Source organism: Pinus tabuliformis, chromosome 3_1 (genome assembly GCF_031772625.1).
Source record: "Pinus tabuliformis cultivar Carrire ecotype Pingquan chromosome 3_1, CPIR1, whole genome shotgun sequence".
Lineage (NCBI taxonomy): Eukaryota > Viridiplantae > Streptophyta > Pinopsida > Pinales > Pinaceae > Pinus > Pinus tabuliformis.
The window spans coordinates 323,199,959-323,272,047 of NC_142301.1; the positions used below are offsets into that span (position 1 = coordinate 323,199,959).

The window sequence follows — 72,089 nt, forward strand, 5'->3', positions numbered from 1 at the left end:
CATAGCACAGGAACCGCAGATAAATAGAGAGGAAGCCATTAGGGAACTTCTAAAAGCCATTCCTAAATCTGTTACCTCTGAGCAGAACTGGGCCCTCAGCAGGGAAATCACATTGGAAGAGGTGGAGGAAGCTGTTAGAAGCATGCCAAACGATAAAGCCCCTGGGTCGGATGGGTTTACAATCAATTTTTACAAGGCTTGCTGGAACATTGTGAAGCAGGATGTTTGGGATGTTGTAGAGGACTCTAGACGCTCTGGAACAATTCTCAAATCCATTAATTCAACCTTTATAGCACTAATCCCAAAGGTAGAGGAAGCCAACACTCCTGAAAAGTTCAGACCTATTGCTCTCTGCAATGTCATCTATAAAATAATATCAAAAGTTATTGCCAATAGGCTGAAGCCCATTCTTCCGGGCATCATCTCTGAAGAGCAATCAGGCTATGTAGAGGGAAGGCAGATATTAGACAATATTATTCTTGCTCAAGAGATGATCCACACTCTCCATTCAAGGAAAGAAGCAGGGATGTTAATGCAGCTTGATCTATCAAAAGCTTATGACAAGGTGAGCTGGAAATACCTTGAAGCTATTTTGGACGCTTTCGGATTCTGTAGGCAATGGGTTAACTGGATTCTTGCCCTCATCAAATCATCAAGGTTCTCGATCTTAGTTAATGGAGCCCCCTCTGAACCATTCTCACCATTGCGAGGAATAAGATAGGGTGATCCTCTATCCCCTTTCTTATTCGTTATCCTCATGGAGGGTCTCAGCAGAATCATAGCCAAAAAGAAAGCTGAAGGGGTAATTAAGGGTCTTCAACCAATCCATTCTATACCTGCTACTACCCATCAACAGTTTGTGGATGACACAATGTTACACGGCATCCCCACAGTGAAAGAGGCCTTGGCATTCAAGGAAATCTTAGATCTCTTTAGCAGGGCCTCAGGAATGGAAATCAATTTTTCCAAATCAACGATTTTCTTCTTCAACACTCATCATGTTATTCAGGCTCACCTTTCTCAACTTCTAGGTTTCCGAATAGGCGGTTTACCTTCGAGATATTTAGGAGCTCCCCTTACTCTCCGACCTTGGAAGAAAGTGCACTGGGAGAAGATCATAGCCAACATGGAAAATAGATGCAAACACTGGACGCACAGGGCGCTCAACTTTTCCGGAAGATTAATCCTCACCAAGGTTGTGTTACAGGCTATACCGCAGTTCTTATTATCCATGCTACCGGCTCCTAAGGGGATACTTCAACAAATTAGAGCCATACAGGGATCCTTTTTATGGAATGGAAATGGGGACAAGAGAAAATGGGCGCTCGTAACCTGGAACAAATTATGCAAGCCGAAATCTATGGGGGGACTAAATTTAGTGGATCCTTCAGTCGTCAACATGACCTGTGGTGCAAAGCTATGGTGGAGATGGATTAAAGAGCCCAATTTGCCATGGGCTAGACACTGGAAAGAAAAATACATCCCAAACTGCAATTATCAGGATCTCATAAGACTGCAGGAGGTTCCGGAGGGCTCGCCCATATGGAACCTTGCAAGAAAAAACCATAGCTTAGTGCAGGAGAATAGCTTCTGGGAAATACGCAATGGAAGGTTGGCCCTATTTTGGGAAGATGCTTGGCAGCAACTCCCAAAATTGGACACCCCAGAGCTAATTTCTCTCAAACAGATCAGCCAGAATGAAGGCAAAAACAGAGTCTGCCACTACTGGAATCAGAGCAGCAGAGATTCAAATTGGAGAGAATGGATACATCTCAACGTTGACAACAACATTGAGGGAAATGAAAGCACAAAGCAATTCAACGGTCAGATTCTTAAAAGAAAGATAAGGAAAACAGAGGAAGATGATCAGCTAAGATGGGGCATGATAGGAAGTGGCAATTTCTCACTAAAAGAAGCAAGGGAAATGATAGAAAAGGCAGAACAGGAGGAAGCAGTGCCCTGGTGCAACAAAGTGTGGAACAACTTATTTTGGCCGAAAATCAAAACATTCCTATGGCTACTAATGCGGAAAAAAACCCTGACATGGGACAATCTGCGCAGAAAAGGGTTCGGTGGACCATCCAGATGCCCAATGTGCTTAGGAGAAGAAGAAACTATAAACCACCTATTTAATTCTTGTGACTGGGCAAACCATTTATGGAACTGGATGGAGGGAATTCTACGAAAATCAAACTGTGACAGAGATTCCATCCGAAATACTATTCTAAATTGGCAAAACAATTTTTCCAAAAACCAGAGAGTCAATAGCATCTGGAAAGCCATGCCAGGCTTCTTGTTGTGGACAATATGGAAAGAGCGCAACAGGAGAATATTTCAGGATGAATACAGAAATACAGAGCAATCAAAAGTAACTATACTAACAAACATTAAACAATTAATTCAGACAAAATGCAAGGTGGATCCCAATGAGAAGCCATCGGTTCGGGACTTACATATCTTCAAGTGCTTTCAACTGGAAGCCAACCATAGCATATCGACGCCAAGACACCAGCAACAACCAAATTCGGAGGCCAACAGATGGAATTCTCCGCCGGAGGGAGGTCTGAAGTTGAATTTTGATGGTGCATCCAGAGGCAACCCCAGGATGGCTGGCATAGGAGGTGTTATTAGAAACCAGGAACGAGAAATTCTTCATATTTACTGCAGGGCACTGGGAGAAGGCACGAACAATGAAATGGAGTTCGCGACGTTAGAACAAGGGCTGAGAATTCTAAAGAATTTACAGAATAGCAATGCAGTGGTGGAAGGCGACTCGTCCCTGGTCATCTCAGTCGCAAAGAAAATCCAGGGAGGCACTCAGGCTTGCAAAGCTACGAAACACTGGAGGCTAGCTAAGGTGACGGAGAACATTGCACAGTTAATTGGCGGAATGAAAGGATTAGTCTTTCAGACGGTGAGGCGTAAGGCAAATGGGCTGGCGGATTACTTGGCAAATTACAGCATTGACAACCAAGACAGGGGATGGGACAGCTGTTGGCAGCAAGTGGACAGTCCGAGCCTTAAGGAGAGATGCTTACAGCTGGCAAAAGAGGACTTGGGCAATGCAAACCGGGCTTAACCAGAAAACGGCAGAGTATTACGACACCTCAAAATGGAACACACTGGAGACGATATGAGTTGTGAAAGTTGGCACAGGATGAAAGGACAGGTTCGGCGGAAGCATTTATGGCAACAGAAGGCACACACAGATTATATCTATAATATGATACATCGAAGGGACTACTGCCGCTGCCTCTTTAGCAGGATGGACACTTGGCACGAACACATTCATGAAGGCATAAGCAACATTTATTTTCAAATCTCGAGGCATCACGTTGCATTCACGGCCATCTACAAAAACTATGATGATAGTACTCCCACGTCGTTTCGGAAGGTGAGGCTCATCATGGGAAACTTCAAGGAGAAAGGCTATTTAACAAATAGTTGTAGCAACGAATCCATCACTCTTTCTATATTTCTCTGCTCCGAGCTGGTCATCAAGAAACTGGATAACAGGGGCAACATGGATACTGGAAGCTGTCGAAGCATAAATGCAAACCAGGAGCTTCATACTGTGAGGAGCATGTACGAGACCCGAGCGACAACGAGAAATAAACGAAGGATTGCTGATATGGAAGCTTCGGTTAAGGAGGAGGAACGGACGCGCACAGAGGAGGACATAGCAAGGGAGGTCAACTGGTTGATGGACCCGAGCACTGCCTCCAGGCGAGCTACGCAATCTGTGTGTACTCAAGCGGAAAGCTGGAGTATTAAAACCCTGTTGGCGAGAGCTTTGGAATCCAGGGATGAAGGGAACCAGCATTCTCAAGGGGAGAACTTCATCTCTGAGGCCCAACTGAAAGGTCTGTTTGAGATCTATGAGGCGTTAGACCACAAAATCTCGGCAGTGCATGATGTTGCAAAATCTGTTAACAAAAAGTTAACTTTGCTTATTAGACTTCTACGGCAGACGCTGAGTCCGGATCCCTTGAGCTCTGATCGTCAGCAGCAGGCACCGCCGAAGGAAATTCATAATTATCATTCCTTGCAAGAGAGAGTGGACAAGCACGTCCTGGAACAGGGTTTGGACACAGCAAGCAGGTTCGGGATGCCCCCGCAGTAAGTCGGGGCGGTCTGTTCCACCTCTTTTGTTTTTGCAAACTGTTTCGGTGGACTTCTTGGACTGTAACTCTGTCATTTCCTGAAAGTATTTTTGTTACAGTGGCGTAGTTTAAGGTCAGCTTGTGTTAACGCTATGCGCAGTAGATAAATGGCCATGCCACCCTGCGTGGTGTGCGGTCAACATTTTGAACTTTTAGAGTATTTTGATGTCTTAGTGCTTGTGTCTTGTGTCTGTGGACCTGTCTTCCTCAGGTCTCGATCTGCAACAGCAGATTTTTTGTACCATATTTTGTTTTATAATATATCTATCTGATTTACACAAAAAAAATATTAAAAAAATATCATAATATTGAATTATATCACGATATCACTATGTTTATCATTATCATGTATATTGTTGAAGATTTGTATTTAAACCATGTTTTTAATAATAATAATATTATTATTATTATTATTAAAACTATATTACATGAATAAGATAAATACATTACAATCTTAATTGTGTTAACAATACTAATAATTTGATATTTTTAAATTGGAGGTTCAGATTTACCACAATTAATTTGTAGGAATGTCTACATTTCGGGTCCATAAGTGGATCCATCATCAAGACATAAGATCACCATAGTAATATATAATATCATATTAATATATTGATATCAAATTAATATTAATATGAAATTAATATTATTATTATTATTTAAAATATCATAAAACACTCCTCAATGGTGGTGATTAGCCAAGTCAACAACGATACATAGCCTCCCTGTCCTCTCAATGCACCTTATTGTTATAGACATTTTTGTGCCTTACAGCATGAAGCATGAAATGTCGATAATCTAAGGGATCCAAAGTCCCTAAACATGTTGTTCCTACCCCTAGAGGAACAAGGTCAGCAAACCACAGCACTGAAAATCAGTTCTCCACCTGAAAACACTCAAAAACAAGCTAATTCTGGATCATGTCAACTGCTCCACTGAGCATCTGCGCTGAATTTCAACTGCTCCACTCTGTACCTGCGCTGAATGTCAACTCTAATGAAGGCTACCTGCGCTGGGCGAGATTGGCCAAGTGGCACAGTCATTCTGCAAGGTGTCAAATGCCCAGGAAGCTTCCAAAATGACACTTGGATCAGGGAATTCGCCTTGTGATGAGTAAGAGGATCTAGATCTCCAAGTGGAAGCAAGAAACTCCAAGTGGACTCAAGAACTGAAGTATAACTAAAGTGGGAGAGGACACTAGTCAGCTTCATGCCAAACTCAAGCTGACTCATCCTTTCTCCAAATCTCCTATATATAGAGCTCTCTCATGAGGTCTAAGAAGGCTGGAATCTTGTGAATGTAAGGAAGTGTTGTTGGTTTGAGTATAGAACTATTGGGTGATTGCTTTGAAGGAGGTGAAGAGGAGATTTCTTTCTGCTGGGAGGTGTTGCTGGATTGGGCCTATTATGGTTGTAACACTCTCAGAATTTTACTTCTTCCATTAATAAAGCATTTGAGGTTCTTCTATATGCATGTGTCTTTGTGGCATATTGATGCTTGTATATTTGATTTATTCTAATCCTTGAATCAATTATGGATGTATGCTTCTTGTAGTTTCCCTTTCTTGTGATTTTGCAGGATCTTTGTGTAGCTGGGCCAGTGAAAGAGCAAGGAGCTGGGAGCAAGCAGCAAGGAGAGAAGATTGGGTCAAACATTAGCGGAAGACAACGGTTAGTGGATCTCTTTCTCCCCTCTCTTACATCTCATAAAGAAGTAATCTTGAATAGCTTTGCATTCGGTTGTTGCTGAGGTACTATCACCCTTAGAGTGGGATAGGGTCATTCCGTATTGGATACTTTTCCCAACAACAAATTGGCGACTCCGCTGGGGATCGTATCTTGTTGGTTGTTTGTGTTTTTGCTATTCATTTCATAAACGAAGGGAGTACCGAATCGAACTGCATTTGGATCTTTCAAATGCAAAGTAGAGGGCAGCTACTCTAGCTCAGTTTCTGGGCAAGTTTATGATTTGAAGAGCTGATCCACAAGGACTCTAATAAGCTCTTAGTGATAGCTTTTCATCCTCCTTGTCATCCCTTAGTGTGTCCTTGACTGATAGCTTCTGATTTGGCCAAAAACTGTGAATTTTTGAGCAATCTGTGACCCGGAAACCAAGAGAAACAAAAGTTTCGTTCTTCAGTGCAGGTTGTGTGAAGGCTGTCTGCATTTCAGCGCAGTTCCCGAAGGGGCTACCTGCGCTGAAGGTCAAACTTCCTGTGTACCACCTGCGCTGGACCAGTCTTGCCTTGTGCTACTGGGGTTTCCTGCTGTTTCTTGCCCTGTTTTCACTCTTGTTTTGCTGCCTGTTACCAGTCAATGTGCTTATCTGAAACCAACTTTCCTTGCCACTATTCTGCCTCGGTTGTATAAAGAAACTGTGTTTGTTCTTTGTGTATTTCTTGTATCATTTACAGTTTCCCATAACGAAAGTGAACTAGTCTTGCTGTGGCCTCTTAGATCTAGACCTGTGATAAAGTGTCGTTTTGATCTTAAGAGTTAGTTTGTTTGTTGTTCATAGCTGATTGAGCTTTTGCTTTCGTCATATGGTTTGAGTTTATATATTTCTAGTGTCGAAACAAGTAAATCTTAAGGTGTCTTTTGATTTTGGACAAGCTTGTTTGCTTTCACTTGAAATTGAATTCAAAGTTATACAACAGCTTTCTTTTTGTGTCGCACAAACATTAAGAAAGAGAAAAGAAATACTTGCATTGTGCATGTGCATTATGACAGCTTGCATGTTGATTTAGGAAAAAGTGCATTAGTGTGTGCTCTATGATCTGTGTGAAAAGATGTTGTCTTTCTTTTCCCTCAGTAGTTAAGATTTTCAAAGTTGAAAGATTGAAAAGCTTGCTTATCATCTTAGACTGCATTTAGGAGTGTTATCATACATCTCGTGGTGATCCATAAAGGCAAACTGCTAAACAAGATCAACCTTAAAATAAATTGAATTTACATAACAACGCATTGAAACATAACGCAAACACATAGAGGTCTAAGCTAGAGACGTGTTCCGGCGTCGTTAAACGTGATATCTTAGCGTCGAGTGGTTGGGTGATTCCTCCACGGTGAAGCGATAAGTATCAATACGGACTTGTGCTCCCACGTACCGTCGCGTATATATTGGGAGACCCCTATAGGAACAAAGCCTTTATCCAATAGGAAACCGTGTCGGCCGCCCTACTGATCGCAATGCAGTGAACACAGCATTCACGAAGATCGACCACTCGTACCGTAAAACGTATTCTGTGGTTTTGCGAAAAGTTTGGCACACCCTCTGCCTAGAACTCTAGAGCAGTTTCTTTTGGCCTTTTTCAAACTCTATAACTGAAAAAGTCCATCCGAGCATTTGTCACTTCGGGCTCGTTAAAACATCGAAGGAGACTAGAGTCATCTTTAGCTTTTTCTCGACTCTTAAAAAGTGAAAAAGCAAGTTGTGTCTAAAGCGTCGTTATAAAATTTATTTTAAACGGAACATAATCACCTCCTATTCCCGCGTTGATCTTAAGTTGAGAACATGGAACGCCCCAACCAAGGAATTCCACATGATGGAAATCCTAGTTCATTCTCCTCTTGGGGAGAAGTTGGTGCGCCCCACATGGCCACATTGTCGCTTCCAGGACTGACAATTGGCTTGCCAGTTTGGCTATTCTCAACTAATGTAGTTCAGACCACCATGGTTCCTGAACAGTCGAGTCAACAGTTAGATGAGTCTAGAGCTGCCCACCAACCTTCAACTTCCTATAACTCTTCCTCCAATCCTTCATCTTCGCGAGGTAGAGCCGGCAAAAGCCAAGCTCCCATGGAGAAGAAGGAGAAGAAGAAGAAGGAGAGGAAGAGGAAGGAGCCTAAGGCGACTGGGGGCAAGCAAAAGACATCTGACAAAGATCCACACACTGCACAGACCGAGCCTAAATCGCCATGCGTCATATGTAGAGGAGACCACTTCCATAGAGATTGTCCCTGTATTCCCCAGATACTAAGGGACTGGTCACCTCGGTTGCACAATTCGGGAGCATCAACCTCTGATAGCCATGTTGAGTGCTTACCGTCAACCAGCGAAAGTGAAGGTTCAAGACAAAGAGGGGGAGCAAGATCCCCCTGCAAACTGTGTAAAGGCGATCACGCCATCCACCGTTGTCCCTTCTTAGACGAAGCGAAGAGAGTTTTGGAAGATCGCCCGGTTTCAACGTTGAGACTTCTTCCTGGATACAAAAAACTCGTGCCAAGTCCTTCGTTGGTTGAAAATACAGCTGGCCCGCTCAAGTGGTCAGCTGAAGCGTCAGTCATTGAAAATGAACCTACTGAATCCAGACCAGACGAAAGTCTAAAGGTCGATACGGCAGTTGACCCGGTTCTTCCTTCAGAGGTTTCATCCTCAAATGACACCGTCACTGAAGATTCATCTTCAAATGACACCCTCACTGAAGAGAATAAGGATGACACCATCCAGATTCTTTTCATCAACACCAACTCTGATGAGCATCAGGGCAATGCGCCCATTCCTTTATCGCAGGAAGGAACATCGTCAGGGTCATATCCAGCCGTGTATTCGGTCCCACCACCAAGCAACCTGGTTGTGTCCTTTGATTGGAACCAACTAGGCAGACCCCGGTTGCCAGCCAGTATACCATTCAGAATCATAGTCCAAATCTACAGAATGGTAATGGCTGGAACTATCATTGATGAAGGGGCATCTGTGAGTATCCTTTCCTCTATTGCTTGGAAAGCACTGGGTTCCCCGAAGCTTTTGCCTGAGATAAGAAATCTCTCGGGTTTTGATAAAGGAACCAGTCGACCGTTAGGGATCCTCCCCAATGTACCTGTTACATTGAAAGGGAAGACCGTTCAAATGAACGTGATGGTCGTTCAAGGACCCTTGGATTATAACCTACTCCTTGGACGAGACTATATATATTGCATGGAAGCTATAGTCTCCTCACTCTTTAGAGTAATGTGTTTTCCACACGAAGGAAGAATGGTCAAGCTCGTAGACCAACTTTCATTTCCAGGATCACGCATAGCAAATAGTCAAATACCAACCCTGAATGGTCTATTCACCCAAGAAATGTCTCCACCCCCAGTCCTCCTTCCCGATGAGTGCGAGTGATTCGGAAAGATGGGACTGGAACCCAGGGGGCATGCATCCTGGTCTGCTTTGGGCAGAGGAAACCTTGGGTATAAGGTAGAATTTCCGCGAAGGAATATGACTAGTCCGTACCCCGTCCGTGGAAGGAAGAGGGGTTGTTCTAGAACAAGATTCTTTTGATAAGGTTACTTGTTTGACAAAGGTCATTCACCATTGTCTACTTCGGTAGACAGTGCCGAGGAAGTGTTTTCGTTTGATGGTGTTAACAAAACAATCTTTGGGTAACCAGAAAGAGGCAAGCCTCACCCTTTAAAACAAATGTTTTATCGGATAAGTAGGGGCAGCCTTGAAATTGTACTTTATACCTGGGGGCATGCAAACCTTTTGGAGTGCAAGCTAGGAGCGGTTATTTATCTGTTTTTTGGGATTAGCCGTTTCCGAACTTGCATAAAGAAAGGATGAGAGGGAGCATAGCTTATGTGAGGTGCAAGCTCTATAAAAATTGGAATCTTGCAGGAGACATTTCTTATCTTATGACTGGTATATCGAGCAGTTTTACCGCGGAATTTATGCTCGTTAAAAAATAGAAAAGCGAGATCCGAGCAGTTTTAGCACATAGTTCATGCTCGTTAAAAAATAAACATAAGATCGAGCAGTTTTACCGTGGAATTTATGCTCGTTAAAAAATAGAAAAGCGTGAGCAAGAGTTTCCTCCAGAGTTTAAGCTCATTAAAAAATGAACCTATTCCGGTAAATAACCATTGTGATCGTAAATTTATTAGCCATAAAAAGCCTTGGTCGTGTTTGCACTTGCCACCTCCATTCCATTTGGCCAATCGTTCACCCCCATATGATTGTTTACCCTTTTTGAGGAACAGCTGCGAAGAGTGATCTCACTTAGCCATCCTTGTGACACTGCCGTGATTGGAAAATTCCAACCTGTACCTGGAATCTGCTGCTATCCCTGTTTATCACTCGTTCCTCAAAAGACGAGTCTTCTTTGAGCTCTTTTCATCTGACTCGTAAAATATGAAAAGTTTGCCGAGTTTTGGCCTTCCAGCTCGTTAAAATGACCGGAAGAGCTATCCCTCCTCTAGATTTTAATCTTTTTGGACCTGAGGGATTATTGCACAAAAAGGTCGAGCGCTTGTTTTATTCGGCTCGTTAAAGTTATCGAAAACTCATCCCTTCTGTATTGTTTTATACTTTTTCGGACTTAAGGGATTAGATGACGAAAAAGGAATTTTGGAGTTAACTTTCTGTACCTTTTCAGACTCTCTAAAAATGAAAAGGACCGAGTTTTCCTTGTCGTTAGACTCGTTAAAATGATTAAATAGCGACAAACTTGTCTTTAGACGAGAACGAGTTTCCCTATCGCTAGGCTCGTTAAAACATAGCGATGGGCTTGCCCAAAGGGCAGGTTATAGAACAAGCATATGTTATCCTCCTCAAGCTTGACAAAAATAAAGAGGTACTGGTCAGAAATGACTGGGGAAAAATTGGGAGAACCTCAAAGCTTTAATGGTAGCAAGTCGCTCTTGAACATGACACTTTGTCCTCCGTATCACATCGGGTTGGGTTGTTTCATTCACCGGTCTCATCACCATGGTCTTCGCCAAACCATCCACATTTGGGGTAATGCTACCGATCCATCACATCAGTGTCGTTATGTGTTCAAGAGATGTGTTCAGAAAGAGTCAACCGTGTCCCATCCACTGCCATACATTATCCTTCATCCACCCATGATCGCCACCCTGAATCATATCTCACAGATTGTTTTCACCTCCACTAAAATCATTAACTCCGTTCCGTGTCACTGATGTGGGATTCATTAAGGCCCTCCTTTGACGGATCACTTCTTGTCGACTTCAGCTCATTATCCAAGAAGTTGATCTAGGAACAAAACCCCAGTACTTTGAAGCTTGCATGCCTCAATGGCAAGTTTCTCACTTCCGGCGACAGGTATACATCAATGACCTTCGACCAGAAGATTTTGCGTGGTGTTCGACGCCAAGTCCTTTATTCACACCACGTGAATTGTACTGTAGTACCTTGAGGGTCATTGTCATTATTGGTGATTCCTCTCGCGCTTGTTAACAGTTTACATTATTGACCGGTAATTAAGCGATGTCTTTCCATGTTCGACTTCAGCGCAATTCTCACATGGATCGACTTGTACTTAGAGTGAAGATCGAACGAGTTTGAAGACCCCGGATCTAGTTTCATCCATCCGGGCTGCGATATATATTCAGGAAATATAAAGACATTTGATATGTACATCATTGCAGCAGATGATCATCCTACTCAAAGGATGATAATTTCAGCAGAGAATTATCAGTCTACCATCAGACGATCGTCTGTTCTATGTACCAAAATGAATTTATAAAGCTAAGCATGGGAATGCCCGCCTCAGCTAGATCATGAAAGCAGAATGAAAAATAATGTATTGTATTGTATTTTATTACAGGGCACCTCTCAGCGATTGAATGAACTTCGGATCCTCCTGATAAAGCATTTCACCCGATAAACAACCTCATACTTTAGGGGGCAACTGTTATAGACATTTTTGTGCCTTATAGCATGAAGCATGAAATGTCGATAATCTAAGGGATCCAAAGTCCCTAAACATGTTGTTCCTACCCCTAGAGGAACAAGGTCAGCAAACCACAGCACTGAAAATCAGTTCTCCACCTGAAAACACTCAAAAACAAGCTAATTCTGGATCATGTCAACTGCTCCACTGAGCATCTGCGCTGAATGTCAACTGCTCCACTCTGTACCTGCGCTGAATGTCAACTCTAATGAAGGCTACCTGCGCTGGGCGAGATTGACCAAGTGGTACAGTCATTCTGCAAGGTGTCAAATGCCCAGGAAGCTTCCAAAATGACACTTGGATCAGGGAATTCGCCTTGTGATGAGTAAGAGGATCTAGATCTCCAAGTGGAAGCAAGAAACTCCAAGTGGACTCAAGAACTGAAGTATAACTAAAGTGGGAGAGGACACTAGTCAGCTTCATGCCAAACTCAAGCTGACTCATCCTTTCTCCAAATCTCCTATATATAGAGCTCTCTCATGAGGTCTAAGAAGGCTGAAATCTTGTGAATGTAAGGAAGTGCTGTTGGTTTGAGTATAGAACTATTGGGTGATTGCTTTGAAGGAGGTGAAGAGGAGATTTCTTTCTGCTGGGAGGTGTTGCTGGATTGGGCCTATTATGGTTGTAACACTCTCAGAACTTTACTTCTTCCATTAATAAAGCATTTGAGGTTCTTCTATATGCATGTGTCTTTGTGGCGTATTGATGCTTGTATATTTGATTTATTCTAATCCTTGAATCAATTATGGATGTATGCTTCTTGTAGTTTCCCTTTCTTGTGCTTTTGCAGGATCTTTGTGTAGCTGGGCCAGTGAAAGAGCAAGGAGCTGGGAGCAAGCAGCAAGGAGAGAAGATTGGGTCAAACATTAGCGGAAGACAACGGTTAGTGGATCTCTTTCTCCCCTCTCTTACATCTCATAAAGAAGTAATCTTGAATAGCTTTGCATTCGGTTGTTGCTGAGGTACTATCACCCTTAGAGTGGGATAGGGTCATTCCGTATTGGATACTTTTCCCAACAACACTTATGTATGGGATATGGTAATGTAACTTGTCTGAGACCTCAAACAGTCTTGAAACTTGTGGGAGGTGGTGTCTGTTGAAGATTTATGGAGGGTGGTGAGGTTTGCTATCAGACATTCTGGGTTTGGTCTTGTTATGTCAAATGCAGTTCAATATTTGAGCAAGGGAGCGTCTGTTTTCGAGGGAACCCTGTCTTAGAGTGGTGGCATCTTCGTTGTTGGCGTACCCTCCTTCGTTTACGGGTGTGCATTCTTGTTAATTTCTCGTTTGGTACTCGATTTATTGTTATCATGCACAGGGAAGGATTCAACCTTCTTTCTCTGGTTTTGTTTTGCTGGTCCTGCTGGGGTTTAGTGACATCCCCTGCGCGTTGGAGCGAAATTTGCCTCGCTGCCTTCAGTGGTCCCCTCTTGGGGACCTACAAGGTTAGGCGGTGTCTATGGAGTGCATGTGATGGATTTTGGGTGGTTTGGTTAGCAAGGGTCCTATTCAAGGAGAGGGGATGTGAATTTCATACCAAAATCCTCATTGTTGGTTTGGAATTACAGTTCTCTGCGATCATCCTGGGTTGTTTACTTATGGTCTCGCCAGTGGGGGTGGGGCATTTCTCCTCGATGATGGTTGAGGTTTGTGAAGTCACCAGCTGGTCAGCTTGAGCCCATCCCAACAGTGTAGGGTCAATCATTATGCATCTGACTCCCTGTTTGGCTCGTTCTTCTTCGCAACTTAAGCCCAATTCTGGCAACCCGGGGGGTTGTGTGTCTGCCTCACAGATGGAAATAGTGACCACTAGCTCTAGGAATGTAGGTATTAATGCAGGTCACTTGGGATGGGTGGTCTCTGGTGGTCGCGGTGGCAATATGGTGGATCGTTCTGGTCAAGTAGCTTCTAAGGCTTGTGGTGGTCATGATCGTGGTGGCTCAGTGGCTAGTCGTGGGAGTTTCACCCCACGGAACCAGCAACGAGATGGAATGATTCACCACGGTGGTTCGAGGCGACAGGGGAAGGCTCTTAATTTGGGACGTGGTCAAAGACAATATTTTTTTTAGAGCACTACAGGGTGAGTCAAGAGGAGCATGCATAGCTCATTTCCACTTTGAACAAAATGTACTACTTCTAGTGCCATGTCTGGGAGCACGTAGTGGTGGTCTGGTGAGGCCAAAATATGTTATTTGAGAAAGTAGAGAAGTTGGAGGCTTGGATGTCCCACTTCGAAGAGCACATTCAATGCTCCTTCCGTCCTCCTCCTCCTCCAGGAACAACTCCGAACAACCCAACCTCCATCACTTCTGATGACTAGCATGGTTACAAGTGTTTTACTTGTTTTATGTGTTTACTGGTGCTTTTGGCCTCCTACGTTGTGGACCGTGTCTTTAGATTTTTTTTTCTATTTCTTTGTCATATGTTCATTGCAGTAGTCAACAAACCTGGTCGGGGTGAGACTACCTACATTTTGCTACTCTTGTACCTCCTTTTGGAAAAATGAATAGAATCTTGATTTACAAAAGAAAGAAAAAAATCATAAAATACATTTATATAGGTATAAAAAAAAAACTAACATCCCAGAGATAATATTAAAGAATTCCTATGAGGATAATATTGGAAAGGGGATTTTTTATATTAATTTATATAATAAAAAATTTGCTCATAATATTAAATACTGTATCAACATGTTTATCATCGTCATGTTTAATACCTTAACCAAGTTTATTAGCTTCATTATGTATTTTATTTAACATATTTAACCTTAATGTTTAATGGTAATGTACATAATATCAACATTGATTTAAATAGTATTAATAATATTATTAATGTTAGTAACGCTAGTCTTAATGGTAATGTTATTACGGTTATTAATCTCAATATTAATGCTAATGTTTACTATACTAATATTAGTATTAATATTAGTAGTATTGATGTTTATCATTTTTATTATGTTTAGGATGTTGATTGTTTAACACATTTAATGTTAATATCTTAACCATTTTATCATATTTAATGTTAATAGCTTGAGCATGTTTTTCAAATTTAATGTTCATTATGATTATTGTTGTTGGACATATTTCTTACTGATATCTTGAGCATCTTTATTGTTCAACATATTTACTATCTTGAATATGTTTATTTTGAGTGTGTTTATTGTTGAACATATTTACCATCTTGAATATGTTTATCTTGAGCATATTTATTGTTTAACATATTTAATGCTAATATCTTGACCATTATATCATATTTAATGCTAATAGCTAGAGCATGTTTATCATATTTAATGTTGATTAAGATTATTATTGTTCAATATATTTAATCCTAGTATCTTGAGCATGTTTATTGTTCAACATATATCATTCTAATATTTACTATCTTGAACATCTTTATTATCTTCAATGTGTTTACCTTTCACATATTTTAATTCTAATATTTAACATGATAATTAGCATGTTTGACATATGTTTAATATGATAATTAGTATGCTCAACATGATAAAGAATGTTCAAAAGATTTTTATCATGATAAATAATGTTTAACAACTTTATGATTGTTATTTCATATTCTTTACAAATTTAATTATGTTAATGTTTTTTGTATTTCTAATATAATGGAGAATATTTATTTTGGTTCCAAAAAACCCCTTCATCTTCCTTTAGATCAATCCATGTGGAAGTTCCAACCATATGAGATTATTGAGGTAATTTTTCATTGGCTCCCATTATCAATGCTAATAAGATTTCAAATGGTCTGTAAATATTGGAATGTTGTTTCGCAAAACTATGTTTTCCTATCTCATTGCAATTAATGTGTCGTTGAAGAATTTGGAATTTTCACTTCGACACTTGGTACTGAACATAACTGATTTTTTGGATCCTACCTTAAAGATAAAGGCTAGATATCATCCTTCATTTTTCTTTTCATTGATTTTGGATACACAATTCAATGTATAGTTGGATCAATGATTACTTCTCCACTCCTACAATCTTTTCTCATTCAAAAATTTATTTTGTAGTGATTCCTTTTACAAAGACCTTTAGAAATATTGGGCCTCTTTCTCTTGGAGAGTAGGGATCCTTTTCTCAATTGCAAAAATTTAGTTCACGAAAATATGATTGGGTGGTACTAAAACATATTTGCATAAACATACAGTTAGATTTTTTCATTTGCAGTAGCATTGATATGGTGTGGAAGAGAAAAAAACTTCCTTATGGTGGAATAAAACCCCTTAAGGAGGCCATCTTATGTAAAGGAAAAGTTTATTTGTTTTATTTAGACCAAGATTGTGATGATTACCCTACATATGGCCACATCATATATGGGTTCAATCTTACAAAAATATGTATTCATTTGTTCTTATCATTGGCATACGATGTATGTCATTAGCATTATACAATAACTAACTTATTTGTCTTATCAATAATGGCTCCACCTCTGTTTAGTCACTCGAGGAAGTTGACAATTTTCAATTTTGCCAACCTTATAATGAACAAAGCCTAGAGTATTTTGAAGATGATTGGGGGTTTAGATGGACATTGTTGGATATTATTTCTGCAAAAAATAATAATAAATGTCCTGGCTACCATCTTTTTGTTCAATTAAAGGAAAAATACTTATGTTCAGTTACGTGGAAGTGTCATTCAAGTTATATGATTTGTTGACTAGATTTTGTGCCACTGCAATTGCTAATAATGTATTCATCTTAGAAAAGTTTAAGTTCCATGTGCCATTGCCTTGCCTAAAGATTGTAATGCTCTTATTGAAAGTAGAAATGTTTTCCCACTTATTCTAAATATAAATTATGTTATTTACATGCTACCATTTATTTTGAATATCATGTCTTAACTTTTAAAACTTAAAAAAAAAATTTACATATTTTTAATCCTGCTATTTTTGTCTTTTTTTTTGGCTCTATATATAAAAGATCATTGTGATACTAATTTGAGCGATATACTTGAAAACTTATTCATATCAATTTTTTATATATTTATTAAAAATAACTACTTTTTGAACTTATTAAAATTTATATAATGTTTGAGGATTACAACATAAAGTTTGAATACTTTATAAAGAAATATTACGTGAAGAAATATTAGGCGTACTTTGAAATGAAATCGTTCTCCTGCTTCACGTGAGGGAGCGAATGATGAACAAAATAGAGATGCACTAAATGAGCGATTAAGAGTTGCATATGAGAGAGGAAAGAGAACATCAATAACTCTCTATAATGATGAATCCATTAACCGTAAGTATCTAAGCTGGTTGGACCTCATATGAAGAACATTTCATATGAATGTTTTTTTCCCTGGATATTGTGTATTTCCAATTTTTTCTACTATTCCAAAGTCTCCTAATATTTTTGATGGGGAACACTGGGTTTACATATATACCTTATATATAAACCACATTTATTAAGGTTGCTGAATATGTTTGATTTTAATAGTCGGGTTTTAATATGTTGATATTAATTATGTTGATTTTGGATAGTCTTGTTTTTAATATTTAAGTTTTAATGTCAAATTACATTGTAATTTATTCAATGTTATAATGTGACATTATAAAATTAGTCAATCACATTTATTAAGGTTGTTGACTATATTTGATTTTAGTATTGGGTTTTTTAGAGGATTTAATATTAGAATTTATAATATAGGGTGTATAGTATATAGGGTTTTTAATATTGGGTTTAATATTATAATTTATAATATTGGGTTTATAACATTAGGTATAATAATGTTAAGGTTTATAATATTTGGTTTAATGTAAGGGTTTGATACAAAAATCTATCCAACAACGCATTGTGACAAACATTGTCACAATTTGACAATTAATTTGACAACCATCATCACAATGTTATATTACATTACAATTTATTCAACATCGCATTACTACATTACAAAATTAGAGTTTGATATTAGTGTTTATAACATTGGGTTTATATGATCTTTTGTTGTGCGGAGCGTTTACTGTGGAGTACATAGTATGTGTGGGGGAGTAGTTGCATAGAGCTTTGATTTTAAAGCTATGAATGTTTGCGGAAGACTGGGTATGTGCGGGAGAATGTAATGATTAACACTGTTAATTTGCATTGTGCAAGATGGTGCATATGATATTGTTATACTATGGGAAACATATGATTCCCATCGAAACGAAGGAGAGGGGTTTCGATGGCGGGTCTAGGGTTTGTCATAGGTAACATCTTTTGTTTTGGACAGCGTTCATGGCGGTAAAGCGATTGCTCTGTGACTTTTTTTTGCATCAGTGTTTCCATAGAAAGGGTTTCCTTTAACCCTTCTATTATCTCCACTGTCACCATTCTAGGTTTTTGCCATGGTTTCTGTCAGTTGGGTTTCCAGATTTTTTAAGTCTCTACAGGACATCGAATCTTTTGGTTTTTTGTGGCTACCAATTGGAGTCAGCGCCTGTCGGGGGGGCACTTGACTTTTGCCTGCTTGGAACAGTTTAACTGGGCGTCTCAAATGATGTTTTTCATGTATGGATGAAGAACTCCTAGATTACTCTTCCAACACCATGGACCCATCGTAAATCTGGGTCAAAGATAAACACTTGTTGAGAGGAAGGACTTCACTAGAACAAAACTCGCCACTGGATGCACAGTTTGTCGTTTTCTCTTCGGTAATGGAGGACATGGAGGTTACCCTACAGGGGTTAGGGTTTTCACAACTGGAATCCGCAGTGACTAAAGGCTTGCTCAACCTGGGAGAGGTATCGAAAGTGCCATTTCTGAATATCCCATCGCCATCTAAGTTGTTGTCCTTGGCGCATGAACGGCAGGGTACTGAGAATGTTCTGGAATGCATGGGGGTGGCAGAGGGAGGTGTGGGTGGAACAGTAGCAGAAAAAAGGGTGTTTGGAACCAGGCTCGTAGTGCACCAGGGGTTTCCTCAGATGTTTTCCCACCTTCGGTTTATACATCCAATACTCACACATCAGGGTGTTTCAATGGTATCACCCAGCAGGAAATTGGGCCTAAGGAAAACAAAGCCTCTGACTCAAATGACAATCTCCAAGCGGAAGGCGAACAACAGGCCTTAAGCCTACATATCAGACCTGGTGGATGGAAAAAATCAAAGTCCTCAAAGGTTCGAGAGTGGGGGCGACATCTAGTTTTCGGAGAAGGTATCAGTATGGCCCAAATGGGGCTTACCGAGAGCATTGTTCTGGTGGGCAGGATCTAGGGCCGAAATTATATACCGGCCCACTTAAAGAGGTGGACAACATAGGTATGGGGGCATCTGATGGAGCAACTCCCTACGGTGCTAACCATGTCTAGGTGTTGGTTCGCTCTCATTTTCACGCAGCTGGAACCTGTCCACTGGGTCTTAACTCATTATTGACATATAGAGATGACGTTGGTTCTACTAAAGAGATGGTCACCCCTCTTTGATCCGGAGAAGGAAAACATGGGGGTGGGGTCAATTTGGGTGCGTCTTCCTAGACTCCCACTGCAATTCTAGGCAGAGGAAATTTTTAGGTGCATTGGTGATGACCTGGGTGTCTATCTGGACCATGACAGATCATGCCAAGAAACAAGATGCCTAGCAATTGCCAGAATTCTGGTGCATCTGGATACCGGTGAAGGTTTGGTGGAGAGCTACCGGCTTCAGTTGGGTGAGATTATAAGGTGGTAGATATTAGACTATGAAGGCATTCCTTTCCATTGTAGGTGATGCCATGAGGTTGGCCACCAGTACAAATACTTTCATTTGATTACAGGGAAACAATCGAAACCTCCTTGAACGTATGTATCTACGAGCACCCAAACAAGTGTGGAGGCAGACTCATCATCGATGGTGCATTCAGTGGAGCCCTTGCCGAGTCGGAGTGGTGTTGGGGCAGTGACTCAATAGACGGACTCCTAGACCTTTGAGGCACCAGTCACCAAATCACGATCAAGGGGCTATGAACCTTTTTCACGTACTCTTCCTCACTCTTCTCTTTTTTATCAAGATTTTTTGTTATCTGGAATTGCTTTATCATCTGTGATTGTTTCAGGTTTGGACTCTGGGGATAGCAATCTGTGTTTCATAAATTGTCATGTGGCTATTGCTCCTCCTTCTCCTCTTCGCTCCTCCCCGACCTTACATTTGTACCCTCTCCCTTTAGCCTCCAAGAAGGGAACGACTTCTAGTGGTTCTCACCGTTATAACTTGAGATCCTTACCCCTTCCTAGAACCCTTTCTTTTGGCCTGGATGAGGACCCTCTCCCTTCCATACCTTTGAAGCTTCCGCGTGGTAGACAATCTCATCTATCAAAAGCTATCAGACAGGCGGGCATTGAGGTGGCATCAAGTATACAGACTCCTATTGATGGGGTTCTTAGAGAAAAAAGGAAACCTTGCCAGGGTTACCCCATGAAGTGCCTCTCCTTCAACTGTGAGGGTTTGGTTAGCCTAGATAAAAAACTGGCACTAAAAAGGCTTTATAGATCGGAGCAATTGGATGTATTATTTCTTCTAGAGATAGTGGGTTATGGGGCCTCTATTAACAATGTCCTACTAAAAATACTCGCAGATTGGGAATTTCATTTTCTAGATGTCAGAGGGAGATTGAGAGGTTGTGTTTTGCGTTTTAACAAAAAATCTATAAGGGTGGTATACATCTAGCGGGGTGAGGGTTTTCTGGGTGCTGATCTCATCTCCGTCGATATCAATATGCCCCTCAAACTCATTAACATATATGGAGATTGTCATAACAGGGAGGTTTTTTGGAAAAGAATATTAAAAGCAGATTTCATGCAGGCTGATAATATGATTATCGGAGGTGACCTAAATTTCTCATTAGGTCTCTCTAAATCCTGGGGCAACAGGGCTCAGATTGACCCCTTAATGACCTTCTTTGAATTAATGATGGATTCTCATGATCTCCTGAACATTGATTCAGAAAATATTGTGCCAACTTGGAGGAATAGAAGAACTGGGGAGGTCTAGAAGACTGGATCGTTTTTTTATTAAGGTTGTTAGCTAGGTTGGATTGTATTCATTAATGGGTGGGATTGGGGGGCTTATCTAACCACTCCCCTATTTTCATGGAGTTTTGGATTCCAACCATAAACCAAACTCTCCTTTCAAATTTAATGCTACTTGGCTCAATGAAGCCGATTTTCATAAATTAGTACTAGAGGCTTGGACACCCTATTGTTTAGATAATCGTTCCTCCCCAAACGAAGTAATTGCAAGTAACTTGGCCTGTTTAAAATCAAAAACCATCATATGTGAAAGAAAAAAGATGTAAAAGGATGAGGCTGACTTACTAAGGATTGAAGAGGTTCTTAAGAAAATGGAAAACTCGGGGATTAAAAGCTACACATTCTCTGAATCAAAGGATATGCTGATCAAATTGGAAACTGAAAAGATCTGTCTTCTGAGACAGAAAGAGGAGACCTGGCATTTAAAGAGCAGAGAGATTTGGCTAAAGACGGAGGATGAGAACTCAAAGTTCTTCCAACAATATTCCAGGGGAAGGAAAAATACAAATACTATCTAGGCGTTGTGGAATCAGACTGGCAAGGAGGCCAGCACTTTCAACCAGCTAATGTATATGGGAATCATACATTTCTCTCATATTTTCAAGGCGCCTAGGGAAGCTTCCATAGCTGAGATCTTTCGAATTGCTGAGGTTTTTCCTAGATTTGGAGAGGTTGAAGAGGCAGCGACCCTAAATGAGCCAATATCATTAGGGGAAATGGAATCTTCTTTGAAATTATTCAAAAGAGAAGATTTCGGGTCCGAATGGGTGGCCCATAGAATTCTACATTACTTTTCTTGATATCATTGGGCCTGACTGCTATAGGGAAAAGTGTCTATATAGAACTGCTCTATCCCACTAAGGTGTGACAGTTGCCTTAGAAACAAACAGAGTAAAGCTACTTTTGTTTTTCCTTTATGAATTATAAATAGAGAAGAACAAGAACACCAACCTCTGTCTTGCGCTAATCTCCTGATTTGATTCCTCTCTTCTTTGATAGTCTTTTGCTACCTGCTCCCTTGCACGCCCAGCTTCACAAAGTACCTGTAAGATCATAGTAGCATAGCACTATACAAAGACATGGATCTATAATCATAAACAATCTAGGATCAAATGTAAATTGACCATACAAATGCAACAAATATCAATGACACAAGAGTATGGAGGAAAACTAGAATAGCTTTTATTGATAAACAAGAAAGAGCCAAGAGGAGTTACAACCAACTGTTCTGACCCAGCATCAACCTCTTAGCAAAATAAGCCCCTCTTCACCTCATACAAAGCTTAGATCACCCAACAATCTGATGTTTGTCTCAAGAAACCAACAGCAATTCCTTACAATATGCAAAATTCCCCCCTGTATCTCTGGGATGAGGGATCCATATATAGATATCTGTAATGGAGATGAGTCAGCTTATGATTTGATTAGTGTCTTCCCTCTGATAGTTCTTGCTTCCACTTGGAGATTGATGATCTCTTACTCATCCTTGGTCGAATTCAGTGAGGCAAGTGTCACATGAGAAGTTTCTGGAAGCTTCCATTGCCTCTCCACCTCGCGGAATGACACTGCCATTTGTCATTTCTCGCCCATCGCACCCCATAGAAGGGATTTTTGAAATGCAATGCACCCACACAATGTATTTAGGTGAGATGCAACACACTTGGCCAGTGGAGCAGCTGAAATGATCCTGTTTTGACCAATTCTGAGCAGTTTTTCACAGAGAACTTCTCGGAGAAGATGTAATCTGTTGACCTTGTTCCTTTAGGGGTTAGAACAACACTTTTAGGGACTTAGGAGCCCTTGGTTTATGGAAATTTCATGTTTGGAGTTGTAGTGCCCAAAAATGTCTATAACAGTTGCCCCCTAAAGCATGAGGTCGTTAATCTTTTGATGTCGGGTGAAATGCTTTATTATGAGGATCCGAAGTTCTTTCAATGCTGGGAGGAGACTTGTAATAAGATACAATACAATACATTTTCTTCATAATATTTCCATGATCTAGCTGAGGCGGGCATTCCCATGCTCAGCTTTATAAATTCATTTTCATGTACATAGGATAGACAATCGTCTGAGTGAAGATTGATGATTCTGATAGAGTCATCATCCCTTTGATTGGATGATTATCTGTGCAGCCATGATGTACATTTGATGTTTTTATTTTCCTGAATGTATATCGCAGCCCGGATGGATGAAACTAGATCTGGGGTCTTAAATCTCGTTCAATCTTGACTCGAAGTACAAGTTTATCCATGTGAGAAATGTTCTGAAGTCGAACATGGAAAGACATCGCTTGATTACCAGCCAATGATGTAAGTTGTTAACAAGCGCGAGAGGAATCACCGATAATGATAATGACCCTCAAGGTACTACAGTACAATTCATGTGGTGTGAATAAAGGACTTGGCGTCGAACACCACGCAAAATCTCTCGGTCGAAGGTCATTGATGTAAACTTGTCGCCGGAAGTGAGAAACTTGCCATTGAGGCATGCAAGCTTCAAAGTACTGAATGGGGTGTTCCTAGATCAACTTCTTGGATAATGAGCTGATGTCGACAAGAAGTGATCCGTCATAGGAGGGCCTTAATGAATCCCACATCAATGACACGGAACGGAGCAAATGATTTTAATGAAGGTGAAAACGATCTGGTGATATAAGGTTCAAGGTGGCGGTCATGAAAGAATGGAGTATAAATGTATTGTAGTGGGTGAGACACAGGTGAATTCTCTGAATGACTTCTCTTGAACATATCGGCGACACTGACATGATGGATTGTTAGCATTACCCCAAATGTGGATGGTGTGATGGGACCATGGTAATGTGACCGGTGAATGAAACAACCCAACCCGACTTGGATGCGGAGCGAAAGTGTCATGTTCAAGAGCGACTTGCTACCAACAAAGTTTCTTCAAGTTTTCTTCCCAATTTTTCCCCAGTCATTGCTGACCAGTACCTCTTTATTTTTATCAAGCTTGAGGAGGATAACATATGCTTGTTCTATAATTTTCCCTTCGGACAAACCCATCACTATGTTTTAATGAGCCTAGCGATAGTGAAACTCGTTCTCGTCTATAGACAAGTTTGTCGCTATTAAAATTTTAACGAGTTTAACGACAAAGATAACTCGGTCCTTTTCAATTTTAGAGAGTCTGAAAAGGAACATAAAGGTAACTCCAAAATTCCTTTTTCGTCATCTAATCCCTTAAGTTCGAAAAAGTATAAAACAATACAGAAGGGATGAATTTTCGATACTTTTAACGATCCGAACAAAACAAGCGCTCGATCTTTTTGTGTAATAATCCCTCAGGTCCAAAAAGATTAAAATTTAGAGGAGGGATAGCACTTCCAGTCCCTTTAACGAGCTGGAGAGGCCAATGGCTCGGCAATCTTTTCATATTTTACGAGTCAGTTGAAAAGAGCTTAAAGGAGACTCGTCTTTTGAGGAACGAGTGATAAAATGGGTAGCAACTGATTCCAGGTAAGGTTTGGAATTTTCCAATCACGGCAGTGTTACAAGGATGGCTAGTGAGATCACTCTTCGCAGCTGTTCCTCAAAATGGGTAAACAATCAAATGGAGGTGAATGATCGGCCAATGCAAAAGTGGAGGTGACGGTGCAAACACGACCAAGGCTTTAAAGGCTGAAGTACTACATTCACGATGGTTATTTACCGGAAATTGGTTCATTTTTTAATGAGCTTAAACTCTGGGGGAACATGTGCTCATTGCTTATGTTTATTTTTTAACGAGCATGAAGTCCGCGCTAAAACTACTCGATGCGGGTTTATTTTTTAACGAGCTTGAACCCTGCAGTAACACTGCTCGTGGCGGGTTTATTTTTTAACGAGCTTGAACCCTGCAGTAACACTGCTCGTGATAAGTTTGCATGCCCCCAGCATAGTAACGCAAATCGAGGTGCATGCCCCCCAAGCTTCATTGCATTCAATTCGGTGGTTGGAATGAAGGTTTACCTTTGAGATTTGGAAAGGGGATTTGTTTCATTTTTTAATGAGGTTGACACAGTAAAATAACTATCCTCATGACTCCTTGTTTCATTTCTTAACGAGGTCGACACGAGATAAGAACCATCCTCGAAATCCACTGTATTTACAGTATTTGATAGAAAATCAAAAACTGATGGATGATTAAGGTTGCTGGAATAATCTTCGTGGTAATCCGGAAGATGGGAGCGATGGTGGTAATCTTCCCATGGTGCCTCTCCTATCATCATTGATTGACTAATTCCTTTGTCTGTAGAATGTACATGCGACCAAGGATCTGAAGAGGTGCCATATTCCTTAGACCTATCTATCCAAACACTCGATGAGCGTTGATTTGCCTCCCAAGCCAAGAAAATTGATTGCTACAATATTTCTATTAGGGCGATGATCCATGTTGTCAAAATGTTCAGGAAACTTCTGAATCTAGAAGATATAGAAGATCTCATATTGTAGGTTTCCACTGTGGCCACTTCCGCCAGATTACTCGGAGGAGGTAGGGCAAAAGTACTCATTAAGGCAGGGTCTTTTAGGAGACCTACTCCGATATTTTGAAGCGAATGATTGCTTCCATGGATCATTGGAATGCTTCCTGTAACTTGTGAATTGTTGGGGAGAAATGTTTGTTGGTCGACGATTGTAATTCCTCCTTGAAAGGGAAATGCAATCTTCCTAAAGTAGGTTGACACAACTGTGGCCATGGCATATATCCAGGGCCTTCCCAGTAGGATGTTGTAATCAAGGTTTCCGTCGATTACTTCAACATCAATTTCTATTATTTTTCCCCCAGTTCAACTTGCAAGTTACTTAAAATCCCATATGGGGTGTATGATCGTCCATCAAATGCTTTTAACATCGTTGACGATCTTGACAAGGGTGGTGAGCCTAAATTTTTCTAGAAATTCATCGACATAATACATGTAGATGCCCCCTCATCAATAATTGTTCGATGAACAATTTTGTTGAGGGCTTTCACTTGAATAAGGAAAGCTAGTTGAGCTAGTAATTGAGGGTCATATCCTTTATGATCAAAGGCCACAAGATTGGAATCCATTGGGTCAATCCCACCTATTGCTGATAATAGACCCTGCTTTTGGGAGAGGAAATTTTGCGGTACCTCAAGTGTCGACATAGCGGACGGAAATTGGGCCGGGTCCTCTATTATATTATAATTTTGTGCTACTTTTGCACTAGGATTAAATGTCGATTTGTGTACTACTCCCTTTGGCGACTTTATCATTGGTTCAGGAATGATGGGTGACACAACTTCGGTCAAAGTTGTTGTCGAACTACTAGGTTGTTCATTAGCCTTGTTATTCGACAGCTGTGGATTCCCGTAATCTTTATTCCTTGTCAAAGCATCATTTTGCTGCTTTGAGATAGACAACATAAGAACTTGGGATCGGGAAGCATTTTGATTAGCAACCAGTTTGGTTCCCGGGTTTGGAAACGGATCAGTCAATACCGCTGAGTTTTTTGAACTCTTAAAGAGTTTCTTAACTTCAACTATATGCGAAAAATCTCTCGTCCAATGATCCTCATCGCATATATGACACCCTGCAGGGGGTTTCTTTTGCCCAGAAGGATTTGCAGAAGGTTTTTCAGGAGATGACTCATCCTGCTTCTTTTTTCTCCTTTTCTTTTTCTTCTTGCCCCCTGGTTGCTTCAGTTGTTTGCCTTTGTCCGTCGACACGACATTTACTTCCAAGACAAGAAGTTCCTCATTTGCATTTTGACTATAAATCTTACGGGCCTTTTTAGATGTAGCCTTTGTCGATTTCGTGTCTGTTGCACCAATCACGCCATTGTCATCATGAGAGTTGTTGTTTGATTTAGGAGGAGGAGGGACCAAGAATTCCGGTCTGGGAGCATCAGGTATTTTATCGTAGAGCGTGCCAGACTGAGTGTAAATCAAGTCTAAATATTGCGCACGAGCAATAACTTGCTCTTCGGTGACGACTCCCCCTTTTGCCACATCTTCTGTAATGGAAGGTAACAAAGACTTAATAAACCATTCAGCTAAAAGCTGATCAAGAACATACGTTTTTACCATTCTAAGACGACGTCGCCACTCATGAATATGATCAGATATGTGAGTGGCTTTTGTTTGCTTGAAATTGGTAAGAAGTTCCGTTCCTGTTTCATACCTTATCGGTAACTGAAAATGGGTTAAAAAGGTTGTGGCTAGGGTACTGAAGTTGTCGAATGAACCTCTAGGCAATTCGATATACCATTTTGCTGTCAGACCAGTTAACGTCCTCTGAAAAAGGTGAAGCCTAATCGAATCATCGTTTAGGGTGTTTGATGAACACCACAGATGAAATGTCATCACATGATTCGACGGGTCTTCACCCGGATTTCCATTAAATTTAGGAATATCTTACGGAAGTTTATGCGGAATCACTGGCCACCAAGGGGCATAAGCAATTGGATCATTCGTCAGCCGGTTTAGATCTGGTAATTCTAGAGTTGCTACAAAGGGCAATTGTTGATTCAGGTTAGGCGAAGCATACCCAGGATAAGATGGAATCGCCTGAGCAGTGGGTCTTTGCATACCAGCATAATGTATTTGATGCTGGCAACTTTGACAAGGTTGATGGGCATAACCATTATAATATGGTTGTTGATAACCGCTTTGGAAATGCGGTTGTCCATTACTTACAAAGACTTGTTGCTCAGGTCCTTGATATGATTGCTGGAATGGCGGTTGTTGAGATTGTATCAGCCATGGTTGTTGGACCATTTGCTGTTGCCCAATACTGGATGATTGACCAAGATGAGGAGTCATAATACTTGTTTGAGCCTGAGTCGCTCCAGATAAGGAGGCACTAACCTGAGGTTGTGATTGAGTCGTTGAGACAAGAGGCTGTTGTATTGCAACCTGAGAAACTTGGGATTGACATACAACAAGTAGCGCTTGTACTTGCCATGCAGTCACCATAGCAGGTATAGTGGGAATATTCGACACAGGGTGGACTGGTTGCATTGAATATACAACCCTTGGTTGTTGAGGCAGTATTGGTACCCAACCACTGGATGTAATTCCAGTTTGACCTGAACTTTGTTGTAAACTCCCATATGGTTGTTCTCCGGGAGGGAACAATGAAAATGCATACTTCCCTCCATGTGGTGGAAATCCAATACTTAAAGGGTAGATTGGCCTTTGAAGACACATTGGATCAATTTTTTGAGTTTCAACATAAGAAATACCTGATGATAATCCGGATGAAGAAATAGGAACCAACCATGTCGTCGAAACAGTCCCTGATTGGACTCTGGCTTGTTGTTGATAACTTGCCGGGACAGATGGTATACCATCAAACATCATTGGAGTAGTAGCGGGAGGCTCTGCCACTGCTGCGTCAAATGACACAGTCCTGGATTTCGACGGTTGTGCAGACATATCTAGTCTATCCAAAAGATTTTCTAGCTATTCTACAAGAACTTTGCGATGAAGGGAGACTAACTTCTAAGACCAATGAGGGAACAATGACGTTATTCCGATTAAAATAAATTTTAGACGCTTTGACACAACTTTTTTTTTCAATTTTAAAGAGTCGAGAAAAAACAAAAGATGACTCTAGTCGCCTTCGATTTTTAATGAGCCTGAAGTGACAAGTGCTCAGATGGAACTTTTCTATTAAAGAGTCTGAAATGGAATGAAAGGGACTACTCTGGAAATCTAGGTAGAGGGATTACCAAACCAATCGAAAAACTGCAGAATACTTTTTATGGTACGGCAGTCAATCTTCCCGAATGTTGTGTTCAGTGCATTGCGATCGATAGGGTGGCAGACACGACTTCCTATGGATAAAGGATTAAGCCTATTGTGGTCTCCCAAAATATACTCGACGGTACGTAGGAGCACAAGTCCTTACTGGCACTTATCGTCTCAAAGTGGAGGAATCACCCAACCATGAGTGAGAACAACAGTTACCAGGCTTTACGACGCCGGAATACGTCTCTAGCCTAGACTTCTAAATGTTGTGCGTTAAGTTCCAAAGTGTTGTTAGATTCATTGAATTTATTTTATAGTTGATCTTGTTTATGAAGTTTGCCTTTTAGGTTCACCGCGAGATGTAGATGTAATTCCTAAAATGCAATCTAAGATGATAAACAATCTTTTTATCTTCTTTTTGCAATGAAAATCCTAGCTACTAAGGAAAGAAAGACAGAATCTTTTCACAAAGAGCAAAGAGCACACTCTAAATGCACTTTCCTAAATCAATCCAATCAGACTGTCTATATGCAAATGCATATGCATGTATTTTTTTTCGACTTTCTTAGTATATGAATGATAAGAAGAAAGTTGATGCACAAATCTGAATTTGTTTTCAAGCGACAAATATCAACAAGTTTCTTTTCGAAATCAAAAATGGAGACGATCACAATGCCTTATGATTTTGAAATGAATACTTGTTTTTGACACTAGAAAAATTACAAATTTAGACCAAAAACAATAGTAACAGGATAATCGACTATCAACAGCAATCAAACTCTTTCCTATGATTGAAATCGACACTTGCGACAGTTTCAAATCAAAGGACGACAGTACGATTACGCTACTTTTGCAAAGGAGAACTGAAAATGACTCAACAAACACACAAAAACATTTACAGTTCTTTTGTACAAAGGAGGCAGAATAACAGCAAGGAAAAGGGGTTTCAAATAGACATATACTGATCACAGGCAGCAAAATTCAGGAATAGAACTGGAAAGAATGAATCACAGAAACCAAAACTGCACAAAGCCTAGTCTGATCAGCGCAACTGTAACACGGGGAATTTGAAATGCAGTGCACCTTCACCACTCGGGAAGTGCGCTGAAGTTCAGATTCTCTGAACAGTACATGCGCTGGGCAAGAAACGAGACTCTGTTTGGGTTCCGGGTCATAGTTTGCAGTTCAGTTCATGGGTTTTGGCCGAGCAAAAGGTAATCAGTAACTCAACAATCAGGGGTAGATCTAAGGAGGATCTAAGAGCTATCAGAAGGGAAATTAGAGAGTTTGTGACTCAGTTGTTTAAATCATAAACAGATCCCGTAGATGGGCTGAAGTAGCATTTATCTACTTTTCATTTGCTGTGGCAAATGCAGTTTGAATACTACCTGTAAGTTTATGAAATAGACAACAAGGAAGATAAACAAACAAACTAATTCGTCCCCAACGGATTCGCCATTTTGTTACAGGGAAAAGTGTCTATATAGAACTGCTCTATCCCACTAAGGTGTGACAGCTGCCTTAGAAACAAACAGAGTAAAGCTACTTTCATTTTTCCTTTATGAATTATAAATAGAGAAGAACAAGAAGACCAACCTCTGTCTTGCGCTAATCTCCTGATTTGATTCCTCTCTTCTTTGATAGTCTTTCGCTACCTGCTCCCTTGCACGCCCAGCTTCAAAAAGTACCTGTAAGATCACAGTAGCATAGCACTATACAAAGACATGGATCTATAATCATAAACAATCTAGGATCAGATGTAAATTGACCATACAAATGCAACAAATATCAGTGACACAAGAGTATGGAGGAAAACTAGAATAGCTTTTATTGATAAACAAGAAAGAGCCAAGAGGAGTTACAACGAGTTGTTTTGACCCAGCATCAACCTCTCAGCAAAAGAAGCCCCTCTTCACCTCATACAAAGCTTAGATCACCCAACAATCTGATGTTTGTCTCAAGAAACCAACAGCAATTCCTTACAATATGCAAAATTCCCCCCTGGATCTCTGGGATGAGGGATCCATATATAGATATATGTTATGGAGATGAGTCAGCTTATGATTTGATTAGTGTCTTCCCTCTGATAGTTCTTGCTTCCACTTGGAGATTGATGATCTCTTACTCATCCTTGGTCGAATTCAGTGAGGCAAGTGTCACAGGGGAAGTTTCTGGAAGCTTCCATTGCCTCTCCACCTCGCGGAATGACACTGCCATTTGTCATTTCTCGCCCATCGCACCCCATAGAATGGATTTTTGAAATGCAACGCACCCACACAGTGTATTTAGGTGAGATGCAACGCACTTGGCCAGTGGAGCAGTTGAAATGATCCTGTTTTGATCAATTCTGAGCAGTTTTTCATGGAGAACTTCTGGGAGACGCTGTAATCTGTTGACCTTGTTCCTTTAGGGGTTAGAACAAAACTTTTAGGGACTTAGGAGCCCTTGGTTTATGGAAATTTCATGTTTGGGGTTGTAGTGCCCAAAAATGTCTATAACACTGACCTCCTTTTGGCCATTAAGGGTTGCAGGCTTTCTAGCCGAATGTATGAGGGGTTCAACTCAACTTTTTTGGCCCTTGTCCCAAAAGTTGATAACCCACTTGACGACTATCAGCCTATCTCCCTCTGCACCTGTATTTAAAAACTTATCTCCAAAATAATTGCTATGCGCCTCAAACCTTTCTTATCCAAGATGATATCCAAGGAACAATTTTCTTTCCTTAGCCACCAACAGATCCATGAAGCCATAGGGACTGCTCAGGAAGGACTCCACTTAATAATAAAAAAGTACAACAAGTCTATCATCCTCAAAATAGATCTTTCAAAAGCTTTTGATCAGGCAAGTTGGTCATACCCACATCTCATCCTTACTCATATCGACTTCCCTCATATTTTCATTAATTGGATCATGTGTTGCTTCACTTCTACATCCTCTAACATCCTTATCAATGGGGCTGCATCGGGTTTCTTCCATGTTGAATGAGGTCTGAGACAGGGATGCCCTTTATCCCCGTTGTTTTTTCTTTTGATCATGGAAGGTTTAAGTAGATTGTTAATACATGCTCGTGCAGAAGGGTGTCTGGGATGGGTACTGATATCTGAAGTATCTTATCTCTCACATCTATTGTTTATAGATGATGTGCTTATTTCTTTAAATGGTTCATTCTGTGATACCACTTGTTTCAATAAAATTCTATCATTGTTTTGTAAAGCTACGAGTATGGAGCCAAATTTCATCAAATCCACCATCATTTTAGTGTCTTACCTCCAAAATGAGGAAATATATGCTTTACAAGAATTTGATTGCATCAGAAAAGAGATGTGGGCTGGTCTAAAATACCTGGGGTTTAGGCTCAAGCCACATGGATACCGTATTACTGATTGGTCATGGATCATTACAAAAATTGAAGGTCGCATAAACATTTGGCATCAGCTTTGGCTCTCTAGGGCTGGCAGACTCACCTTGATAAAATATGTACTGGAGGCCATTCTAGTTTATTGGATGACTCTTTCTTGGCTTCCAAAAGTATTATCAACAAGATTCAACAAATTTGTTGTAGGTTCCTATGGCGGGCGGAAAATGTGGGGCGCTATTTTCCTTGGGTTCGTTGGGATAGAATTGGGAAACCTAAGAAATGGGGTGGTTGGGGTATAAAGGACCTCCATTTTTTTGCAAAGGCACTGGCAACTAAGATGGGATGGAAAATTATCAAGTCAGAGAGCTTATGGAAAGAAGTGGTCTATTACAAATATATTCATCCCCTATCTGTAATTGACTGGTTTCAAAGGCTCAGTCAATGCTTACATGGTGCATCAGTTATATGGAAGGCCATCTCTCAGTCAATAAGCATCATTAAAGGATGGATTGGTGTGGCGTATTGGGAACGGTGAGCAGGTCCTATTGGGTACATATGCCTAGTCTAGATGTGGGAATGCACACATTCTCCCACTGGCTTTACGATAATTTCTATCAGTGGATGGCATCACCCAGATTACCCACATCACTGATGACATACATCCACTCCAGACAACACAATTTTGGATGGACTCTTGGGATCTTATTATCCCGGTCAGATGGAGAAGGACATGGAAATGATTATTAGGATCTCTAGAGGAAGCAAATATCAGAATAAATACACAGGATGATGAAACCATCTAGGCCACAACTTCTCATGGTAGCTATTCTCCAAAGGAGGGGTATGCTACTCTTACGTATGCTCACAACTCGGGGGATATTTGCTAGTGGTGGCGCCTTCTATGGAAACTAAAAGCACCACACAAAAAACGGTTTTTCATGTGGTGTATCATGTCAAATAAAGTACCCACATAGGTGTTACCGGGAATAGTGTCTATGCAGAACTGCTAATCCCACTATGGCTGGTAGCTACCTTAGAAAGAAACAAAGTAAAACTACTTCGTTTTCCTTTATGAAAGATAGATGAGAGAAGAATAAAGGAGACCAACCTCTGTCTTGCGCTTGGTTCCTTACTTGATTCCTCTCTCTTCTGATAGTCCTTCGCTACTTTCTTTCTTGTATACCCAGCTTCACAGAGTACCTATAAAATCAAAGCAGCAGAATACTATACGAGAACATAGATCTATTATCATAAAAAATATAGTACCAGATGTAAATAGACCATACAAATGCATAAAACATAAATCATACAAGAGTATGGAGGAAAACTTGAATAGCTTTATTGATAATCAAGAAAGAGCCAAGAGAATTACAACCAATTGTTCTGACCCAGCGTCATCCTCTCAGCAAGTAAGCCCTTCTTCACCTCATGAAAAGCTTAGATCACCCAACACTATGATGTTGCCTCAAGAAACCAACAACAATTCCTTACAAGATGTAAAATTCCAGCCCCTGGATCTCTGGGATGAGGGATCCATATATAGATGTCTGCAAGGGAGATGAGTCAGCTTGTGATTTGATTAGTGTCTTCCCTCTGATAGTTCTTGATTCACTTGGAGATTGATGATCTCTTACTCATCCCTGGTCGAATTCAGATAGGCAATTGTCACAGGAGAAGTTTTTGGAAGATTCCATGCTTCTCCACCTTGCGGATTGACCCTGCCATTTGTCCCTTCTCGCCCATCGCACCCCATAGAAGGGCTTTTTGAAATGCAACACACCTACTGTGTGTATTTAGGTGGGATGCAACGCACTTTGCCTATGGAGCAGGTGAAATGGTCCAGTTTTGACCAGTTCTGAGTAGCTTTTCATGGAGAACTTCTGGGAGATGCTGTAATCAGTTGACCTTGTTCTTTTAGGGGTTGGAACAACACCTTTAGGGACTTAGGACCCCTTGGTTTATGGACATTTTATGCTTGGGGTTGCAGTGCCCAAAAATGTCTATAACAATAGGTAAACCTCATGTGACGTGCCTTTCATGGTCCGTCCAGATGTTGTCTACGCCATGAAAACACTGAGGATATTGATCATTTATTCCTCCACTGCTCGGTAGCAGTTTAAATGTGGAATCATATTACAACCACTTTCAAGATTACCCACAAATTGGAAGGGCTGCACATCGATGATGCCTGGCATCATTGGTGGACCGAGGCTGCCACATAAAAAGACAGAAACCTCCCTTTGGTTGTTAGTTGGGCCATTTGGTTGAACATAAATAGTTGTATCTTCTAGGATGCTAACCCATTGGCCAGCCACTTGTAACTATATCACTGCCATATACAACTTGATTCCTAATCAACAACATGCTTGGGTCATCACTCTGAAAGTCATAGATAAGATCTTTCCTTGGGCTTATTTTGATGGGTCTACTCAGGTCGTGGGCTATGGGGGGGGGGAGGGGGAGGGGGGTGCGGGGCGGGGGGTCGGCGCCATTGTGCTCCATATAAATGAACACCTTTTTTTCAAAAATCAAAGTGGGTTTAGGGAGATGCACAAATAAATATGCATAACTCAACAGCCTAAGACACCTTCTCATCTTTGCTGTAGAACAAATATTCCATAGGATTCAGATTTTTGGGGACTCGCAACTTGTTATAAATTGGATCAACTCTACATATTATTGGCACTTGCACACACTCAAGGGTTTATTGGATGAAGTCATCACTCTAAAATCACAATTTGATTTATTGTATGCTCTCATATATACAGGGAAAGGAATGTGGTCATTCATTGTCTATCCAAAGAGGTCGTGCAACAAAACAAGGGGCAATGGTTAATTCGAGAATTCAGAGATAAAGCTTTTTTTCTAGTTCCCATCGTCCGTTCATCGAATTGGATGGAAACATTTCGGGATGATCTTCAAAAAGATAATTCGGCATATTTTTTCTTTTTTTTTATTTACTACCCTTGGTAACTGAAATGTACTATGGTTTATCATTTCCTTTATGTAAATATTGTGCTGATATTGTAAATATTGAACTATGATTGTACTGATTCGGAATGGGTTTACCATTTTTCCTGGTGACTGCATCTCATACATGCTGATGATACAACATGTAATTTTCTTATTATTAATGAAAATTGTGTTTTTTCCTTGGGAAAAAACATTGGGTTTAATATTAGGGTTTATAATATTGCGTTTATATTATTGGGTTTGGGTTTATATTATTGGTGTTTATAAAATATTGGGTTTAATATTAGGGTTTATAATAATGTATTTATAATATTGAGTGTAATATTGGGGTTCATAATATTGGTTTTTATATTAAAGTTTATAATATTAGAGTTTAATATAGGATTTTAACGTTAATTGAAATTTACTCACTTAATTGAATACTTAACTTATTCTTACTTATATTAAAAGCTTAATATTAAAATGCAATACTAAAACCTACTACCAATATTATGATTATATATTACATAATATTAATATTATTATATTAATATATATTATAATTATAATATGATGATGATTAGCATCCACTAAGACCAATATAGTTTATCGGGACCTTAAGAAAGAAAATCTAATTGTAATTCTTTAGAATCTTATTTCAAAGAAAAAGGAAAAAAATGCACCAAGATCACTATAGTTGAGATAATTTAATAAATAAAAAAGATTAGAAATGTAAAAGATGTTAGAAAAATGAAAATGAATATAAATAAGAGCTAGACAATATTAATTAATATTAATATTAAATTTCACACATAATTAATATATATTTATATTAATTATATTTAACAATGTTACTGTGTATGTGGTTAATACAGACCTATATTAATCATATTTATTAAAATGATTTTGCTAGTTATCTTAGTGAGATATTTTCATAACATTTCAACAAATCTAATTAAAACGGCGGTCTGTCTTCTTTCTAACTTCAACCAAATCGATTCAAGGATATTTTTGCTTCCATCCAAGAGGATATATTCACATCTTCATGAAAAGTTTCATAATGTATGCTCAGCGGCACGTAATTCTAATAGATTCTCCGAAACTCAATCGAAATATCATAAATAAACAAAACTTAATTACCTGAAAAAATATCAAGTACTCAGTCAAAAACATAAAACTCTAACCATAAGCATAAACGAAAGATACACTAGAAGATTTAGCAACAACTTTATAAAACGCTCTCCAAAGACGTTACATGCACAACAATCAGAAGCTTGCTACTTGACCAAAGCTTACACATAGAACGAGAACAAAATTGTTTACATAATATATAGTCAGAGAGTCTCTTAAACACAAGCCCACCCCCCCCAAAACAAGACTGGCTAAGGTAAAACTAAGTATAATAGAATAATTAAGTAGGATGACCTACATCCTATAAACATACCTCCCATCTCATATTGGTGTTAAAGGTGTGATGGAATGACAGATCAGATGAGGAGATTGGGTACAGGAGATACTACTCAAGGAAGTCCACTCCCACCCTTGGTGAAGGGCATCTCATCTTTATGAATGACATCGTGTTGCTGAATCACCAATACGAATGTGCTGATTGGGATGGTGGAAGGGGCGAGGACATCTCCACTTGGACCCAACTCTGGACACCCTGCACTCTGATCCGCCAAGTCTGCCACCAGAGGGGATGGGAAACGACCCCTCCCTACCAGAAACATGTGATATATGTTGCTCTTTGCGATTTCTAGCACAGACGCCACTGTGTTACTGTTCTGCCACTCTTCATACACGATAGACTCGCCAGCATCGTCATTTACGCCAATCCCATCATGTGATTTCCCGGGATTCGACGCCTTGTTATTTATGACTTGCAAGGTTGCTTCGTCCAGCTCCTTCTCCTGCTCTTTATTCATTTCTGCGTTTGAAAACTTGTACACTTTCACGTGCATCTCATCCTCATGGCTCCCAAGAGGAGTTAGATTAACAGCAGTGTGGTCGAATTCCGTGCCAGGTAGGAACCTTATGACGGTCAGCTTAATGCCAGGGTGCTCCGCCATTCTTCTTCCGAACACCAAAGCCTCTCGGTCATCTAGTCCTCCGAAGAAGAGCACCGCGATGTGGTGATCTATGTTGGAAGGTGCCAGCTGGGACTGACCCCCGAGTTGGTCCCTGTCCACCAGGATGCCCACTGAGCAGGGAGCGTGCTTCAACACTTTCTGGTTCACATTCCTGAATCCCAGGTTCAGGGTCTCGAGGACACCATCGCCCCGCTGATATTTTTGGAAGGGTAGTATGATCATGGCTATCCGCTTCTAGTCTGCAATATTATAGATATCCTCGTGCATGTCATGTATAGCAGATATATCGATCATGGGCCTCACTTTTACCTTGCTCAGCTGCTCATACGCCTCGAAAGCAACCACTATCTGGTCTTGCTGGTCACGGTTGCGATTCCTGAAGGGTAGCCCATTTTTCCCAGCCTTGTTAACCATCATGATCGAAAGAAGACCTCTCTGACAGCTCTACCATCTCTACCCGGTATGTTCCTTTCACTGTGCAGACAGGCCATGATTCTGAGCTCGTCCTTGGATTTTTCTCTCTATCTTTCTATGCTTGTAGGGAACCTGTCTCCTTGCTGGCTTGTATATGGCCGTTGCAACTATTGAAATACTACTTTCAACTATAGCACCAATTAAAACAGCAAATCGACACTAGATTTTTCCTTACACGGTGCAAATTTTGTTTTTCGGGATCAAGGACATCACACATTTAAGAACACAAAAAATCATGGCATAGTTGGTAAAAATAGTAAACACCGGGTTTTATTGCAAGACATGGAGAATGTACCACAACATCCAGAAATTTCAGGAATTAAACTTATTTGTCTGCCCCTCCATACCTTGTTTTAATTTCTAGTCTTGTCATAAAAATTTTATGTAGTTTTTTTTACAGTACATGTAATGTTTTTGTTGTTGTTGAATATGCAATGTAATGTAATATGCAGCAGCGGGAAAGAAAAAAAAGTTTTTTTTACACACAACAGTGCAGAGATATTGTGTTAATTTTTTTATAGAAACATAGTGTTTTGTAATGCACAACAGTGCAGACACAGCAGTGTCAATTTGCAGGCAGAGACAGAGTGAAATCTTTGGAAGTGCATCTGAAGCGTTCCTACTGTAATCCCTCTGTTAGAGGAAGTTTTTTTGTGACAATCAGTATTGTTAATGAATACAAAGTTTTTTTTTGCGTTGCTGAAACTCTGTCTTTAACAAATAGTTTCTCTGCGTAAAAAACAGAGTGTTGCTAAAACTTCAGTTTCAGCGTTGCTGAAACACCATTGCTGAAACTCTGTTGACGAAACACTGTTGTTGAAACACTGTATTCAACAAACAATTTTTAGTTTCCTGTGTTAAAAACAGATCATTATTCTCTGTTTGTATGTTCTGGAATTATCAGAAATTCCCAACATGGTATCAGAGCCTGTCCAGGCTCTTTGAAGGTGTCAAAGAAGCTGAAGAAAGGATTTCTTGCTGCAGCAGCTCCTCCAGCAGAGTGAAGACTCAGTCAAGAAAGAATCCAAGGTATTTCTCAAGTTTTTTTTGTGTTGCTGTTGAATACAGTCAGTTATTTTAAATACACAGTCAAGTATTTTGGAGCATAGTTAAGAGTGCAAGAATGGTTGGAGTCAGCACTAGCATGGGTATTTGTAATACTCAGCTCCCACAATTTAATGGAAAAAACTATGACTATTGGGCAATGACTATGAGAGCTTTGCTTGCTTCCTAAGACTTATGGGAATTTGTTGAGGATGGTTTTGAAGAACCAGTAGATGAAAATGAGTTTAATAGTTTAACTCAGGCAGAGAAAGATCTGTTGAAAAGCAATAAGAAGAAGGATTCTAAAGCCCTCTACTTTTTGTATCAAGCAGTGCATGAGATTGTGTTTCCAAGGATAGCAGCAGTTAAGAGATCCAAAGAAGCATGGCAAACTTTCAAGATAGCCTATCAAGGCATGGAGAAAGTGAAGACAGCAAAACTACAGTTGCTGAGAAGAGATTTTGAGACTCTTTTCATGAAGGAGTCAGATAATATTGACTCATTCTTCACACATGTCATTGGTGTGGTCACACAGATAAGGTCTCATGGAGAGATTCTTGAAGAAAGGAGGATTGTGGAGAAACTATTGAGGATTCTACCCTCAAGTTTCGATGTGATTGTCACCACCATAGAAGAGACAAAGGATCTCACAAACTTCTCAGTTGATGAACTACATGCATCACTGATAACACATGAGCAGAGATTGAGTAGAAATGAAAACTCATCTCTAGAACATGCCTCTAAGACCAGATGTTCTTTGGAAGAGGAAGAGGTCAAAGCAGAGGAAACAAGAGAGGAAGAGGCAGAAGCCAAAATAGAGGTGGAAGAAACAGTCCAGCAAATGCTCAGGGAAGAGGCAGCAATCCAAACCAGAACAAAGGCCAAGGCAGCAGCCAACAAAGTCGACAACATCATGCTCAAGGACAAAGGTATGATAAATCCAATGTCCAATGTCACTATTGTAAAAAATATGGGCATTATGCAAATGAATGTAGGAAGAAGCAGCATGATATGAATAATAGAACTAGTGCAAATTTCACTAGAGAAAATATCAGCCAAGATAATTTGTTTTTAGCCTGTAATATAGCTGAAGAAAAGAGTGAAGATGTATGGTTTCTAGACTCTGGTTGCAGTAACCTGTTGATGCCCCGAAAATCGTTGTATCAACATTGGGGGATAACCACCCGGTCCGGACCTTAATACAGCTCCTTTTCCGTTTGGGATGGTGGCTCCGACTGGATATAATGGGACCAGTTTCCCAATAATGAATAAAAGGGGATGGATGAGTGATTGGTTTCTAATAAATGATAATGAATGGATGACTTAATCTAACAGTAAAAACATAAATGACTATTCTACCCCTGGAGGCTTCTATTCTTTTAAGTGCAACACTTGATGATCTTTGTTCATTGATAGGCATATAGATGACTCTACATAATAAACATAGACATTCATTCACTTAATGATTGCTTTGTTCAAATAGTTGAACAAAGTGATTAACAAAACATTGTTACACTTATCCTTTTATATTACCGATACATGTATGATAAAAGAAAAGCATGCTGTAAACATCCAATAGTGGAAATTGTAAAGAATGTTGTTAAAAACACACGCATATATCCGATAATATCAAGAGCGGTCAAACAACAATTCACATAAACATAATGAACTCAGACATAGATAGTAGTACCATATGAGCTGCAAATCATTCCCAACATCAATCGCTATTTGAATTCCTTCTTCTGACTCAGAAATACTTTTAAACAAAGGCAATAGTGCACATCCACATAAAAGCTTCGTTATCAAAATTGGAATAATTTGCCCAGTCTTTATAAAAAAATATGCCTGAAGTACAGTAGTGCAACTCCAGGTTTAAGTCATATACAAAAAACTTACGACCCTTTCCAATGCATTGAAAGGGTCTATAAATACTTGATTAAAACTAACTAACTATGAAATTAAAATCCTACTTAATTTGTACAACTTGATTTGGAGTATCTTCCTCATAGCAATCTGGCGGTCGGCAGCATGATTCATCACTTAGGTTGTTTGCCTTTCGACCTGAGTTGGCATATTGCAAGCATTGGTTCCACTTCTGGAGTTCGGTTGAGACGAGAATTGAGTTGGGCAGCATAGGTGGCATCTTGTATATTGGGAATGATACACCCGATTGCATCTGTCAGGCACTTGAGGGCGGCTCTCTGGCTGTATGGTTTGACTAGGAACAACCAATAGGTGTCCCAAGTCAAACTGTTAATACCTGCGATCAATCTCCCATTCTTCTCTAGCTCTTGATAACATGACTGATTCAATGTTTTAACCGATAGTAATTTACCTGGGGTACATTGAGAGATCAAGTTAGATAAGTAGAGAGTATCATTAATCAATTCAACCAAATTACTTGTGGTTAACTTGCATCTGGAAACTGCTCTCTCTGCCTTCATTAACTGGGACTACCATTCCATAAATAGGATCTCTTTATGGGATTCTAAGATTTTTGGCAAATTAGCTGCCTGTCCCTCATCAGTTTCTTGCCACTCAAGAAAATTGGTCAAGGTCTCATCGGCCTGCTCCAAGTCTGTTCTAGCATCAACAGATTTATCAATTATTGATGCTGTTATGTCACATAAGGGTTCTTCTTGAGCGATTTGTTGACATAACAGCCTTATTTGTGTTACCAATGCTTTGTTAATCTGTTGTGCTTCTGCTCTGAACTCTGCAAGCTGCGGAAGATTCTTTTACTTTTCTATTTGGGCTGATAATTGAGCAATTTGCTCATCTTTAGATTTCCCCATCTGTTCATGCATTGCTTTTAATTTTCCCAGTGCTTCCGACAGCTCTTTCTACTTTTGAATTGCACTTAAATCAATTCTTTGTTTCTCTTCCTGCAATTGTTTATTCAATTGATTGTTCATTTGTTGCTGTGTAGACAACTGCTGTTCAAGTTGCTCTGCTTTCTAATGTACCTCTGATAACTGTACTTGTAGCGAGGCGATTGCTTGGTCCTTTTCTCTTAACAGATTAGTCACTTCTGATGCCTTGTCCATGGTGGGGGCCGAATAGGCTCCAGCATATTGGGACAATTTTGTAAGGTCATTAAAAGGATCAAATTCCTCTTTCCAAACCACATTGGTTGTCACTGTTTGTTCAGGGAATAGGGAAGGTTGATCAGTCCTTCTCCTTTTCCGCTGTCGTTTTACTACAGCCCTATGCTTTGGGCTGTAAAAGACATCCAATGCAAGTATCTCCTCCACTTGCAAAACGATCTAATTCGAAGGATCCTTGGGAATTATCTCTATTCCTGTAGAAAGGGGTAGGCCGCTGGTTCCACTTGGAACCTCTTTAGATGTCGTATCCTGTGTGTCAGCCACTTTTGATGTATCGGCTTCCTTTGAGATCTCAAGATTGCTTATGATTGAGTCGAATTGTTGCCACTCCTGGAGCAATTTCAGGTCAATCTGGGCATCTACATTCATGTCTGTGCTACTCTGCTCCTGCTTTTTCCTTTGTATTTCCTCTTGATCTTTTCTCTGCATTTCCTCTTGCTATTTTCTCTGCACTTCCTCTTTCTCTTTTGTTTGGATTTCTCTAGCAATTTCTGATGTAGCAGGAGGTTCATTAGTGGGTCACTGCTCAGGCTCGCTTGATTGTGTCATCGGGGTCGTTGCTAACAGATCTAGAGGCAGAGTTTGCAACCTCTGTTCTCTAAGTCTGTTAAATTCAACTAACCCGTCGTCATGATATTTCATTCTGGCTAGTGATTAAACCTGGAATAGCGACTTGGCTGAGGAGAACAGGTCATCAAAATCATCATCTTTATGGTCAAATTTAGTGAGTTTTGCCTGTTCAAGTGCATTGTAGGTGACTTTGTTTGGATCAAATCGCCTATTAGGAAGAGTGGCGAGATTCAGTGCCTTAATCTTATCTGCTTCTTTCTCTGCATGTTTAAAGTCATGCAGAGCGTAAACACCACATCTTAGAGGAAAAGAAGGCCAAACCTGATTCTTTTTATTCCTTAGAGTCTGTATAACTCCTTCGGATGTAATCTGATATGCTACCTCTCGGGCTAACAGTTTGTCGGGTATATACAAAGGGAGGACATGAGGCTTGGCCTGGCTACCAAAAACTCTTACATATGTGAATTTTTCTTCTCTAAACCATCTCCCTATGACTGTCAAGTCAATTTCCGCTTGTGAGGAAATCTTCGGAGCAGGTTTTTCAAAAATGGCATAGTGAATGGGTAACATAAAACCATTGAAAACTTGATAAATGGTGTTTATAGTGGGCTTTCCATAACTTCTGGTGGTATATATGAATGGGCATGGGGTCTTGTGGAGTCCATCTCCACCCCAGCACAGGAAATTCGGAATTAAAACACAGGGTGTCCAAAATGTAGGTACTATAGTAAAATGGGGGAATGAACCTTTCAGTAACGTGGGATTTGTTTCTGAATTCAAGAACCGCGGTTGCTAACTTATCAGACAGTATATTTCCTCAATCCATTATTTCACTATTGCATGCTGCCTCCATTAAAGGTACCATCTCTATAGGGAAGTTTGCAGAATCATGTAACCCCCACAACCTACACATCATTACTCCGGCATAACAATAAGGAGAACATAAGGAATCGACAGAGTACTTACCCGAAGACTCATGCTTGTGTTTTGCTGGGTTTTGCCTCCAATCCCGTATGGGTTCTGATTCAATGTCGTTTTCATTTCTGAATTTCTCCAGGAATGCTTTGTTGTACTTCTTCTCTGGTGCAGGCAAATGGTACATTTGCCTCAAATAATCAGGTTGAAACGAGCTGAAGACTCTCCTGTCCATAATGCAAAATGTCCTGTTTGTGATTGGGATTTCTTCAATTGCCCATCTCACCACATATGTATATGGGAGAATTTGTTCTCAGGCTGCTATCCGATGAAGGTAAGAGTCAGCTAAATCCTTTAAAGTAGCATCAGACTTCCAAGTCGGGTCTGTTGTGGCTTGCACTGTTGTTACCTCAAGCTCTTCGGCCTCAGTTAGATTGTAGATGCTCAGCCAAGTAGTTTTACCAAGTCCTAGACATGTGGTGTCAGATATCAGTCCCTTTTTGCTTGATCCTGGATCGGAAATATGTTGTCTTGTAACTGCCGAAGCGGAAGTTGTTCCAATTTTCTTAGATTTCTTCCCCATTTGGCTTGAATTTGCTGCTTCGGAAGAGCTCTGCACAGGAGAGAAAATGAACGTAATGCGGAGAATTGGTGGCGCAAACCAAAGATGAACGAGATATATTAATCAATGGATAATGGAGGATTTAACTTAAGGTGGTTGTGCATACAATCTCTGAAGATATTTTAGCCTTACTGTTTCATTAAATGGCTATTTAAACCTATCAATCCTTTAAATGCTCATCATATCGTTTATTGGCCGAATGATTCATTTAAGCGTGGCTTTGATGTTTTGGTGGTTGAGCATAAGTGAATCACTATCGGGAAGAGAAATGCCTTTAATACTAAATAACCATAATATACCTCGGCCTTATCAATATTTTTTGAAATCTGCGCTTAGCTTTATCGCAATCGGCGATCGGGGGAATGCTTAAGTTGTTATATTGGTGTCCTTTCGGAATCCCCGATCACCGATAGCGATATCGCCAATTCGCATCGGGAGTTTTAAACGAGGGCTTTAGATGCATGCATGGTACATCCCCGATCACGGATAACGATATCGCATCGGAGCGAAGAGCGGTCTTTTGTTATGGTCACTTGCCTTCCCGATATCCGATAGCCATTTGTGCATTGCCGCATCGGGGAAAATCAATGGGTCTTTAAGTAATGCATCCTTTGTTATTGCGATATGCGATCTTGCGATCGCTTTATCGCAATAATAAAAAATTATTCATTCTTTATTATAAGACTGATTAAGTGATTTATCAAAAAGGTTTTATAATGTTTTATTTCTTTTCGGACCTTTTGAATAATGATAAGTTGATACCAATTCAAATGAAAAGGGACCCATTTCATATTACAGTTTATGAAATAAATAAAAATTGTATGAAATGGGGGGGTTGTTGTAGAGCACAACATAACCATATGACGGGAAACATAGCCCTGTTTTCTATGTTAGATTAGAGTGTGAAGTCACAAGTCACACTAGGGACTGATATTAAAGTTTCTGTTATGGGAAAAGGAGAAGTAAATGTCTTAACAAAGAAAGGTGAAAAGAAAACCATAGTAGATGTTTATTATGTTCCTGGAATGAAATGTAACATCTTAAGTATTGGACAACTTATTCAAAATGGGTACAATGTTTTCTTTGTGGATGATGTATGCACCATTATGGATAAAACACCTAGCAAACAATGTATTTCTGAAGTGAAGATGACAAGGAACAGGATGTTCCCTCTCAGAATGACAGTAGATTTAAAAAATGGAGAAGAAATAGCAGCAATGACACAAGAGGCTTTCCAAAGCGAACCAAAGGATGAACATTGGTTGTGGCACTTGAGATTTGGACATCTCAACTTTGGAGGTCTTAACTTGTTGAATAGAAAAGGAATGGTTAGAGGATTACCACTGATAGAGAAACCAGACAGCCTTTGTGAAGGTTGTATCTTGGGGAAACAACACAGAGAAAGTTTTCCATCTGGGAAAATCATAAGGGCAAAAGCACCCTTAGAGATTGTCCACTCAGATTTATGTGGACCAATGCAAACTCCATCACTTGCAGACAACCACTATATTCTAACATTTATTGATGATTTTACTAGAAAAATTTGGGTTTATTTCCTGAAGAACAAAAGTGAAGTGTTTGAAATATTTTGCAATTTCAAATCACTTGTATAAAACCAAAGCGGGCTGCATATCAAAGTTCTAAGAACTGACAGAGGAGGTGAGTATATCTCCAAGGAATTTCTATGTTTTTGTAGAGAAAATGGAATTCATAAGTAGTTTACCACTAGGTACACTCCGCAGCAAAATGGAGTTGACGAAAGGAAGAATAGGACAATCATGGATATGGCGAGGAGTATGTTAAAGGCAACGCATTTGCCAAATGATTATTGGGCTAAAGCTGTACATTGTGCAGCGTACATTTTGAATAGATGCTCTATAAAAGCAGTCATGAACAGAGTGCCGGAAGAAGCATGGAGTGGGACAAAGCAAGGAGTCACCCACATGAAAGTTTTTGGATGTGTGGCTTATACACACATTCCAGATCAACTAAGGAAGAAGTTGGACAGCAAAGGGGAGAAATGTATTTTCATTGGATATAGTGAGGAATCCAAAGCTTACAGGTTGCATAACCCATCCACCAAGAAGCTTATTGTGAGTAGAGATGTTCAGTTCATTGAGGAGGAAGCTTGGGATGGAAGCATAGAGAAAACAGTGAATGTTAAAAAATCTTTGTCTCATGATGAAGATGAGGAGGAGATGGCTGAAATACATCCCCAAATAGCATCACTAACACAAGGGCTGCAAGAGACACCCTTGAGGAGACATGAAAGTTCTTCTCCAAGCACACCACAAGGAGGAAATTCAAGTGCTTCTTCAAGCACTTGTACACCAAATGAAAGAGGTAAGAAGTTCAGAAATTTAAGTGACATTTATGAACAAGAGGCAGCAAATGAAGGTATGAACTCTTTGTTTGCTTTATATTGTCATGTTGATGACCCTGTTCATTTCGAAGACACAATTAAGGATAGGAAATGGATAGAAGCTATGGATGAGGAGATCAATTCCATAGAAAGAAACAAGACATTAGTTGAACTACCAAAAGGAAAGGAAGTCATTGGAGTTAATTGGGTCTACAAGACCAAGAGTAATGCTGAAGGAAAAATAGAAAGACACAAGGCAAGACTTGTTGTCAAAGGATATAAGTAGCAGTATGGGAGAGACTATGAGGAAACTTTTGCACCGGTTGCTAGAATGGAAAATGTGAGAGCAGTGTTGTCCATAGCAGCACAAAACAAGTGGAAAGTTTACCAAATGGATGTGAAGTCAGCATTCCTAAATGGAGTGTTAATGGAAGAGGTTTACATTGAACAACCTCTAGGCTATGAAAAGAAAGGCCAAGAGCACAAAGTGTGCAGATTGAAGAAAGCTCTTTATGGGCTAAATCAAGCACCAAGAGCGTGGTACAGTAGGATAGATTCCTATCTACTGGAAAATGGATTTGAAAAGTGTGAAGGAGAACCCACCCTCTACATCAAAGAAAAGGATGGTAAAATACTAACTGTCGTGTTATATGTTGATGATGTTATTTTCACAGGTAATGATGATTACCTTATTGAAAATTTCAAAACAGTCATGAAAGAATAATTTGAAATGACTGACAAGGGTTTGCTGAGATACTTCTTAGGAATATAATTAGAACAAAATGGAAATGGGATTTTTATTTCACAAGCAAAATATGTTAATGAAGTGTTGGAAAGATTTAATATGCAGGAGAGCAAAGTAGCAATCACTCCCATAGTGATGGGATTAAAACTCAGCAAAGAGGACAACAGCGAGGATTTTGATCCTAGTTTGTATAAGAGCATAGTTGGTAGCCTCATGTATTTGACTGCAACTAGGCCAGATATAATGCATGTTGTTAGTTTAATTTCCAGATTCATGGAGAGGCCAAAAGAAGCACATTGGCAGGTAGCAAAAAGGATTCTGAGGTATGTTAAAGGTACTAAAAGGTTTGGCATTTTATATACTACTTCAGAATGTTCAGATTTAATTGGATACACTGATAGTGATTGAGCTGGAAGTGTAGATGATCAGAAAATCACATCTGATTATGTTTTTCACATGGGTTCAGGAGCCATTTCATGGGCTTCTAAAAAACAACCTATTGTAGCGTCGTCTACAGCAGAGGCAGAATATGTGGCAGCTACAGTAGTAGCGTGTCAAGCAATTTGGATGAGAAAGATGTTAAGGAGTTTATGCCAAGAGCAAGAAAAAGGAACAATGATTTTTTGTGACAATAGCTCAGCTATTGCATTATCCAAGAATTCTGTGTTTCATAAGAAAACGAAACACATTGACACAAAGTTTCATTACATCAGGGAATTGGTAAACAATGGAGAAATTGTTTTACAACACTGCAGAACTCAGGAGCAGGTTGCAGATATTTTGACCAAACCATTAGGGCAGAAAAGTTTTGAGTTTTTGAGGAAATGTCTGGGTATGACTAATAACCCAGCAGTTGAAATTAAAGGGGAGTGTTGAAATACTACTTTCAATTACAACACCAATTAAAACAACAAATCGAGACTAGATTTTTCCTTACACGGTGCAGATTTTGTTTTTCGGGATCAAGGACATCAAACATTTAAGAACACAAAAATCATGGTAGAGTTGGTAAAAATAGTAAACACCAGGTTTTATTGCAGGACATGGAGAATGTACTGCAACATCCAGAAATTTCAGGAATTAAACTTATTTGTCTGCCCCTCCATACCTTGTTTTAATTTCTAGTCTTGTCATAAAAATTTTAAGTAGTTTTTTTTTACAGTACATGTAATGTTTTTGTTGTTGTTGAATATGCAATGTAATGTAATACGCAGCAGCGGGAAAGAAAAAAGGTTTTTTTCACACACAGCAGTGCAGAGACAATGTGTTAATTTTTTTTTAGAAACAGAGTGTTTTGTAATGCACAGCAGTGTCAATTTGTAGGCAGAGACAGAGTTAAATCTTTGGAAGTGCATCTGAAGCGTTCCTACTATAATCCCTCTGTTAGAGGAAGTTGTTTTTTGTGACAGTCAGTATTGCTAATGAATACAAAGTTTTTTTTTTGCATTGCTGAAACTTTATCTTTAACAAATAGTTTCTCTGCGTCAAAAACAGAGTGTTGCTAAAACTCCAGTTTCAGCGTTGCTGAAACACCATTGCTAAAACTCTGTTGACGAAACTCTGTTGCTGAAACACTATATTCAGTAAACAATTTTTAGTTTCCTATGTTAAAAACAGAGCATTAAAAACATAGCATTATTCTCTGTTTGTCTGTTCTGGAATTATCAGAAATTCCCAATTAATATGGGGGTTGTGATGAATGTTGTGAATAGAGCCATGAGCACGAAGATAGCAAAAGTTTCATCATTCAGAATCTGAAAAAACACAAGTAAATACCCAAATCAAACTAAATAAAATATTTAGATAATAATTCTTTTTTTTTTAATAAAAAATTGGTTTACCTTCCTATCTTTCCCGATGTTAAGGACAATCAGCTCCACCAACCCTTTGGTGTTCATCAAGAATCCCAAGGTTATCACTTCTCGACAGGGCACTTTGTGGGCAATTGCAACTACAAAGGTACCTAGAATCTTCCCAGCATAGGCCGTCTTGATCACCAAAACAAGCAGACCCCAAGATGTGCTTCCATGGATCATTGCAACATTAGTCCTCAGACCAATGGTGACAAAATATAGTGGCAGCAACAAGACACATACAAAATCTTCACTCTTTTTGATAAGCATCCCTGCAAACGGGCCATCTTTGGGAATCGTCAAGCCAAACACAAGAGCTCCGAAGATTGTGTGAATCCCAATTGCCTCTGTTGCAAAGCCAACTGCTAGGACTCCCACCAGAGTAATCAAAATGTTAAGTCTTTCTCACCGGTTCGTTGTCAGTTGACCAATGACCAATCCTTGTCATTATGGGCTTTATCACCAAAAACATGAAAACCACAAATCCTATGCCACAGAGCATAACATAAACGGATATCACTGGGCTCTTGTGTGTACCCGAAAGAGCAATGGCCAGGGCCAAGAGAACCCAAGCAACCACGTCATTGACAACAACAGTGGCCATGCTCATCTATCCCAAATCGATGGTGAGAAGCTTCAGTTCTGCAAGTATCCTAGCAAGCACCGGGATTGAAGTAATAGACATCGATACACCCATGAAGACGAGGAACTGTCTATAGGCAACACCCTTAGAAATCGTTGCTCTAAGCACATAAGCAGCCCCAACCCCACCAATAGACAGTAAGGTAATTCCAGCTGCTGCGATTGCTAAAGGCTTCCTTTCAACTTGCTTAATCGCTTGGATATCTAGTTCCAGCCCAACTAAAAACAGAAAGAACATACTACCAATATTTGCAACAGTTTCAAATACAGGGGTGCCACTCGTTGGGAAAATTGTGTGCATGTAGCTTTGATTCCACCCCAGAGAGGAAGGACCTAAAAGAATTCCACCCTAGATTGACCAAAAAGCAATCAAGAAGACCAAAAAAACCTTAATACTTCTCAGTAGCATAAACAGACAAAAAGTTATAATTGTAAAAATCCAAAGATGAATTTTGGAGATGATGGTGTGATTTAATAGTATAACTAGTATAGATGTATTTTAATTCTATATCCATCAAATGTCAAGATTGATTAAATTTGTGAAGATTTAAATTTCAATAGTTTTTGTGAAGATTTAAATTTGAATAGTTTTTTTTCCAGCAGAAAAAATAGTCTTTTTATTAAAATAAAAAGAGGTCATGTTTCTGTCTCCATATATTTTTACATTTTATTTTTCTTTGTTCCTCTATGTAAGATCATAAATAAAACCTTATATATTCTTCTTGTGATCTATTCAAAATAAAATATTACATCTTTCGACCTACAAAATTTACTACAATTATCTTCTAAAGGGAAAATCTTTGACTAGGCACAGAAAATTTAATGCAGAAGGACATTCTGGATTCACGTTTTTTCTGGGATCAGACAATTAAGTGGGCTTCGTTGGTATCTTGGCCTGGCAGGGCTATTTTTTGATGAGTAATATCGTAGAGAGAACAGGTGTTATTTTAATTCACAATTGCAAATATGTGCAAATATACAGTTTTCTGAGTCATGCTAAGGCATACAGTTGTTTTAGGCAGTTTTAAGGTCTCTTCAAACATCAGTTAATGGCCGTCATCACAGGGTCATCACAACGATGTAAGAGTTCCAGTAAATCCATGTAAACTGAACAACTTTTTTTCAGCAGAAAAAACAGTCTTTTCATTAAAATAAAAAGAGTACATATGTCATGTTTCTTTCTCAGCATGCTTTTACATCTGGCTTTTCTTTGTTCCTCCAGTAAGATAATAGATAAAACTTTATATATTCTTCTTGTATCCTTTAAAAACAAAATATTACATTTTTTTATTGAAAATTATTAATATACATCTTTTCTTATAGAAAAATTATTACAACTATCTTTAGATATAATTTTCGGTAATTCATACTCTTTCTGATACCACCTTAACCTACCTATCTACCTAACTACCTACCTATCTATCCGAATCTCACAATTTTTTTTCCAAATAACATTAACAAAATTAACTAAATTTAAGAAAAATAAATACACACAACATACATTTGACATAATATCATTGACATAAGCAACCAAATATAACTTTCCAGTAAACTGAACAACTTTTTATTAATGAATGTGTGTTTGTTTTTTTTTTCGTTAATGTACACATCAAGAGTTCCCGGGCGAAAACCGACTTTTCACATGAAAAGTTCGCAACCATTTTTTACTAAAGTTTTAATACTAGAATTAAAATGAAAATTAACGAATCATTTCGACCAGAAAATCAGAGGTTAAAAAGAGATTATTACAACAGTTTAGTAAAAAAACCACTTAGATTATAAAATAAAAATCAGTACATATTCTATAAGATCTAATGTTGTTTGCATCCACCAAATTTTTGTCATAAAAACCAAAACTACAACAGTTACGTGAGTAGAGAATCCAAAGCTATACAAATCAAAATAAGAAAATAATCACGGGGTACTCACAATGATTTCCACAATGACGCGTGGTTGGCGTAATGGCCTGAGCAGAAAACCCAGCGCCCTGGTGACGAGCAGCACGATACAGATCTGCACTATGAGTAGCGGCAACGCAAAATTCATGGGATTATCACCCTGCCATGCTCCGTTGGATGTTGTCTTTATCATTACTGCACAACTCTGCACACTGGCATTCGCCACCCTGGCTGCTCTGATCACAACATGCTCCATGGCTTTGCTCCGGAATCCCCCTCCCCCCCCACACACATCCAACCTTCGCAAAAAGCAAGTCAGGCACAATAACTGCTCAAAACTCCATGAAAAAAAAGGAAATCACTAAGAAAAATTCTACGGAGAAGCTTGTTGAAAATGCAACAAGATGATGGAGCTTAGTGGAAAGGAGTTGCCTTCACTAAGTGGGCCCACAGGCTATTTTTGGCGTAAAGTCTATTTTTAGACATATGGATCATGGTCTATGAGTTGCAGGATGCTATTTGTGGATGATTGGTCATGTTGGTAAAAATAGATGGACTTCTATTTTTAGACATATTGGCGGATTCTATTTTTAGACTGCCAGGCTAAAAATAGAACAGTCGAATATTATTAGCTCATAATAATATTTGGACTATAAACATTATCTTATCCTCTTGGAGCACTTCAGTTCGAGCTACGGATGTGGCACATGCAAATGTCAGAAGGAAATACGCTTTTATTGTGGGTCAGTTGATCTATTGCATGCAGGACTTCAGTTAGAACTCATGTGGTTGAGTTTGGTGCAGTTGATTGAGGAGTTGATGGAGTTGTGTTCAGTTTGACTTAGTTGAAATAGTTGTATTTAGTCTAACTACATAATACACTAGTGATGAGTGATGTGAATTAATTATTAATTAATTCACTAATTATTAACTCATAAAGCAACTAAAGAATACATCAGTTAACTCAGTGCATGGACAGTTCAGTGGAGACAGGTGTTAGAGGTTGAGATTGCTATCAGTTGTGACTATAGTTGTGCATGAGATCTTGCACAATCAGTGGGATTGAGTAATGCCAATGAGGATTGTGTGGTTCAGCCAAGAAAATACGAGTTTGCTTCAGCAATTCTCATCTATTCTCATGCAGGATTGCGCAGTGGAGGCAGGCAAGCAGCGGAGGAGATTTGAACCTGTGATTGACTCAGATTTGAGCTAGTTTATGTGTAACAAGTGGAGATAGTACTGAGTACTTGTGAGGAGTATTGTACTATGTATTGTTACATGTTCTCAATCATTATAATATACAAATAGTTGGGGGTTTTCAGCTGTATGCTTTCCCTGGGTTACATACTGTGTTAATGTGCGCATGCGATTGATGTTTCATTGTCTTTAATGCTGCTAAATTGATGATCAATGTAGAGGAGGTTATGTATTGTGCATGTATTCCAAAATAGTGTATAATCAGGATAATCTCTTTGAATAAGTGTTTAATTATTCAAAATTTCTACATGGTATCAGAGCAGAGTTGATCATCAGATCTATTATTCAGAAAGTGATTACATTTTATTTCTTCGGGCAGAGTTTGTAATCGGGCCAGGTAGCCTCTGGATTCATCCTTCTTTTGGAAGGTGAGATATCCAGTAAAATCCCATACAGTCAATCTCTGTACGAGAAATACTTTGTTCTCACGAATTTTAGATCAGAAGCGATTGAGTTTTGAGCTGGTGTAATTCGAATTTGCAACAGTGTTTTCTTGGTGTCAAAGTTGAAATGTCTTTCAACGGATTGCGATTGGAGTATGCTCTTGAAGGCAACTCGAATTATATTGCATGGAAAGATAGGATGGAGGCGGTGTTAGATGACAATGGGCTGAAGGAGTTCATAGAGGCTGAGGTCCCAAAGCCTACTAATGTTGCTCACGTTGAGGTTTGGCAAAAGAAGACAGCAAAGTGTCGAAGGATTTTCTTGGAGGGCGTGAAGGATCACGTTGTGTCTAGCCTGCATGGAAAGGCTTCTCCATATTTGATGTGGAAACAGATTTATTCCAAAGCAAGAGTGACGAAAGGAAGTTGGTGCTCAAGGATAAACTTAGAAACATCAAGTGTGAGAAAGGAGACAGTATGCCCAAGTATCTCACGAAGTTCACTCAATGCCGGGATGAGCTGGGAAGTGTGGGGCTGACTGTCAATGATGAGGACTTGGTGAGCTTGGCTCTCCTTGGTCTTCCGAAGAGTTGGCATTTCTATCAGGACTCTGTCAATGGTCGGGAGAAATTTCCAGGATGGGAGAGACTTTGGTCAGATCTTGTGCAGGAGGAGATCAGGTGGAATACCAGGGACGGATCTTCATCAAAGGCATCTGATGAAGAAAATTGCGCTTTGGCTACCAAAGCAAAGAAGGGGAAGGAGAAGGTTTCTCTTTCCGAATCCAGTTCTTCCAATAATGGGAAGAAGGTTGACAAGTCGAAGGTGAGATGCTTTCGTTGTCATGAGTTGGGCCATTATGCTAATAATTGCCCAAAGAAGAAATCCAAGAAGGGATCCGGGGAAGGATCTGAAGGTGAGGCACTTGCTTCACAATTTGAGTTAGATTTCACACTCTTCGCATGCATGGTTTCATCCATGATGGGAAGTGGTTGGTTTCTTGACAGTGGAGCTTCTTTCCACATGGCCGGTGACAAGAGTTTGTTCAGTACTTTGGAGGAGAAAGATCTCCAGATACTCATAGTGATGGGTAATGATGAGAAGTATAATGTCTCGGGTGTAGGCACAATTATTTTTCAGAGGGAGCATGGAGCTCGCCTTACCTTGACCGATGTCAAGTATGTACCAGGACTGGAGAGAAACTTGGTGTCAATCGCGATGCTGGAAGACAGAGGCTATGATGTAGTCTTCAGTAAGGGAAAGGTTTTCCTTAGACACATCATCACTAGACAGGTGAAGCAGATTGGTTCACGAGTCAAGAACCTGTATGCTCTTGAGGTTCAAGATACATGCAAAGCCTTGAGCAACGAGGCAACTGATGGAGACTTGGTGGTTGAGAGGAAGCGTATATTACCTCTCAACATGCAGAGCCAGAAGAAGTCTCAGACGATTGTGGAGGAGCCACGATTGGTGCAGCAGCTTCAGGAGGTTGTGGAGCAGCCACAACAAGGGAAGCTGAGAGGAGATCGAGTAGAGACATCTACTCATGCAGATACCTCCAGTAGGTGGAAACTTTGAGCTAGGTGAGGGATCGCATGCAGCCATACCTCCAGGTAGGAGGTGGGGTGATGTGGATTGATCATCCCAAGGAGGAGGGGTAGGATCCTTGAGGTACCCAACCTCTTGGATGAGACCTTGCTACGGGAGCCCCGATGTGGAGTAGCAGGAACTGACTGATTGGGTAGAGACAGATGCGGATGGAGCAACAGAGAGAGCAACAGTGTAGGAAATCCCAGGACAGCGCATAGCTAGCAGGCTGCAGCAAGGCGAGAGGCACAAGTGTTTTGCACAGTGCTAGGTGGCACAGAGAAGTGTGCAATGGTGTGAGATGCATGGAGATGTTGCAGTAGCACAGATGTCAGAGAGGGAGCGCTTGTCAGCAGCAGGTAGAGCTTCAGCATCAAAGCATGTTCCTAGCCCAACAGAGTGGTCAGTTGGGAGTGTTTTTGTTCCAAGTGTTGTTGGAGCAAGTGGACTGGGCAAATGTGTTGCATGCAGAACATTCCAGAGTTGCAGGATAGGGGTTTGTTATGAAACCAGCTCAAGAAAAGATAGAAAAGATAGATCAACGCCTTAGAATTCAGCCTCTTTGAGGGGGAAACCTCCTTTGCATTACATAAATGAACAATTCTTGGATGATACAAATGAAAAGACCTCCTTTCTATATATAGGAGTCTAAGGGGTCATAACATAATTCGAGCCAACATAATAATAATAATATAAGGGCACAATAATAACAATAGTGGGCTTCTATGGGGCACAATAGTAACAATATGGGCACTACATGGGTACATCAATATAATAAGTGGGTTATACTAATAACAATAAGGGGTTACACTAGTAGTATAGGGGCCTAACATGCCCCTCTCCTTCAAAAAGTGTTGTCCTCAATGCTTGAGTAGTTCTTGATGCTTCTGTATAAAATTCTTGTCCTCCCATGTGGAATATTCAGCGGGTAAGTTCTTCCACTTGATGAGATACTCTGAAATTGATCGATTTCGTAGCTGTCGGGTTCTTGTTTCTGTGACTGCTCCAGGTTCCAATATGATTTTTCCTTCCTCTTCAATTTCTGGCAATATTGTTTGAATAGGGATCTTTTGCAACTTTTGAATAAGTGGCCATACTTCTTTGTCCTTCTTCCATTCATCCCTTTCTTCGTTTATCCAATCTGGTTGGATAATATAAATAGCACAAAACAATGCTTCCACATCCTCATCCTTGAAGAGTCTTCCCATTCAGTAAGGTTGCCATTTTTTAAGTGCATGTAGTATTGCCAACATTTCCTTCTCATAAATAGCTTGCTTGAGATGTAGCGGTAAAAATACCCAATCACCTACATCAAAATATTTTTCACTACGATGTTGATCTACCTGTTGTTTCGTTTGATTTTTCACTGAAGTGGTGTTATCCTTTAAAAGTTGGAGAACTTGTTGTTGATGCTCGATGTGATCTTTCACTGCTTGAACCTTTTTCTTCTTGATATGTCCTTCTATCTCTAGAGTTTGAGGAGTGGTAATTTCTTCCAATCCTTTACAAGATATGGTTGGATTCATTTCTTGATGCTCGATGTGATCTTTCACTTCTTGAACATTTTTCTTCTTGATATGTCCTTCTATCTTGATAGTTTGAGGAGTGGTAATTTCGAACAATGAATTACAAGATATGGTTGGATTCATTTCTTCTTTCTCGATGTGATCTTTCACTTCTTGCACCTTTTTCTTCTTGATATGTCCTTCTATATTGAGAGTTTGAGGAGTGGTAATTCTTGCCAATGATTTACAAGATATGGTCTGATTCATTTCTTCTTTCTCTGGGGTGGGGTCCTGGCGTATATCTTCTTCTTTTAATGTTTCTTGATCCTTTTCTTCCTCCTCTTCATATTCTATGTAAAATAATTTCTTCTCAGCACACTTATGACCTTTAGTGCATTTTCTATCACAATTGTAACAAAGCCCTTTTTCTCTTTTTTCTTCCAATTGTTGTGGTGTAACCCTTGTAGGTTGTGGAAGGCTAGGAGAAACAACACTTCCATCTTTATAGTTGTGAGGGGTACGCTTCCTGGTTTCCATAATTTTGCTTTCCACTATGTCACAAAGCCCTTTTACTCTTTCCAATTGTTGTGGTGTTGCTCTAAAGAAGGTGTTGCTCTTTGTATCCTCATAATGTGCTATCATTTCCTCCGTGAAAATTGACCACGTAACAAGTTGTTTATGAGAACAAAGCCCTTTGTACCATAAAAATTGATCTAGTTCTAAATATGAAGATGCAATAAATACCTTTTGTAACAGTTGTACACCATGTATATCAAAATATTGCTCCATCTGAAGTATCCAATTTACTGGATCCTTGCCATCAAACTTCCTCATCTTGCTTTTTCTTGATTTTAGGAGCTCGACCTTGAAATGACTGTAGCTCTGTACTTTTGGATCTTTCAGTTCTGAAATTGCGACCTATAGTAGCCCTCTGTGTCCTCTTTCCAATGCCACCAGTCTGATCCAAATTGGATTCTCCAAGGAAGAGTTATGCGAAATCTCCCACAGTGACTTGATTATAGACTAGTTCAGTAGAGCGAACTTGTACGACGTGCCACGAGTCACTATCTTGACCTTTGGATCCTAAAAATGCATACAAGAAACTACAATCCGTCCTCTTTCAATACCTTCTTATGAAATTTCAATCCGATTCTCAGAGAGAAAGTTATGACTAGTTTCCCCAGGTCGCCTGTTTTGAATGTAATTCAGGAATCTACAAAAAAACCAACTTCCTCAGATCATATCTCCGCAAATATCACGCGAAAAGCTCTAAAATTCGGACCAAAGGTTCAACGCGATTTTCTTCTCAAATTGGTTTTTTTTGCAACTTCTGAAACGTCACAGAAAACAAGTTATAGCGAAAATGCCACAATGACCTGTTTGGAGCAGCGAAACCCTAGAATCCAAAGCTCTGATACCAAATGTTATGGAACCAGCTCAAGAAAAGATAGAAAAGATAGATCAACGCCTTAGAATTCAGCCTCTTCAAGGGGCCAACCTCCTTTACATTACATAAATGTACAATTCTTGGATGATACAAATGAAAAGACCTCCTTTCTATATATAGGAGTCTAAGGGGTCATAACATAATCAGAACCGACATAACAATAATAATGTAAGGGCACAATAATAACAATAGTGGGCTTCTATGGGGCACAATAGTAACAATATGGGCACTACATGGGTACATCAATATAATAAGTGGGTTATACTAATAAAAATAAGAGGTTACACTAGTAGTATAGGGGCCTAACAGGGTTGCAGAAAATCCATATCTTGTTGAGAGGGAGTGTTGAAAATGCAACAAGATGATGGAGCTTAGTGGAAAGGAGTCGCCTTCACTAAGTGGGCCCGCAGGCTATTTTTGGCGCAAAGTCTATTTTTAGACTATGTCTATTTTAAGACATATGGATCATGGTCTATGAGTTGCAGGATGCTATTTGTGGATGATTGGTCATGTTGGTAAAAATAGATGGACTTCTATTTTTAGACATATGAGCGGATTCTATTTTTAGACTGCCAGGCTAAAAATATAAACAATCAAATATTATTAGCTCATAATAATATTTGGACTATAAACATTATCTTATCCTCTTGGAGCACTTCAGTTCGAGCTATGGATGTGCCACATGCAACTGTCAGAAGGAAATATGCTTTTCTTGTGGGTCAGTTGAGCTATTGCATGCAGGACTTCAGTTAGAACTCATGTGGTTGAGTTTGGTGGAGTTGATTGAGGAGTTGATGGAGTTGTGTTTAGTTTGACTTAGTTGAACTAGTTGTATTTAGTCTAACTGCAGAATACACTAGTGATGAGTGATATGAATTAATTATTAATTAATTCACTAATTATCAACTCATAAAGCAACTAAAGAATACATTAGTTAACTCAGTGCATGGACACTTCAGTGGAGACAGGTGTTAGAGGTTGAGATTGCTATCAGTTGTGACTATAGTTGTGCATGAGATCTTGCACAATCAGTGGGATTGAGTAATGCCAATGAGGATTGCATGGTTTAGCCAAGAAAATATGAGTTTTCTTCAGCCATTCTCATCTATTCTCATGCAGGATTGCGCAGTGGAGGCAGGCAAGCAGCGGAGGAGATTTGAACCTGTGATTGACTCAGATCTGAGCTAGTTTGTGTGTAACAAGTGGAGATAGTACTGAGTACTTGTGAGGAGTATTGTACTATGTATTTTTACATGTTCTCTATGGGGTTTTCAGTTGTATGCTTTCCCCGGGTTACATACTGTGTTAATGTGTGCCTGCGATTGATGTTTCATTGATTTTAATGATGCTAATTTGATGATCAATGTAGAGGAGGTTATGTATTGTGCATGTATTCCGCAATAGTGTATAATCAGGATAATCCCTATGAATAAGTGTTTAATTATTCAAAATTTCTACAAAGCCATCTTTTTAGTGGCTTAATATGTCTTATTTACACCACTATTTCTTTTTCGCTACCCCCTCCCTTCGCGTATCTACAACACTATTTATTTTTCGCCCCCTGCGTGAGAGAAAAGGTGGTTTGCTGTCACAAGCGTGCTATGACTCTTGGCCTTGCTGTGTCTCTTCGTTTGTCTTTGCAAAACAACTTCGGGTGAACCAATGGTGAACTTAGTGCGAACCTACTCAAATCTTTCACGCTCTGTGACCTCAACAAACGGCTACCTCGCCTAACAACAGTCTGACGTCCCTTCGATCTTTTGGTGAACCCCTAATGAACTTCCTGTGAACTTCGAATGAAGATTGCAAGACAACTACTACCACAACAGACAATGATAAATGCACATAGGTATTCAGATGCAGAAATGTATACTCATATTATTACTCAGAATGGATTCAAATTACAGATCAGAGATTACAGAGAGAATTCCTTATCAGAGATTGACTATCGTTGCATTTATCGGGCTTTATGCTGATCACAGAGGATCAAGCAATACCAAAGGCTACCTGGCAACAGATAGGCTCTACCTCAGAATATACAGACTCGACTCATATACAGACTTGACTGACTGCTAATAGATCTGGCCACTTTAGGTTCTTACTAGTGCTGAGCACACTGATACGCAGGCTTCTCAGATCTCTAAGACTCTAAGACTCTCCAAATGCGAATGCCTCATGAATGAGCCTTACCCTCATTTTATAACAAATGAGAGGGGACAAACACTCCTGCAAGGCATTGGATAGGTGGAAGGAATCATTGTTTTCAGGTAACACCGAGGTGACATCAGCACAAAGATTCCAGTCTAGAAAAGTAAATCCTATGGGAAAATACGTTGTCTCCACTATTTACTTAGTGGATTGACTGTTTACAAAGTGGATGCTTTGGTACAACAAAGCCCACGAGAAAGGCGACCACAATTAAGTCCTTGTGACTGGACAACATTATTACAATAATGGATGCTTTTACAGATAAGCCCATGAGAACCGTCAGAATACAATGATTTTGAGGAATCTATTTCTTTTGTACAACAATTCGTCCCAGGATTTGGTAAAAATGCTCCGGACTATCATTGGTTTTCCGAGAACAATTTGATGCTTTACCTTAGTTAATACTAACCATTCATAATGACCACTCATGTAGTCTTTGAGAGAATGATTATAAAAAGATGACCATTCACCCGTTGCCATTGGTTTAACAGTGTTATAAATGGCATGAAAACATTCTCCAATATTATGCTCTAGACATAAGTCACAATGATTTCTGCAATATGACTCATGGTAGATTCAGTCCATATCCGTTCTGTTGACTCCATAATCACACCAACATTCTTGGAACCAGTCACATTGTTGGTTTCTTTGAAAAGTACCCATTGTACTAAATTTTAGTTTAGTATAATGGGTCTCTTCTTTATCATCAACATTAAGAAAATCCCACCACAGCTGTTTATAACCTGCAAAATCATAAACTGTGTCAGGAAAAGTAATTTTGGGATCTCCTTTTGGCCATGTAGCTGCATTATGAGTAGGCTAAGACCATGTGAGATTCTTGGTACGATGGATGCAAAAATATTTCTCATATATTCCGCTACGGGCTCCTCCATGGTACCATATGCCGAATATATCATGAAAATCTTGTTGTAGAGTTACTTTTGCAAATCTGGCATCTCTTTTTGCTTTTTCATAAATCATACCATGTATCCACTTGCTTCCCTTTGGATACACTTTTCTTTCTGGTACAAGATGTTGAATATCGGTATGTGCCTACAGATTAGCATCTAATACTTTTGTATTTCTCAGTTGCCATGTAGGCTTTCAGTTTTTCTTGTATTCTTCTCAATCCTGATTGTCTGGGATAGTGCGTAGGACCTCTTACTTTTGGTTCTGGTCCCATTCTGTTACAATGATCATAATGTGCTCTTGAGGCTAGATGTACTCTCTACTGAGGAAATCTGGAAGACAATTCTCATTTCCTTTTATGTGTTCGACCTGAAAGTTGAAGTTAGCAAAGAGTGCTTGCCATCTGGCAAATTTAGCCTCACCTGGTTTTTTGATGTCTTTAGTTAAGACCTTCTGCAGAGCTGAAGCATCAGTTCTGAGTAGGAACTGTTTGTTTATAAGGTAGACATCAAACTTGCTGATGCAGTTCCATGCAGCTTTGACTTATTTTTTGATGGTGGAATAATTCTACTCAGCTAGATTCCATACCCCAGATGCATACTGAACAATTTGTTCAGCATCTTCACTTCTTTGTTTCAAGATTCCTCCCCATCCAATGTTACTTGCATCCGTTTCAACAATCTTAAATGCATTTTCATCTGCTACATATAAGATAGGCATGGATTTTACCTTGGCTTTAATATTCTAAACAGCCTTGGTATGTTTATCTGTCCATCCAGGAGGATTCTTTTGAAGTCTCTTATTCAACACACTCCTATCAGCAACACAATCTTGATAAAAATTATTGACATAATTCAAACACCCCAAGAATCTCTGCAATTGATTCTTGTCTGTAATAACATCAGGAAATTTGTCAGCAAATTCTAATGCATGCTTCTGCAAGGAAATCTGGCCATTGGAGATGGTGTGGCCAAGAAACTTGATAGTGATCTGGAAGACTTCTATCTTCTTTTTACTCAGAACAAGACCATTATGCTTAACTAACTGTTTGAAAGTATGCACATGTTTAAAATGATCTTGGATGTTCTTGGAAAAGATCAGAACATCATCGATATATACTATAAGCCAATCAAAGTATGGCTTAAAGATCTTGTCCATTACCTTCTGGAATTTGGATGGTGCATTCTTCAATCCAAAAGGCATGATGTTCCACTCATAGTGGCCTGCTGGAATGCTAAAAGCAGTTTTGAACTTGTCTTTTTCTACAATAGCAACTTGCAAGAATCATGCTTTCAGATCAAACTTAGAAAAAATCTTAGCACCAGCTATCCTGCTTATTAAATCACCTTTATGGGGTATAGGATAGGTGTCATCTACAAGAACAACATTTAGAGGTTTAAAATTTATTACTAGTCTTGGAATGCCTCTAATTTGTTCGGCTCTTTTGTTGACATAGAACCCATAACAGTTCCAGGGGCTGTCGGATTCTCTGATGAGCTTCCTGTCTAGGAGCTGCTTGATCTCTTTTTCACAGAGATCTCTATAATCCTTGCTCATGGGGATGGCTCTGCTTTTGCAAGGTTTCCTTGTGTATCCTTCTTTGTATAGGAGTTCTACTGTATGCTGCTTTCTGTGCCAAAATGCATTGGGTTCTTCTAAGCAGCATTCATCTTCAATCTTCTTCTTTAAATCCTCAATTCTTCTTTTGATCTGAGGATCTCTAAGTTGTTCTTCAACTCTGAGTGTAGATTTCAAATCTTTTAGATCTGATAATCTGGCTTCTGCTTTGTCCAAGTTTTGGACAGTCTAGACCATTTTTGAGACACGAGGATTAGAGATATATGGCAATTCTATCGTCTTTTATGTTCCTTTTGAAGTAGGAACAGATATAAAATATCCAGCTTTATTACATTTCATTCTTGTTGAACCATGCGGCTCAACAGCTTCTAGGAAAATGTTTCCTAGGATGTAATCAACAGGGATCTCTACAACTGCAAACTTCATATTGATGCAGTGACTGTCAAAACAGATGGATGCCTTAGGAACCTCATATTTGAGTGTTTTATTGTCCAATCCTACTACATCTCTTTTTGCAGAGACCCAATATTTAGCTGGCATGATTTTCTTATTAAGGATGTTTACATCAGCTCCTGAGTCAAGGAGTGTTGTAAGCTCAAACATTTCACCCTTAATACATATGTTTACTCTGACATGGTGTTGTTGATAAGAGATAGCTAGGAGCCTCATTTCTTTGAACCCATAGACAGGGTCTTTCCTTCCTTCAACAACTTCAATATTTGGATTGATGGTGTATTCAGTAGTGTCCCATGGATGAGGGCTTTCTTCTTCTTCTTTCTCTGCCACCTGCTTCCTTTTCTTTATTTCTATAATCTGAGACTTTAGAGTAGAAATCTCATATTTAATATTGTGAATCTCTCGACTCACTTCCCCCAAGGTGAGAGAACACACCTTATCTGGTTTGTCCTGATGTCTTTGAAAAGATCTAGTATTTCTGTCAAAAGAAGCATCAACAAACAATGGCTTCTTACCTGAGCTTCTGGAAGTGTTGGATTTGAGCTGGTCCATGAAGGCTTCAGTTAGCCGATTTTTCATTTCACCATCTTCCATTGCTCTGATTTGAGATAAGATTTTTATCTCATCTTCTTCCGTTGTAGCCATTAAGATATTTTCTTTTTGAGGTCTGAAGTTGAATTCTTCAAAACTAGATTCACCGTATGATTCTAAATCAGAATCATAATTTATCTGGCAAGCACATTCTTCAGATTTGGGACAAGAACAAGATGAAGCTTCTGAATCTGAACTTTCTTGCATATGTGCTTGTAATTCTTCAAGAAATGGAGAACTAAAAGAATCATAAGATGATTCTTCAAACTATCGTTGTTGGGCTAATTCTCTTATTACCACATTCGAGCAGCATTCTGTCTTGTGAGAGTGGGAACCACATTTCATGCATTACATGGATCCTTGTCCTTCTTTCTTGACCTGTTTTCCCCTTTGAACAAAGGCTTGAGATTTTTTGCCTCGGTTTCGCTTAGACTCTTCCTTCTGGACATCTTGAAGATGTATGTCCAATTTTCCACATAGCCAGCAAGTTAGGTTACAGTTCTATTTCTCTTGTTTAGATCTATGGAGATGGATGTTAGAAGGTCTATAATAATGAGTTCTGGGGATATACCTATAGTAGCCTTTTCTGGCTTTGGAGGAGCAGCCTTTAGATCTCTGAGGGACGCCAAACCGTTGTTAAGCGAGGTAGCAATTTGTTGAGGTCGCAGAGCGTGAAAGATATGAGTAGGTTCGCACTAAGTTCACCATTGGTTCACCAGGAGTTGTTTTGCAAAGACAGACGAAGAGACGCAGCAAGGCTAAGAGTCAGAGCAAGCTTGTGATAGAAGCCCCTGCTGTAAAATTGATATCAGAGCCATTGACATCTAGTTCAAGACGTCGGTATTCTAATCATCACTCATATTAGTAATGGATTTATTCAGGAATTCTGTTCCCTTCCGTGAATTAGAAGAGAGAGAATCATCAGCAGAAGAGAACCCTCTTAGGGATATGTTTGCATCAAGTTCTAGTCGAGTCTTAAATCAAACAAAACTTGAATATGAAGAGACACAACCCTCAGCTAGCTGGAAATTACCCAATATCTCTCCCTCAGAAGTATATAATGATTTGTCTATGTTTCATTTAAAAGCCGCTACCAAAATTAGCACAAAAGAATCTATAAGTCAGAGACAGGAAAACTCTGACAACACCCAGTCTATCCCTTTACTAGATCCAGAAGCTTTACAGGCCGAGGCTAAAAGACTAAAACAAAATATTTGCATTTAGGATGCATCAGAATTGGGATTAACCCATTAACTCATCAAGGGTTAAATACTTTTGTGTTGGCCACAGTCCATGATCTTACCCACAATAAGTATATTGATTCCTTGATCGGTGGTATAGTTGCTCCTTTGTCTCATGGCCCCATTTATTTTGACTATTATCCAAACTTTTCTGTTTATGTCTTTGATGAAACCATTGATCAAATCTTACAGTTGTAGATCCAAACCTCAAGGTTTGATATGCATCAAAAGAGACATAATATAGCCATACAGTCTCGGGGATGCTTTCGACATACTAATACCTTATGGCTAGCAATAAAACATACTTCTAGTAAAGACTCTAAATCTAGTGTTGTTCTTACTGATTCAAAGAATCAGAAAATAGAACATCAAATTATCATATGGGAAGACCTCACCTTTCCCGAACACTAGGTAGTCAAAAAGAATAACCTTTGCTGATATAAAAGAAAGCCAGTCTTCTGCAATTCTTTCTTTCCCTAGAAGATCCAGTATTGATTACAGAGGTATTGAGAAAGCCTGCAAAAGTTCAAAGTATTACAGAGATCCTGCCATTGTTGATACCGCGTGTTCTAGTTCCACTTCCTGTAAACATATTTCTCTTTTTGAGTTTGCCCAGATTGTCAATTTCAGTTCTTTAGAAGTTACTTGTCCAGAGTGTAAGGCTACTGTAAATTTATGTATGCTTGTCGAATATGTCATTCATGAAAATCACCATCCCAAAACAGGACAAGCTCCTCCTTCCACTTCTGTAAATCCATGTCCAAATCTGAAATGTTCAGACATACCTTTTCCAGATGAGCCAGAGTCTCATCATGTCTTAATGAGGCATGAGATTATAACTCTTGAAGGAGAAGATCCCAGGTTGATAGAGATATTTAGTATTATGAGGCCAGCCAAACCCAAATACGGCCTAAGATATCTTGAGCAAGCCAAAGGCCTGATTCCAGCCTGTAGATTTGGTCCTGTTCCTGATGACTGTAAAAAGCCTGCAGTCATGGAAATGCATAAATTCTTTACCCTTATGTCTGGTTGGCTAAAATTAGAATTAAGTTCCAAATGGATGAAAGCTATGCTTAATTGGGACTTATTCACTAATCTAGAAGTAGAAGAGTTTGGTGTAAGCCATACTATTGATGAGAAAAGAAAATTAGCTGAAGATTGCAAACATTATATGGAAGTTAATAATTCATGGATTTCTTTCTACGAATGGAAGAAAAATGTTTCCCCTGTGAGTGTGTTAACTAGTTCATCATCTTCCTCTTCAGTTAATAAACATGCTTGGACTGCACTGGATGGTACCATAATAGAAACCCCATCTACATTTCCTCCATACAAAGGAATTATCCTTGGAGAAAATCAGAATGCAACAAGGCCATTCCTTTGGTGTAAAAAGATGACAATGCTTTAGGCACAGATGGGAGAATCTAGAAGCCTAGTGAACAAATAAACTAGAAGAATACAGCCATCAAAGGCCTGGAGATCAATTCATCAAAAGCAGCAAAAATAAAAGAACAGTTTGATACTGTTCAAGTGTCAATAAATGAGGTAAACAAATGCCTCAATGATGTACAGTTTAATTCATCTGTTGTTTGTTCATATGCCAAAGAATATTTAATCAAAATAGAAGGAGTAGAAGAAAAGTTAGTAGATCATCTTGATACTACTAAACATCTCATTTCTAGCTTAACTGAAAAAGTTGAAAGCATGAGCATATCCAAGACAGAAAATCCAGTTCCTACTTCTTTCTTGTATAAAAGAAACATAAAGATTCAGGATCTTGTAAAGCCAATTCACAGGTTCCCGACACTATTTCCAAAAGAAGTAGCCACATCTTCTGAATCTGAGGCTACAGAAAAGATCACTATTGCATCCTTATTCAAGGATGAAGAAGAAGAAAAGAAAGATCCTGACTCACAAATCTTGCCTATCTATGAACCTCTTGAGAGTAGGTTCAACAAATACCCTGCACCTAATCTGGAAGGCAAAGGCAAGCTCCCAGAAGCTCACACTTTCTTCCAAGAATCTCATAGAGAATGGAACATCGATAATCTGAGCATTGGCCAGATTAGACAGCTAATTGATATGATGTTCACAGAATACAAGCTCATGTGTCTAAGGGTAAAAAGTGAAATTGAAGCCTGCAAGACTATCATTCAATGTTTTATAGGAATATTGCTCAGGTGGTGGGAAACATAATCATCTCCAAAGCTGCTTGCAAAAATGGAAGAAGAAGTACTCAAAGATGAAGCCGAAGATGTAATTCATAATCCAGATGGCTCAACCATAAGCAACATGATAGGTGCTTTGACATCTATGATTCTTGAACACTGGTGTGGCAGTGAAACTAAGATAGCAAATAAGAATGAAGTCATTCTTATGAATCTAAAGTGTCACAAGATGTCATAATACGAAGACTTCCACAGAGACTAGATGCAGAGAATATATGAAGTAAAGGATTCAAAAAATCTGTTGTGGAAACAGGTTTATCTTGCTGCACTCCCATCCAGGTTTGTAGATTATATCAGATTTCCAGAAGTCTTCTAGTTGTCATTTGAGTCCTATACTTGGGGTGAGATATATGCCCACATTACAAAGACTTTGGTAAGTCTTTGACTGAAGCCTGCAAGACTATCATTCAATGTTTTACAGGAACATTACTCAGGTGGTGAGAAACATAATCATCTCCAAAGCTACTTGCAAAAATGGAAGAAGAAGTACTCAAATATGAAGCTGGAGATGTAATTCATAATCCAGATGACTCAACCATAAGCAACATGATAGGTGCTTTGACATCTATGATTCTTGAACACTGGTGTGGCAGTGAAACTGAGATAGCAGATAAGAATGAAGTCATTCTTATGAATCTAAAGTGTCACAAGATTTCACAGTACAAAGACTTCCACAGAGACTGGATGCAGAGAATATATGAAGTAAAGGATTCAAAAAATCTGTTGTGGAAACAGGTTTATCTTGCTGCACTCCCATCCAGGTTTGTAGATTATATCAGATTGCAATAAGTCTTCCAGTTGCCACTTGAGTCTTATACTTGGGGTGAGATATATGCCCACATTACAAAGACTCGGGTAAGTTTTTGCACTAGTTCTAAAGTGAACGAATCTCTGCAGAAGCTTTCAAAGCTTCCTGATAAAAAGTCCATCTGCAACAAGTATGGACTTACAGTCGATGACCCCTTGGTCAAATGGAGGAAAGCAAAGAAAAGGGCCAAAAAGGAATATAAGCAAAAATTCAAAAGTTACAAAGATCGAAGAAAGAATCCTCAGAGATCTAAAGGCCACTCCTCCAAAGCCAGAAAAGGCTACTACAAGTATATCCCCAGAACTCATTATTATAAACCTTCTGACATCCATCTCCATACATCTAAATAAGAGAAATGGAACAGTCTAACTTGCTGGCTGTGGGGTAAAACTGGACATACATCTTCAAGATGTCCAGAAGGAGAAGAGTCTAAGTGAAACCGAGGCAAAAAATCTCAAGCCTCTGTTCAAAGGGGAAAACAAGTAGAGAAAGAAGGACAGGGCTCCATGCAATGCATGAAATGTGGTTCCCACTCTCACAAGACAGAACGCTGCCCGAATGTGGTAATAAGAGAATTAGCCCAACAAAACTAGTTTAAAGAATCATCTTATGATTCTTTTAGTTCTTCATCTCTTGAAGAATTACAAGCACATATGCAAGAAAGTTCAGATTCAGAAGCTTCATCTTATTCTTGTCCCAAATCTAAAGAATGTGCTGGCCAGATAAATTATGATTCTGATTCAGAATCATACAGTGAATCCTGTTCTGAAGAATTCAACTTCAGACCTCAAAAAGAAAAGATCTTAATGGCTGCAATGAAAGAAGATGAGATAAAAAATCTTATCTCAAATCAGAGCAATGGAAGATAGTGAAATGAAAAACTGGCTAACTGAAGCCTTCATGGACTAGCTCAAATCCAGCACTTCGAGAAGCTTAGTCTCAGATTACAGAAATAAAGAAAGGAAAGCAGGTAGCATAGAAAGAAGAAGAAGAAAGCACTCATCCATGGGACACTATTGAATACACCAGCAATCCAAATATTGAAGTTGTTGAAGGAAGGAAAGACCCTGTCTATGGGTTCAAAGAAATGAGGCTCCTAGCTATCTCCTATCAGCAACACCATGTCAGAGTAAACATATGTATTAAGGGTGAAATGTTTGAGCTTACAGAACTCCTTGACTCAGGCGTTGATGTAAACATCCTTAATAAGAAAATCACACCAGCTAAATATTGGGTCTCCGAAAAAAGAGATGTAGTAGGATTGGGCAATAAAACACTCAAATATGAGGTGCCTAAGGCATCCATCTATTTTGACAATCACTGCATCAATATGAAGTTTGCAGTTGCAGATATCCCTGTTGATTGCATCTTAGGAAACATTTTCCTAGCAGTTGTTGAGCCGCATGGTTCAGCAAGAATGAAAGGTAATAAAGCTGGATATTTTATATCTATTCCTACTTCAAAAGGAACATCAAAGAGGATGGAATTTCCACATATCTCTAATCCTCGTGTCTCAACAATGGTCCAGACTATCCAAAACTTGGACAAAGCAGAAGCCAAATTATTAGATCTAAAATATCTGAAATCTACACTCATAGTTGAAGAACAGCTTAGAGATCCTCAGCTCAAAAGAAGAATTGAGGATTTAAAGAAGCAGATTGAAGATGAATGCTGCTCATAAGAACCCAATGCATTCTGGCACAGAAAGCAGCATACAGTAGAACTCCCATACAAAGAAGGATACACAGGGAGACCTTGCAAAATCAGAGCCATCCCCATGAGCAAGGATTATAGAGATCTCTGTGAAAAAGAGATCAAGCAGCTCCTAGACAGGAAGCTCATCAGAGAATCTAATAGCCCCTAGAAATGTTACGGGTTCTACGTCAACAAAAGAGCTGAACAAATCAGAGGAATTCCAAGACTGGAATATTTGTGTAGATCTCACCTCGGTGTTACCCGAAAGCAATGATTCCTTCCACCTGTCTGGTGCCCTACAGGAGTGTTTGTCCCCTCTCATTTGTTATAAAATGAGGGTAAGGCTCATTCATGAGGCATTCGCATTTGGAGAGTCTTAGAGTCTTAGTGAGTCTTAGAGATCTGAGAAGCCTGCGTATCAGTGTTCTCGACACTGGTAAGAAACAAAATTGGCCAAATCTATTAGTAGTCAGTCAAGTCTGTATATGAGTCGAGTCTATATATTCTAAGGCAGAGCATATCTGTTGCCAGGTAGCCTTCGGTATTGCTTGATCTTCTGTGATCAGCATAAAGCCCGATAAATGCAACGATAGTCAATCTCTGATAAGGAATTCTCTTTGTAATCTCTGGTCTGTAATCTGAATCCATTCTAAGTAATAATATTAAGTAAAGGGTTCAAAAAATCTATTGTAGAAACAGGTTTATCTTGCTGTACTCCCATCCAGGTTTGTAGATTATATCAAATTGCAAGAAGTCTTCTAGTTGCCATTTGAGTCCTATACTTGGGGTGAGATATATGCCCACATTACAAAGACTCTGGTAAGTCTTTGCACCAGTTCTAAAGTGAACAAATCTTTGGAGAATCTTTCAAATCTTCCTAATAAAAAGTCCATCTACAGCAAGTATGGACTTACAGTTGATGACCCCTTGGTCAAACGGAGGAAAGCAAAGAAAAGGGCCAAAAAGGAATATAAGAAAAAATTCAAAGGTTACAAAGATCGAAGAAAGAATCCTCAGAGATCTAAAGCCGCTCCTCCAAAACCAGAAAATGCTACTACAGGTATATCCCCAAAACTCATTATTATAGACCTTCTGACATCCATCTCCATACATCTAAACAGGAGAAATGGAATAGCCTAACTTGTTGGCTGTGTGGTAAAACTGGACATACATCTTCAAGATGTCTAGAAGGAGAAGAGTCTAAGCGAAACCGAGGCAAAAAATCTCAAGCCTCTGTTCAAAGGGGAAAACAGGTCAAGAAAGAAGGACGGGGATCCATGCAATGCATGAAATGTGGTTCCCACTCTCACAAGACAGAACACTACCCGAATGTGGTAATAAGAGAAGAAGCCCCTGCTGTAAAATTGGTATCAGAGCCAGAGGTCGGTATTCTAATCAATTTTACAGCAGGGGCTTCTATATATTCTGAGGCAGAGCCTATCTATTGCCAGGTAGCCTTTAGTATTTCTTGATCCTCTGTGATCAGCATAAAGCTCGATAAATGCAACAATAGTTAATCTCTGATAAGGAATTCTCTCTGTAATCTTTGATCTGTAATTTGAATCCATTCTAAGTAATAATATGAGTATACATTTCCACATTTGTATACCTGTGCGCATTTATCATTGTCTGTTGTGGTAGTAGTTTACTCTTCATTCGAATTTCACGGGAAGTTCATTAGGGGTTCGCCAAAAGATCAAAGGGATGCCAGACAATTGTTAGGCGAGGTAGACATTTATTGAGGTCACAGAGCGTGAAAGATCTGAGTAGATTCGCACTAATTTCACCACTGGTTCGCCAGGAGTTGTTTTGCAAAGACAGACGAAGAGACATAGCAAGGCCAAGAGTCAGAGAAAACTTGTGACAGAAGCCCCTATTGTAAAATTGGTATCAGAGCTAATAACGTCTGGTTCAAGAGATCGGTATTCTAATCATCACTCATATTAGTAATGGATTCATTCAGGAAGTCTATTTCCTTCCATGAATTAGAAGAGAGAGAATCATCAACAAAAGAGAACCCTCTTAGGGATATGTTTGCATCAAGTTCTAGTTGAGTCTTAAATCAAACAGAACTTGAATATGAAGAGTCACAACCCTCATCTCCCTAGAACTTACCCAGTATCTCTCCCTCAAAAGTATATAGTGATTTGTCTATGTTTCATTTAAAATCCGCTACCAGAATTAGTATAAAAGAATCTATAAGTCAGATACAGGAAAACTCTGACAATATCCAGTCTATCCCTTTACTGGATCCAAAAGCTTTACAGGCTGAGGCTAAAAGATTGAAAACAAAATATTTGCATTTAGGATGCATCAGAATTGGGATTAACTCATTAACTCATCAAGGGTTAAATACTTTTGTGTTGGCCACAGTCTGTGATCTTACCCACAATAAGTATATTGATTCCTTGATAGGTGGTATAGTTGCTCCTTTGTCTCATGACCCTGTTTATTTTGACTATTAGCCAAACTTTTATGTTTATGTCTTTGATGAAACCATTGATCAAATCTTACAGTTGCAGATCCAAACCTCGGGGTTTTATATGCATCAAAAGAGACATAATATATCCATAAAGTGTCGGGGATGCTTTCGACATACTAATACCTTATGGCCAGCAATAAAACATACTCCCAGTCGAGACTCTAAATCTAGTGTTGTTGTTCTTACTGATTCAAAAAATCAGAAAATAGAACATCAAATTATCATATGGGAAGACCTCACCTTTCTCGAACACTGGGTAGTCAATAATCCCAAGCCTCCTGTTCCAAAAATAATAACCTTTGTTGATATAAAAGAAAGCCAGTCTTCTGCAATTTTGTCTTTCCCCAAAAGATCCACTATTGATTACAGAGGTATTGAGAAAGCCTGTAAAAGTTCAAAGTATTACAGAGATCCTGCCATTGTTGATACCACATGTTCTAGTTCCACTTCCTGTAAACATATTTCTCTTTTTGAGTTTTCCCAGATTGTCAATTTCAGTTCTTTAGAAGTTATTTGTCCAGAGTGTAAGGTT

At 39.4% G+C, this 72,089-nt stretch overlaps 1 pseudogene; it reads right to left on the minus strand.

Annotated features, from left to right (window-relative positions):
* Positions 1–36,380: 36,380 nt before the first annotated feature.
* LOC149187080 (cation/H(+) antiporter 19-like) lies at positions 36,381–51,438 on the minus strand (annotated as a pseudogene).
* Positions 51,439–72,089: the final 20,651 nt, after the last annotated feature.